Below are 72089 nucleotides of genomic sequence, written 5' to 3' on the forward strand. Positions count from 1 at the left end.
GTATGGAATTGCCAAAAACAGAGAGGGCATAGCCGAACATATGAAACAGGAAAAGACCGCCGTGTAATCCCTTTATTTCAAAAAAGTAACTGTATTCTGAATACCACCATTTTAAATGGTAACTGTATACAGTTACTCATATTTTGTATTTTAATACGTAACTTCGGTACATGTATTCCGTTACTCCCCAACACTGAAAATAAATAAAAGAACATTGAAGTTCTTGAGATGTTCAGTGCAATGACACACAAACTAATCCAAAAGTTAACAGCTCACATCATGACTTATGACCTCAAAGTCTGCCTGGATCTAAATGATGGAACCATGCGGACCTCATCAACAGGGCCTGCTGCAGCACACAAACAAATTTATATATATACACACACACACACAAATATATATACATATAAAAATATAAATTTGTTTTATTTTTTTTTAATTACCTCTTCATCTGCTTTCAGCTGCACAAACTCAAGTCTCACATATCAGTGACAAACCACAGTTGTGCTGTTGGAGCATCCACAGCCTCTATGTGAGTGCACTGCAACATCATGACATGAAGAACACTGGAAACTTAAACCCACTTTCAGTCTAACTTTAACTTTTTATCGCCAATAGACAAGTTGGCAAAATGTAACACTCAGAACATGGAGTCAAAAAATAATACTAAAATGTTTAATTATTACTACATTACCTTTGACTACAGCTCTTGTTTGCGAGCAGCTTATTGATCTTGATAAATATGTGCTGCTTACCTGTGTAAAAACAGTGAAATATAAAAAGTGTTTACTAATTTGTACCAACGTGAGAGAGAAATGGAGCTGAAACCACTGAAACCAGAGTGTTTGCAGACCCACAGATAATGAAGACATGCTGCTCGGAGATGCTAGATACAGATAAAAATGGTGTGTGTGTGTGTGTGTGTGTGTGTGTGTGTGTGTGTGTGTGTGTGTGTGTGTGTGTGTGTATTGAGCCAAGATTGCCAAACTGCCTAACTGCCTTAGTCTTCCTCCCATTAGGGCCTACATGGATGACATGACCATCATTACAACAACAAAACCATGTACTAGGCCAAGGGCGTAGATTTGGCATGGACAGAGGGGACATGTCCCCACCAATAATTTGATCTCTTCAAGTAAAGAAAAACAAACGCGATAGAAAGAAAAAAACGATCTGTCAACGTCTCATTCAACCAGCGGTGAAGAAAGATTTAAATTACGTTCTCTACCTCATGTGACAAATATGGCCAATGTGATTGGCTGTGCCTTTCAGGGAGCTCTGTTTAGTTTTAGCAGCAGCAAGCCTGCACTGTGAGGACCTGCAAGTAGGAGAGGAGGATGGCAGCAAAAAGGAAGAACCTGGATATAAGAAAGTATTTTTCAAAGAAACCTGTAAGTCACTTAAAGCCAAGTTCACTCATAAAATGTGTCCGTCATAATAACGTTACAGGCTATGCTAGGCTTTGGCCCACATCAGTCTAAAACTGTATGTAACCATGAATAACGTGTTTTGGAAACTAACTGCACAACAGGCAGCACTATTAGTTCTCTCAGTCTCAGAGCAGCATTTCTAATTTTGATTAAAACTGTCAGAGAAAACAGCAGCCTCGAGCAAGCCAGGATAATAATACTAAAATGTTTAATTATTACTACATTACCTTTGACTACAACTCTTGTTTGCGAGCAGCTCATTGATCTTGATAAATATGTGCTGCTTACTTGTGTAAAAACAGTGAAATATAAAAAGTGTTTACTAATTTGTACCAACGTGAGAGAGAAATGGATCTGAAACCACTGAAACCAGAGTGTTTGCAGACACAACACACAGATAATGAAGACATGCTGCTCGGAAATGCTAGATACAGATAAAAATGGAGTGTGTGTGTGTGTGTGTGTGTGTGTATTGAGCCAAGATTGCAAAACTGCCTAACTGCCTCAGTAATTATGGACCTTATAGTCCTTACAAACACTGTTTCACTAACTTCAGTAAACATTTTGCATACATATGTCACACCGTGAACTCAGCGGTGCACGAGCCACTGCAGTGGTTCAGACTGTTATCACACACAAACAATCAATGCAGGAGAAGTACCGCGTGCACGTGGTAGATGCGGTCATTTACACAGTGCTTCATGCAGGTGTGATAACGAGACTGTTTGACTGCTGCAGGAGAAGATTGTTGATTTATGTATCTGTGCATTTTCAGATTTTTGTGTTCCAGCTGTTGTATGTTTGTTTTTTCTTACAGGTGCAGCAGTTGGTGATTGTGCATTTCTATTTGGACTCTATTCTTTTATTACATCTTGCACTACAACCCCCATGCACCAATGCCGTGCACCGGGTGTGGTAGGCCTTTGTGTTGCTCAGTGAACGGAGTTGATTCAGCACAGTCCTCCAAGCTATGTGCAGTAAATGTACTATCGTCAAGTACTGATTATTATCCACTTTTTATACTTTTTCTATTTTTTTGCCTTTTTGTGTCATTTCAGATATTGTGTCAGTCACTGTTCCCTCTGAGCACTTGAGCAATCGTGCACTGCTAACACAGTCTCCGCGCACTGAAAATCAGCGAAATAAAATAACTACATGTATTTACTTTTATTCCAATTCAGGCTTGATTTTTTTTGTGCGCAGCGCAGATTTTCTGTGTGGGGAGACCGTGTCAGCAGTGCGCGACTGCTCACGCGCATAGCTTTATTACTTCTGCTGGATTACTGCAATTCATTATTATTAGGATGTCCTAAAAACTCGGGTTCATTATGACATCTATAAAGAGAAACTTCACAATTATAATTTACAACTGAGGAGTGCAAGGAGGTCCTACTTCTCTGACATCATCACCAAAAACAGCCATAATGCTTGGGTCTTATTTTCTACAGTTGACAGGCTAACAAACCCTCCTGTGTCAGTGGCAGCTGAACTTCATTTGACCATGACCTACAATGACTTTGCCAAATTCTTCACAGACAAAATCCAAAAGATTAAACAAGCAATTGGTACATCAACAGCAGATTCAGGATATGTACTGTGTCCACCGAAAAACTGTTTAAACACCATCAAACAGTTTCACCCGATTAACAGCAAAGACCTGGAGGACATCTTAGGTCAACTGAACTCCTCCTCCTGCTGTTTAGATGTCCTGTTTTTCAAAAAGGTCTCAAAGACTTTAGAGTCAGACCTGTTACAGATCTTCAACTTTTCTTTAATGTCATTTGTGTTTCCAGAACCACTAAAAACTGCTGTAATTAAACCTATATGAAAAAAGGACAATCTTGACAAGATACAAATGAAGAACTACAGGCCGATCTCAAATCTCAAATCTCCCTGCTTGTTTGTTTGTTTGTGTGTATTGCTAAATTAAAGTACCTTTTTATAAAAGAGCTTATGAGGTTCTCAGTGGCAGAATATAATCTGCAATAAGACGTTATTTTTTAGCAAAGTCAAAGGAAAATAAGAAGGTACAATCTGCACAGAAATGAACATTTGTGAGATATAGAATGAATTTTGATTTTACAAACTTTTCCCTTCCTATTTTTTTCTGTTTCCATATCAAAGCTGAATGATACAGGGCTGGCGGTCCATAAAGATGACTGAGGCTCAAATTTTGTATCTCTATATGTAATCATGGGAAATGAGGGATTTGTGTCTGGTCAGAACATACCATGAGAGTGAAGTGATGATCATGAGTTGTTTGTTTGGTTTTTTTACTGTTTTTGTTTTTTTTTTTCATGTGGATGACTGTCATAATTACAAAACTTTCAATAAAAAAAAAAGAAAAGAAAAAGAAATGTGCAATTCACTTGTATTTTTACTTTTATTTTTATTCCTATTTATTCTATTTATCCCCTTCGTATATTTTATTTATATATGTCTCTGTATTTATGTGTGTGTGTGTGTGTGTGTGTGTGTGTGTGTAATATTCTGTAACTCTGTAACTTCTGTCAGTGCTGTGCTTTTGGAAACCGAATTTCCCAGAGGAACCCACCTGAGGGATTAATAAAGTTTTATCTTATCTTATCTAAATGCTTCAGTGTTCCTTGATGATGTAATAAAGATTTGGTGTTCCTCCTCCAACCACAAACAGGAAGCTCATGAAGCGAGCAGTGTCAGTGTTTGTACGACACTCACCAGGAGACCTCTGAGCAGGATGGCTGCAGTCGCACAGCTCTGCTTCTCCCTGCTGTTCACTCTCATCAGCAACATTCATGCAGAAGAACTCATGGTCATAATCAAGGAAGGAAGCTCTTTTGAATTCAAGCTCCTAGGTGAGGGTGACTTCTGGATAACCTCCAACATGTTGGTGGTACATTTCTCACTTTGGGAAGAGAGTCCCCACATTACATGAAGATGTGACAGGACGAGTCTTTCATTCAGCATTAAATGGTTCTTCTTCATTTACTCTCCATAAGCTGACCCACTCGGACTCTGGACTGTACCAAGATGTGTGCTGGACTCAGGGCAGCGTGACATATGAGAGAAACATCAGCCTGACTGTGTGCAGGACAGTAAGTAAGGAAACAAGTTATATTAAAACTCTTGAAGCAACAGTGGACGTACGATGTGAGGGAGCAGGTGAGAATCTGACAGTCCAATGGATCAAATATGAAAAGATGCTTGGGGACGATTTATGGACTGGAGGTTTCAGGTCGCTTTACAGCTGTGAAGGTCAAACAATGATACAACGATACAAACTTTTGGTGTGCCCCAAATTTGGTCCTCCTGCAGTAGAGGTCTTCTCAGAGGGAGATGATGTCACTGTCAGATGTTCAGCAAAAAGTCTATTATTCATGAGGTGGATCATGAAGCCGATACAAACAAAAGGAAAGATTGTGCACTTTGATATTCATTCTGATTGGCTTATTAAACAACTTGGCAGGACAACTCTTTCTAAAGACAGACTGATATTCTCTAATGTCTCACTGAAACATGCAGGAGAGTATTGGTGTGCAAAGATAAATTCAGATGATGAGTGTGTGTCAGGACAAAACATTTGTTCTGATCTACAGAGAGCCCTTTGGGGTTTACTCGACCTTCTACAGAGTCAGGTGGATACTGCTCAGCGGTCTGCAGGTGATGCTTTGTGTTGTTGTGGTCTGTGTGATACAGAAAACCAGGAGAGGAGAGCAGCTTTCAGCTCAGACACACACTTAGTATGCTCGTCAGCATTTAGAAGAAGAAGAAATCCTTATCACCATTTATTATTATTATTATTATTATTATTATTATTATTGTTATTATTATACATAAAAGTAACAACATGAAAATAACTGGACTTCTTTAAGTTGCTTGAAGACGTTTCACCTCTCATCCGAGAAGCTTCTTCAGTTCTAAGGTCAAATGGTGGGGAGTCCCAGATTTAAGCCTAGTGGGAGATGGCTAGTGGACCCCACAGAGGGACAAAAGGACCCCCTGATGATCCTCTAATGGCGTTCTTAAAGTCAGCAAAGAGGCACAGAAAAGAAGACCAGACACCAGCGAGGGAGGATAAGAAGGACAGACGCAACAACATTGTCATCCCCTATGTAGCCGGTGTATCAGAGAAACTCAGGAGAGTTTTCTCCAAGCATGACATCCTGGTTCCCCATCCCATTTCAGACCCAGCAACACGCTCAGACAAAAACTGGTTCACCCGAAAGACAAAACTCCAAAACACAGACTTAACAATGTGGTGTTTGCTGTACAGTGCAGCGAGGAATGCCCAGACCTCTACATCGGAGAGACCAAACAGCCACTTCACAAGCGCATGGCACAACACAGAAGAGCCACCTCCACAGAACAAGACTCGGCAATCCATCTGCATCTTAAGGATAAAGGTCACTCTTTGAGGATGCCAATGTTCACATTTTGGACAGAGAGGACAGATGGTTTGAAAGAGGAGTGAAAGAAGCCATCTATGTCCACTGTGAGCGACCATCTTTGAACAGAGGCGGTGGTTTACGACACCAACTGTCTGCCATCTATAATCCAGTTTTGAGATCCTTCCCAGACGCCTTAACGCCCACTCACATCCTGGGCCATCTGACCTCAGGAATTCGCATGATAAGGTGGGGCCAGGTTTCACAATGAGCTCACCCGAAACTCTGGCTGATTGGGACCCACACCCAGTTTCACACCTTGGCTCATGTGATTAGAGGATCATCAGGGGGTCCTTTTGTCCCTCTGTGGGGGGAAACTCCCACTAGGTTTATATCTGGGACTCTCCACCATTTGACCTTAGAACTGAAGAAGCTTCTCGAATGAGAGGTGAAACGTCTTCAAGCAACTTAAAGAAGTCCAGACGCTTTTCTTTGCAAGCTCCTTTGACTACGATGACCTGGATGACTGAGAACCTTCACAGACAACGTGAAAACAAAAATATTATTGTAGAAATGAATATATAATATCATAATATTTAGACTTTAGAAACTTTATTGTCATTGTCACGAGAACAACGAAATGAAGAATGGTCCCCGATCATTGCATCATCCCTAGCAATATCAAAATATAAATAAAACAATAAAATTCAATAAATAAATTAGATAGAATACTTAAAATACTAATAAGATGTAACAGTAAAACATTCACATACATTCCCACACACATGCTTCAGACCGTGCATAGATTAACACAAGAGTGGCGTGATGGACATTTTTTTGTAGTATTCAGATGTGTTATTGCAGTTGGATAACAGCTGTGTTTGAGTCTATTAGTCCTTGCTCTGATTGCCCTGTACCGTCTGCCTGAGGGCAACAGTTCGAACAGGGAGTGGCCAGGATGTGAGGTGTCTTTTATGATGTTTTGGGCCTTTTTAAAACAGTGGGCGTTGTGTAGAACTTCCAGTGTGGGGAGAGGGCAGCCAGTGATCTTTTGGGCGGTGTTAATGATCCCTTGGAGTGCTTTCCTCTGAGCCCCTGTGCAGCTAGTGTACCAGATGCATATGCAGTAAGTTAGAACACTCTCAATGGTGGCTCTGTAGAAGGACACCAGCAGTCTCTGTGTGATGTTATTCCTCCTGAGAATTCTCAGGAAGTACAGTCTCTGTTGGGCCTTTTTCAGCAGCTCGGAGGTGTTCACACTCCAGGAAAGGTTCTCCTCTATATTGACTCCCAGGAAGCGGAAGCTTGCCACCCTTTCTACACAGTCCCCATTTATGAATAGTGGTTGGATCTCTGCCTTTTTCCTTCTGAAATCTATTATGAGTTCTTTGGTTTTTGAAGTGTTGAGGAGGAGGTTATTGGCCTTACACCATGACGTCAGCTGCTCCACCTCGTCTCTGTACGTAGACTCGTCTCCCTTGGAAATGAGCCCCACCACTGTGGTGTCATCTGCAAATTTCACAAAGATGTTGCTGTGGTGGCGAGGAGTGCAGTCGTGTGTGTAGAGAGAGTAGAGCAGTGGACTGAGCACACAGCCCTGGGGTGAGCCAGTGCTGAGACTCAGGGCTGAGGATGTGTGATATGGACTTTACTGCTTTGATTGTGTTTTTATATTCTCCATTTTTGTTAGGAATCATTTCTGAAATAAAATAATATCAAAATATAATTTAACAGAAGATGAGAAAATGCTGTTCCATATTTCACTGCAGCGGGCCTCCATTCATGATAACCATTAACACAGTAAATAAAGTGACACAGATCATGCAAATGTTCATTCTAACTGTATTTTCCTATTCATGCCAAAACCTGCTGTCATATTTGGAGTTTTAACAGTTTCTAAGCTCACTGTTGAACTCTGAAGATCACACTGCTGGAATAAAAACTGCTTCTTGTTGAGTTGTTGCTTTGCATGAAAAACGCACATTTATATAAAGTCAAGTGTGTTTAAGGCTCGATATAATCAGTTTGCAGTAATAATGCCCTTTGCTTAATTCCAAACAAGAAAAATGAGGAGGCTGAAGAAAAATCAACATGCTGTTTATATCACAAATAACTATTTGGGTAGAAATTGCTGAGCAAAGGGTCTGAGAATTAGGACTCAGGTGCAGATTCATCAAGAGGAGCGTGGCGTTATTACAAACTGTTCCACCCTATAAACACTAAATGCATGTGAACAGGTGACCGGCACAATGAGCTGAAGAGCACAAAACATTATTTACCTTCAGATCACGAGCCGTCGCAGTCGGACATTTTTGAAAAGCAATAAATTGTGTGCCAAAGACTTCTTATTCACATTTATTTGACACATATAAGTGTAACTACAAACTCACAGGCTAAGCCATAAATTTAGCTGCAAAAATATTCCTGTTCACAACTTTCAGTTACAAAACTGACACTGTGCCTCTTCAGTAAATCCAGCAGCTTTTTAACATTAAACACTTTTTGCTGCAGATGTTAGTAAATTTGACCCAAAGTGTAACTTTTCTTTAAATTTCCGGTGTTTGTACTGAACGGATATTTTTCACACATGCGTCTCATTTAAATGACCTGCATGAAACAACAAGGTTAGATCATGTTCTGGTGAAGTAAGATGGGCTTTTTTTTGTCCATCTTTTGTCTGGATCTAGCACATGCTGAGACTTGGCCCCTGTGGGAAAGGGGGGGTGACAAGCGGTTCTTGGGTGCCTGGGGCCCTGGGACCTCATTCTTACTTCTTGTACCAGGGTGGCTGGCCTTTAGCGGCATCGTGGGGACCCTATCTGGGGCCTCCTTCCTTCTCCTTCTGGGATGCATGCGCCGATGTCACTGTTTTGTGCGCTCTCAGGTCTTCAGTACTCTTCGGGACTGCGGATGGTCCGGTGGTCCTGGTTCCATCTCTCTCTCCCTGTGGCTCCTGGGCAACGATTTCAAGTACATTTCATGTCAAAGACACACTCTCTTCCTCTCCCTCTCAGGCTACAAAAGGATTGTGGGTTTATGTATCTGTGCATTTTCTAATTTTTGTGTTCCAGGTGTTGTATCTTTAATTTTTCTTACAGGTGCAGTAACTGGTAGTGACACATTCTGCATGTGTATTTGTACTCTATCCTTTTAATATATTTTCTCGCCCTCCTTTTTTCCCCTCCTGCCTCAGACACTGAAACTGAAATAACACAAGTGGAAATTAAGAAATAAAGATAAAAGATTCACATGAACAAGAGGAGCCTACAGAGATCTTATACAGCTGTTCTTGGATGAACTCGAACTGGCAACCTTCCGATTACAAGACAAACTGCCAACTCTTGAGCGACGATCACCCCCTAACTTTCAAATATGAATGTTATTGTATTTCACTGGTAGTCTAAGTCTAAAAAACAAACAAACTAATATGTAGTTGTGTTTTTCTCGACGTTATTGTGTTTTACTTGCACTTTTCAGTTGTGGTTGCTGACAATAAATAATATTGATTTGAATAATTAATGATTTTAGTACGAGATACTGATGAGTATAGATAACTATTTCTCAAATATTTTGATTCAATTTTAAACTAAAATGTAAAGTACATGCAAAGGTATTCTGTGAACCACATACTGAATTTTTTGTCTGAGATAAATGTAAATAAATACCTTATTTTAACACAAACGTTAAAATTTGAGAAATTTATTTCAACTTACCAAACTCAAATAATTACTAAAAGGATATTCATAGATTTTATCAGGCTCATCTAGCTTATATTTATAGTGATATTTACCAAGCCTCTGAATTACTTTTTAGAGTGTATATGGAATATGGCTGAAGTAAACTAAAGCCTAAAATATTTAGTAATTTGTTTAATAGTAATTTAACATTACATAATTCACATATAAAACTATGAGTTGTAATTTTAAATAATTTAAAAGCATGTAGAATAGCATATGCAGGCAAGTATATTTCTCCTTTTTTTTATTATCAAAAAGCAAAGACAGAAAGGAAAAAAAAAGAAACAGGGTAGGGTTCGGTGGTTGAATCATCCGTCCCCACTAATGCCAAAACCAAATCTACGCCATTGTACTAGGTGACTGCTACAGAAGCTCCAGGAAAACATAGAATGGGCAAGAATGAAGTTTAAGCCAAGTAAATCTCGCAGCATCTCCATCATAAAAGGAAAACTGACAGCCGAGCAACTCTATATCAGTGGGGAACAAATTCCAACAGTCTTAGAGAAGCCAATAAAGAGCCTGCGACGGTGCTACAATGCAGACCTCAAGGATACGTGGCAACTAGAACTAAGGCAGAGCCTGGCTGATGACCTAAGGCGGATTAACAACACTGCACTCCCAGGGAAACTGAAGCTATTATTACCCAGACTAATGTAATGGTAAATGTTCTGTATTTGTATAGCGCTTTATAGTCCTAAGGACCCCAAAACACTTTACACTATACACAATAATCCACCCATTCACACACTGGTGATGGCAAGCTACATGTAGCCACACTGACAGAGGCGAGTCTGCTGGACACTGGCGCCACCAGTAGGCAACCGGTAAAGTCTCTTGCCCAAGGACACAACGACCGAGACTGTCAGAGCCGGGGCTCGAACCGGCAACCTTCCGATTACAAAACGAACGCCCAACTCTTGAGCCACGATCGCCTTTGACAATGTACAAGATCTCACTCAATCTTGCCAATCGACTAGAGAGGCTATTGAGCTCCTACGTTAAGAAGTGGCTCAAACTTCCCAAATGCCTCAGCAGTGTCGGACTCTATAGCGATGGGATACTGCCATTGCCCATCCCTAGTCTGGTAGAGGAGTTTAAATGTGCAAAAGTGAGGCTCACGTACTCCCAGGGCCCAATAGTGAGAGGCACTGCTCCCACCCTAACAAAGGGGAGGAAGTGGACAGCCACATCTATGCTAACGTTGGGATCCTCGAAAGAGTGACCTTTGTCTTTTAGATGCAGATGAAAACAAGATAAAAAATACAGTCATGACATACATATGTGCAGCATAATATGCATTTATATACCACCCTGCTACTACATAGCATATGTCTAATTGTCTAATTAATGTCTAATTATGTGAACTTGTACTATCGATGCTATCCCAGACAACCTCGCGGGTAACTAGCTTAACAAAAGGATTAGCTTTACAGCCAAATACTGCATTGGTGGGCAACATATTGCACAAAAACAAAGTTACAACTTATACTTTAAGTACATACCAGCGATACAACCACAAACAGAAGATGCAGACAGTATTTTCTCCGACAGGACACCATAAACTGCGTGCCGATATGTTTCACTTCTTTTGCTCACTCGCTTTTCTTGACTGAGCTGACTTCCTGTTCAATAAAGTTTTTTCTAAATAAAGCCGTTTCTGAAGTGCATTACTTGGAGCAACCACAGAGGGCGCTGTAAACACATAATGAATAACAACTGACTGAGAATGATATTTTGGTGATACAACATTTCACAACTTTTAGTGATAACAGAACAGCTGGTAAGTTATTGCAGTGCCAGCTGTTTAATTCACAGTAAGCTTATGCAGTAGGATGATCTGATTTCCTCGTGTTGGTGTTGTTCCCAGACCATCATGAAAATGTTGTTCCAGGTTCAACATTGCAAGTGACCAATCACATTGTTGTGACGTTATTCTTTTGCGCGCCAAGCCATTCGTGCATTTATGAAATTCCAATGTTGCAAGGACAATATCAATTCTGCTTACTGTTTATTAAAGGGTTACGGTTAGGGTTAGGATCAGGGTCCGTTGATCGGCGGACAGAGGCGGTTTCTCGCAGCTTAAGTACAGTTTTTTGTTTTACGCCGTTTTTTCCCGAAGTCGCAAAAGTATGACGTCACAACATTCTGATTGGTCACTTGCAATGTTGATCCTGGAACAACATTTAGTATGATGATCTGGGAACAACACCAACACGAGGAAATCAGATCAACCTATGCAGTAACCACGCTAACTACGGCTGGATCGACGCAGGTCAGACTTTGGGAAATACTCCTCATGTCTCTGAAACTAAAAAGTGGTCGTTCATCAGCTGTGTAGAGAGTTTTCCAGCAGGGTATTGCAAACGGAAACGTGTTGATGATGAAAATAGCGGGTCTGCCTTTACAGTCTTTAAGTTTCCCGGATGAGTATCAGTAACAAAGTCACAGACACAACTTTATTTAACTTTCTCATGTTGGTAAAAACGAATCTGCAGCTGAGAGAATAACAAACTCAAACTGTCGGAGCTGGTTTGATTTTTGGATTATAAATCAGCAGGACGTTTTCACTCAGTCTTTATTTACAGCATGTTTTAAAGCGTTTAAAATGGGGGAATGATGGGGGAATATGTTTTAAATGAACAGCAGTTGTAAAGCCTGCTGTGCGAAAATCACTGAATGAAGAGCAAACAGTGGCACAGCAACATGTGTGAATTAATTTGGTGATTTATTAAATGTATAAATGTTTTTATACTTGATTTTAATCTGCTGCTGAGTCTTTTACACTGATGGAAATGCCAATATCACAGAACATGCAGGAACACCTGTTCAACCAATCATATTCCACTTTGATCTGCGACAAACTGAAGCATTCACCTCTTTTACAACAGTGTTGTGTTTGACTGCTATATTGTTATTTTCTTTATACTGTAGATTTTCATGTCTCTGGAATAGTTGGCAGTAATAAGGATTATTGTCTGTAAAAGAATATCGACATGTGAATTCGATTAGTTTGATGCTGCCAACACTTTCATGTAACTGCGCTGCTGGTTTAAATCAACTAACGGAAAGATATCCTGGATATGCTGACTTTGCTCCGTGGTGTACAGGACTCTGAGACAGCATCTGGACTGCCTGTTTAGCCTCATGATTAATGTCCACAATGAAAATATTAGTCGAACATCGTGAAGTCTGTATAGGTTTCACAGTGTCGAACAAGCCTGGTACAGTTAAACCTGAGAGTTACTATATGGCGGGAACACCAATATTATCTCTTTTAAAAAAGTGTATACACAGGTCACACTGATTATTGGACAGAAAACACAAAGATCAGGTGTTAATCTGATTTATTTAATCTCTCTCCTCCTTTTTAATATTAGTTATAATTCAGAAATGGCGACTGAAACGAGTAGATATAACCCTAGTAAATGAAGCCGGTGTACAGCCAGCTGGGGTTATGACAGTTGTGTACTGGGTCTATCACACGCTTTGCTGTGAGACAGACATCCTGGAAATCCACAAAATCAGCACTTCTTCAAAGAGGCTCTATCTTAACAAACCGCTACATCCTCGGCTAAAAAAATATTAAAAGTTTATTTGGTGACACACAAACAGAGTACTTCAAATCACAGTTCAGTTATTTTCTGCATGTTCATAGTTGTTGTTGTTGAGAAACGCCCACTGAAGGAATGGCCACCAGCCCAAAGCAATGGTTTTGACTCAAACAGCGTTAACCCCGCCCCCTGAGTTTGATGGGTGATGCTGACAGATAAAAATAAATCAAGAACACAGCTGCAGGGTCAGGAGTGCCAAAATGAATAAAAAAAAATACATAATTAAATAATGAATTAAATGTTTTGTATAATTAATTAAAAATGGAAAATGAAATTAATGGGCATCTATTAATTACTGCCACATTTAATTAATTATTTATGGTGTATTAATTAATTAATTTTGTCACTCCTGACCCTCCATACTCTTGATCCCTGCATCCCTTCATCAGCACATTGGGGGCATTTAGCCCTAAGAACTAATACTTAGTAAAGCAAAATACACCAAACTTATAATTTAGTAAAGGGGGAGGAGCTACGGAGAATGAGCCTTATCAGTGTGGAGTCCATGCAGTTCTGGCTGGGAAACCCCACACATGTACTATCGGTGTCCCACTGATGCCCCACTACAACAGTGACATGTGGAACCTTAGTATTACAAAAATTCCATCTGAATAATAAAAAAATTAAATATATACAATGCACATTTGAGAAAGTTCACTATGACTCACTCAGTACATTATAGCTCAGTAAGGAGCGTGGAAAGAAAAACATCTTGCATCAGGAAATCTAGATGTTTTTCTTCTCTACAAAGGTGTATTAAAAAAAGAACAGCAAATTATAATATTACAGCGGATGTGTGACCTTAAAGGTTTCTGGCTGAAAAAAAGGTCATTGATCAAACTGATTCTTGCTCGCTGAGTGCAAAAAAACATTTTAATCAGATTCTCTGCAGGAAAATTTGAAAACATTTCCTCCTAACTTCTCAGTATTCACTTATCAGCATTCAGTCAAATGTTCATTTACGGGTGTAGTTAAAAAAATGCTAATAACTGACTTTCCACAGCAGTTGTTTGGTCGGACACAGTGAGAGATGTAATCTGTTACTCTTCATGTGAGAAAGAAGGTGTCTCTGAGATGTACTAATAGTGTGTTAGTTCCAAATAGTAAATTAGTGAATGTATTTCATGGCAGTTTGATTATTCTTGGACAAACAGTGCAGTCTTCCTCAAAGCATCACTGTGAATGTAATCATATAATGTTAAAAATATAATAACAGTCTTTTTATTATTGGTCAATGAAATAAATAAATCCTCTTTATTATCAGAGTGAAAACACTTCCACAAACGAACGTCAACTTATGACTCCATAAATATTCAGCCATTCAAAGGTGACTGACCTACTTCAACAGCCAAAATCACATATTTCTGGAAGGTCCACTCACTGGTTATTCAGCATGCCAGGCTGCAGTTACACCATGCAGACAAAAGAGCACTCGGAGCAAGTTAAAGGAAAGTTTATTCAAAAGTAGAAGTCTGGGAATGGAGACAGAGGAGTTCACTTAAATCTGTCATTATTTAGCACAGGAGTCTTTATAAGATAAGATAACTCTTTATTGTCATTGCACAGTCATACATAGTACAGTAGTACAATGAAATTGGAAAAACTGTCCTACGTCGGCACTACATATAACACAACACGACACGATATGACACATCACAACGTAACAAACAACACAACACAGTATATTAACTTAGTATAAAAAAGAAGAATAAGTGTATGTGTATTGCACACTGTTATTATTGCACATTAATTATTATTGCACCGTGTTATAAATATAAATATTATTGTTATTGTTTTAAACATTGTTACCTCCCCCTAAAAAGTCCAGGGAGGTATCCAGTCAGGTCAGCTATTTACATTGATCAGGGCTATTGCCCTGTTGTAAAACTGTCCTTGAGTCTATTTGTTCGGGACCTCAGCAGCCTGAACCTCCTGCCAGACGGCAGCAGCTTAAACACCCGGTGTCCTGGGTGTGTGCAGTCCCGTAGGATGCTGCGTGCCCTCTTGAGACAGCGAGTGCTGTACAGGTCCTTCAGGGAGGGAAGAGGATGTCCAATGATTTTTTGGGCCATGTTGATGACCCTCTGGAGTGCCTTTCTGTGTGCTGTGGTGCAGCTGGAGAACCACACACCGATGCAATATGTCAGCACACTTTCAATGGAGCAGCGGTAGAAGACGGTCAGCAGCTCCTTCTTCAGGTCCATTTTTCTGAGGATTCTCAGAAAGTGGAGACGCTGTTGGGCCTTCTTTAAGACCGCAGAGGTGTTAGAGCTCCATTGGAGGTCTGTGTCTATGTGCACACCCAGAAACTTGAAACTGGAGACCCTTTCCACGCACTCCCCGTTGATGCTGACAGGCTGCAGCTCGGACTTCCTCCTTCTGAAGTCAACTACCAGTTCTTTTGTTTTGGTGGTATTGAGGTCCAGGTTGTTGTCTACACACCAATCTGACAGCCTCTGAACTTCAGCTCTGTATGCAGTCTCATCTCCCCCTGAGATGAGCCCCACCACAGTGGTATCATCTGCAAACTTGATGACTGTGTTGTCTGGGTGGGAACTAACACAGTCATGTGTGTACAGAGTGTACAGTAGGGGACTCAGTACACAGCCTTGTGGAGAGCCGGTGTTGAGGCTTATGAAATGGAAGCAATCAAATCTGCCTAAATCTGACACTCAAAGGTAAACTGGATACCTGGCTGACCATCACGTTCACGACCAGGTGAGGACGGATCAAAGATCAGGAGTCGATTTCAGGCTTGGGCTTGCTTTCATCATATTAGTCCAATCCAATCCAACTTTATTTATAGAGTACGTTAAAACCAACATGGTTGAACAAAGTGCTTTCCATCACAAAAACTGAGATAAAAGTAAAAAAAAACATAAACAGACAAAGAAAGTGAAATAACAATAAAATAAATACATAAATGAAAAAAAGATTTCAAAATTAAATCCTTAAATATATTAAATATTAAAACTAGTGCTGTCAGCGTTAATCTCATTAAAATGACGTTAACGCCACGCGGCAAATCTCCGTTAGTGAATTAACGCAGATCGTGTGGTTGTTTGCTGACAACAGAAAAAAAACATCAAAGGAGAAAAGTTACATCTAAGAACACGTTTTTTTTCTTACTGATGCTCATTAGTGAAACACAAAGACATTAGACAAAAATGAAACTTTAGACCCTCTCTTCCCCCAACAGAAGTCAAAGGGATCTTCCAGGAATAGTGACACTGTTTTCTGGAGAATTGATTGGTCAGTACGTCGTGATTTCATACCTGCTGATCTCTAATCTGGAACCTAACCGGCACCAGCAGAGTAAAAGACACTTCACAGCTAAATTGAATCAAGCATAAAAACATTTTAGGCATCAAGACAAGTCATATTATCTGTGAATTTCCTTTTTGTGATTAGTCAGATGCTGCCAACACCTCCCTTTCCTTGTGAAGGTGCATGAGAAACCCTGAATTAACTTTGCTAACCAGCGGTTATCCAGATCACGACTGTTAGTGTAAGTGAATCCAGATGATGGAAAGAAAACCTGGGCATGCTGAAATCACTTCGTAGTATGTGCCCCAGGGTTCAAAGGCCATCCAGTCGCACCATAACAAGAACATGGGAACACTAATGTTGTTTCTCCTTTTACAGTCATAATCTGCATTCATGAATGTTAAAAATGATTTTATTAGAAATGTATTTTGAAACAGAAGAGGTGTTTCAGTTAAGATAACACAGAACTACTTCAGTGATAGTGGACGAGATCTTTCCACTGCTGTGCAGTCCAGATGTACAGCTCACAGACTGATGGCAACCTCTCAGAAAACACGAGTTACAGTAGTAGTGATAAACAGCGAGACAAAGATCCTCTGCTGAAGCAGAAAAGGTTTTATATATTTCCTATGTAACCTGCAGGGGTGATTCTCAAGTCTGTTGGAGCCCAGGCAAAAAGGGACAAGGACACCTGACAGCCCAGTGTGCCCAGCAGAGCTGACATGAGGGCTGTTTCAACTGAATCACACACTCTGCTTGCCAGAGGTGAGTGAGTGGAGTCATGTGTGGTTCCTTTAGGGAAGTCAGGTCCAGCGTACCGCCACTGCAGACTCTGCACATTATCGCTGCTGTAGACTCAGATTTGTGCAAACAGTGCATTGTGGGTTGTGTTGTATCCGAATCTGCTGGCAGGCATCTTTTTCTCAATCCTGCCAAACTCCGCCCCTTTCATGTAAGCGTGCAGGGAAGACCCTGTGTTAGAGAACTGATAACAAACTCTGTGTGACAGTTTATCCTGATTACAAACGTTAGGGTACGTGAATCCAGATGATGGAAAGATAGCCCGGGTCTGTTGATGAGTCTCCACTTAAACACTGACGTTGTTTGTGTTTCCTGGAGTCCCGTCAGTCCTGTAAACCAGCGTCCCCAACCTTTTTTGTGCCACGGACCTACAATATTCTCAAGGACCGGCCTTTAAGGTGTCGAGGATAAATACAACAAAATAAAACCAGTACCGCTGCCAAAACAAGAAGAGTTATTCAAAACACATGGGAAAAGACCCAGGGAAACAGAGTTAATGATTAAAAAAGATTTTAAAAAATAACGCTAAAACCCCTGAAGAGCATCAGTTTCACACCCGAACCTCAACTCTCGCGGCCTGGTACCAAACGACCGGTGCCGGTCCGTGGCCCGGGGGTTGGGGACCGCTGCTGTGAATAAAAGGAATCTGTTTGAAGGCTGTGCAGAGCAGCGGGACCACACATTGTCACGTAACATTTTTCATCATATTAATATTTATTTGTAAAATAGTAAATTTTAGTTTTAATGTTCAGTATATAAAATTACATTATTGAATACTACGTGCTACGCAATAATAGTAATAATAGTACTTCTAATAGTCGTAATAGCAGTTGTTGTTGTTGTTGTTGTCATCATGCTGTTAATATCGTGACTTTTTACATTCAGTTTTTGATTAAAACATTTTAATTAATTAAAATAAAATATTAAATTTTTTTTAACTCTACCACCAAAAACCGAATACTAAAAAATAATAATAAATGATGATAACATGTATTTATTATGTTGCTCTTTGTTTGATTTCTCTTCTGTTTTTTGTCTCCATACAGGTGATCCAGGTGTTTTGTTTGTTTTTCTTTTTGTTCCTTCCCCCCTTTCTCATCATCTCTTCTCCCCTCTGTTTTTCTTTCTCTCCCTCTTTCTTTCATTCTTTCCTTCTCCCTGTCCTTTCCCCCAGTCATGTCTGTCCCGTCTGTAACAACTGATAATAAAATAAAATAAATACACAATTATAATAAAGGTCAATCAAATGGACCAACATGGCATCTTTCTTGGCCTTCAAACAACAATTCTGGGCCCTATTTCAGGAAGCCGGTTTAGAAAAGTCAGAGTGAAAAACGATACTCAGGGTTGAGTAACCCCGAACTGTCCAACTCGGAATATTCGGTTTCAGAAAGGCTGATAACAAGTAGTTCAATCAACGCGGAGTTGCATTAACCCCAAGTCAAGCGCGCGCACGAGGATACATAAAGCCCTGATCAGTGGAGCACAGATTACGCGAGTCACCATGGAGACGGAGGGAAAGAAGGTGCGGTCGACGTATTTCACAGCGCTTGAGGCCGAAACCCTGATGGCAGCATATGCCGACAGCATGCACATCTTGCAGAAAAAAAGTAACACAGCCGCAGCTGCAAAAGAAAGGGAGCATGCATGGCAAAACATAGCCGACAGAGTCAATGCGTGAGTGTCAATTTAAACATTGATCTAGGGATTTCCACCCATTTAACACGTTATCTTAGTATATGTTATTTCATTTTTTATGTCATACAGCGCAGGTGCAACCCAACAGGCCCCAAACGTTCCTGGCAGCAAGTAAAAATGAAATATAAAAACATAGTCCAAACAGGTAAGGTGTAATTATAGTATGAGCCACAGTGCTTGGTCTGTTTGTCCCATGTAAACCAATTGCAGTTACAGGCTACATTAATTTACCTCCTGTAAGCACTTATTGAAATTACCTGAGCACATTACAAGTACACATTTGCCTACTCTGTATGCTCAAATGTGTGCCGTCACAACCAACAGAAAAAAAGCGGAGGCCCGAAAAACAGGTGGGGGTCCTCCACCACCACCACTCACAGAAGCTGAGCAGTTGGCCCTCAGCCAAAACAGTGGGCGCCCTGTGGCTGAAGGCATCTCTGCGGGGACATCCTCTGAGTCAATAACCCCGCAAGACACAAGTGCCTACATAGGGGGTAAATTCAAAATAATACATGATGTGCATACATCCATTCTGCACAGTCACCTTGACCAAAATGAACTATGTCGTAGTGAAGTTATTGTCCTACTGTCAGAGATTTACAGTTATCAAACAGTTAGGTGAATAAACAACACTGAGACACTTGGAGACTGTTAACGTGCTGCACGGGTGAGGGCTCAGGGAGAGACCCACTCACACCGAGCTGCAGGTAGTTCGTCTTTATTTATAGCATAGCAGTGTCCTTTAATTTTGCATACATGTGTGTGTGTGTGTGTGTGTTAATCTCTCACAGGGTGAGCTTCCTGTTTCTAGAGACAGAGCGAGTAGTACATTTTGTTCTTTCCCCATTAAGAGTAACATATGAACATATACTCTAATGCAACATAAAACTCATAAAAGCATTTCCACCTTAACACCTACTGATTTTGCCTTCCCTCAGTGTCGGTTGTCTCTGAGAGCATACTGACAATGAGGTGTATGGTGATTGGTATGTCTGGTAGTTGCCAGTTGTGCCCACATAAGTCATGAGTGACCTGTATGAACCCCATATTCTGCCAGTTGATGGTGATGGTGTACTGCATCTGGTGCAGCCCCCTGTTGAGCCAGACCAACATGCAGTTGTGAGTACTCGTAATACTCCACAGACTACATGTGTCAACAGTAGAACAGCAATGTTGTTAAATGTCTCCACCACAGGCATATGATGACGAAACAGTGACAGCTGTTACAGAGGAGGACGCAACAGAGCCACACTATGAGGTATACAGTGTACAGTGGAAAATATAACAACTGACTACAATGTGGTACTATGATAACACCATGGACTTACTATGTCCCTGGCAGAGTGATGCTGGAAATGAAGAGGAAGAGGGTCCAGCCACTCCTACAACAAACCTTTCCACAGTAGGATTTTCAGCACTGATTTACAACCAACCTAAGTAGGCATGTACTATGGATGCCAATGCTATGTCCTGTGTTGCAATAGCTCCCTGTGAAGCAGCTGTATAAGACATATCTGGTCAGGAAAATACAGAAGTGCGACATGGAAATGGTACACCTCAAGCTGCAGATCCAAAAGTCCAAGTTGGAGATTGTACTGCTGGAACAACAGTTAAGGGTGGGTGGAGTGATCAGAGATGGACGAATCATGTCAGTGTTTGTACAACATACTAATATACGCATTTATTCTTTGTGTACAGGACATACAGGGTGACCAATAAAGCCAGTTGACCACAGAATCTGTGTATTTGTCTTGTAACATGTTGGGTTGACGGGTCACAGGAAATGGTTGTGGCATATGGTGTCTCTGACTGCTCTTCCATCCTGTACGTTCGTGGGTGGGTCAGGATGTTCATCGTGTGGATCACTGCTGATGTCTGGTTCAGCTGGACAGTGTTCACCTCTAATCGTGGCAATGTTGTGAAGAATCACACATGCCACAATAATGTCACATGCCCTTTCTGGGGCGACCCTGAGTCTTTGAAGGCACTGGAACCGGGCCTTGAGCATTCCGATGGTCATTTCAACTCTGGCCCGTGTCCTGCAATGGGCCAGATTATAACGCTGCTGTGGGCCCGGTTCAGGGTCAGGGTAAGGGGTGAGCAAATAGAGTAGACATGGGTACCCCCTATCACCAAGCAGGTGGCCAGTGAACTCTCCTAGGACAGAAGAATACATGTCAGTGCAAACGTCCCTGTGGCAATTGGTCTCTGTATATTTCACAGTAACTTTGACCCACCATGTCCAAATTTGGTGCTCAGTGTACATTCCCGGAAGATTCGTGAGTCATGTACAGAGCCTGGCCACTTGGCTTCCACATTTGTGATGATGTTGGCAGCATCACATATGATCTACACAGTGCAGAGAACACAAATTAGCATCCATTACTATGATGCCATCACTTGTTAGTGTGAAATGCTACAGGGAACTATGTACCTGCACATTAATGCTGTGGAAAGACTTCCTGTTCACATAGTCTCCTTCATTTACTGAGGGTGCAATGATTGGAATGTGAGTGCCATCTGTACAGCCAATCACGCCTGGGAACCCTGGAAATTAATGTACCATTTAAGTAGTAGTCCAAGTATCACCACATCATGAATTAAGTTTTGGTCATCCTGCTACCTGCAATTTTGTGGAATCCCTCTTTGATAAATCTTGTGGGTCTATGACCGGGGAACACTACAGACGAGTGCAGGAGACGTTTCAGTGCAACTGTAACATTCCTGACTGCCCGACAGACGGTAGCCTTGGAAACGTGCTCAGCGTCACCAATATTATACAGAAAGCTCCCGTTTGCAAAAAAACGGAGTGCAGTACAAAGAATATGTACAGAACTGAGAGCATGTCCGCGATGTGTCACATGCGTAATATATGGCCTGAGGATGTTATCCAAATAACTTATAGATTGTGCTGAGAAACGGTAACGTTCGCACAGAAAATCATCAGGTAATGATAAAATGTCCAAACGCGCTCTAATCACTCTCTCCCGGCGGAGAGCTCTGCGGAGAATTTGGGCTTCAACATCTACTGGCTCTTCGAGGTAGGGGCACGCCATGTCTGACACTTCCTACAGTCAGGTTTCTGACAAAGAGGCGGGGAAAGTCAGGGTTAGTTGAAGTAAACCTGCTGGGGAGCAGGTTAGCTTCACGGAGTGTGTCGTCATAGTAACTCACTCAGGATTAATCTGAACTCGCTTTGTGAAACCGAAAACCCAGAGTTTTCGTTAACTCAGGGTTTACTTACTCAGAGTTTGCACTAAACCGGCTTCCTGAAATAGGGCTCTGATGACTAAAGATCCAAATGGGACAGGCAAAAAAATAAATAAATGATGATAACCATGTGCAGCTTCTCTCGTCTTCCATTTTTCCCTGATATGTTTCAGACACGTGTTAAAGTGTGTTGGCTGCATATTAAGTTCAAAATGCTGATGAATGCTGATGAGCTCTGATCCAGTTGACTGATATACTCTTCTCTACATCCTGCACTGAAATATGAGGATTGTTTGTTTATTAAAATTAAAAATCATCATGGAGTCATTGACAGAAGAGCATCAACGTTCAGCCTGTTAAATTAGATTTAGATATTTTTATTTCAGAAATGATTCCTAACAAAAATGGAGAATATAAAAACACAATCAAAGCAGTAAAGTCCATATCATGAAGTGTTTGCTGTATCAGACAATCATGTTTATTCACAACAATGAAAACAATATAGTGCAGATAAACATGGTGCTGTAATGAATCTGCTCTTAAACACAATAACAAAATACATTTTCCAAGACAGATGATAATGATTCACATCAGAGTGAAGAACGAATACATTTACAACTGGTTTCTAACATTTCTTATAGATCGAACTGATCACTGATAGAAACAGAAGAATATTCAAAATGATACTCTGAGAGATACATGAATGAGATATGGATAAACATCAAATTACATAAAACAAAAAAGCACAAAATCACTATAACTGAAATAAAATGTGAGCAGAAATATAGAAGAATTAAGTCAAAAGATAAAAAAGGCAAAATGTTTAAAATATATAATCACATAAGAGACTGAACCGTCCAGTCAGGTCACAGATTCATATCTACAATAATATTTTTCTTTGTTTTTATTTTGATTTAATCACTTCTATGTATTATTATTATTATTATTATTATTATTATTATTATTATTATTATTATTATTATTATAAGCATATTAAGTGTGTGTTTGTGCTGAAAGCTGCTCTCCTCTCCTGGTTTTCTGTGTCACACAGACCACAACAACACAAAGCATCACCTGCAGACCGCTGAGCAGTATCCACCTGACTCTGTAGAAGGTCGAGTAAACCCCAAAGGGCTCTCTGTAGATCAGAACAAATTTTTCTGCTGACACACACTCATCCTGTGACTTAAAACCTGTACACACATACTCTCCTGCATCTTCCAGTGAGACATTAGAGATTATCAGGCTGTCATCGGAACAAGTGATTCTATTGTCACTGCAGAACTCATCATCGTACACAATTTTGCCTTCTGTTTGGATCAACTTAATGAACATAAAGCCCGAAGTACTATTTTCCCAATCATCAGAGCATCTCATAGTGACTTCATCTCCCTCTGAGAAAACCTTTACTGCAGGTGGACCAAATTTAGGGCACACCAAAAGCCAGTACGCATGTGTTACTTTTTCACCTGAACAGCTGTAGATACCTGAATCATTTAACATTAGTGATGGAAGTACCAGCGAGAAGTTTTGACCAAGTTCTTGATCAATAATGTCGGGAACTGCATCCATCCACCAAACTGGGGGCTGGTCATGAATGGGGTCCATGAAGGGACACTCCAGCACAGCTGTGTCTCCCTCTGAAGCATAACGTAGCTTTGTTTGTTTGGTCAAACGTACAGAGTAAGTGCTCACACACTGCTGTTGGTTCATCAACAGGCAGATGTAAGACGTTGGTTGTGTGTTGACATGAAGAAGTGATGCGTTTGTCACCTCCAGGAAACTTTCTTGGACTTTATTCACGTTCATAATTGTGTCTTTATATAATTGTTTCCACTCCCCGTAATGTCTGATCCAACGCACCGTCAGATTCTCACCTGCTCCTTTACATTGTACATCTACAGTAGAATCAGAAGCTATGATAGATTCTTCCTGCCTTACTGTCTTACACACAGTCAGGCTGATGTTTCTCTCATATGTCACGCTGCCCTGAGTCCAGCACACATCTCGGTACAGTCCAGAGTCTGAGTGGGTCAGGTTGTTGAGAGTAAATGAAGGAGAACCATGAAATGTCTCAGGAAATGAGAGTCGTCCTGTCAGGTCTTCATGTACTGTGAAGTTTCTGTTCCAGGGGTCAGAGATGTTCCACAGGACCAGAGTATCTTCACCAACACGTCTGGAGGTGATGCAGGAGCTGTTTCGATCTGGGAGCTTGAACTGTAAAGAGCCTCCTTCTTTTCTTATGGCGATAAATTCTTCTGCATGAATGTTGCTGATGAGAGTGAACAGCAGGGAGAAGCAGAGCTGTGCGACTGCAGCCATCCTGCTCAGAGGTCTCCTGGTGAGTGTCGTGCTTTCACTCTTCACAAGCCAAAGTGTGGACATGGGTTTTTTTATACTTCGTTGCATGGGTCCAGGGGTATCAAACATGTGGTCTGGAGCACAGAACCGGCCAGTCACAGTGTCCAATCTGAACCATTACAAGTGAGATAATGTCAGCTTTACCACACAGCCATGAATATTTATGAAAATGTAAAAGTCCTTTCTAAACTATTTAAAACTTTTTGAATAGTTTTTTAGTTTCAAAAACAACTAAAAAAAATGTTGTTTCCTATGTGATCCTTCATAAAACATCACATATTTTCCAACATAATTCAGGGTTTGGTTTGGTCTAAGTAAGCAGAGAAGTCCAGGCATCCAGTTTCCATGCAGATGTTTACATGAAGCTCATCATCTGATGATGAAACTTACTTTGCACCCAAGCAGCCCAACCAGAAATTGAAAGTGTACATGCATCAAGGGACGGAGCGCATCCCGTCAATAGGTCCAAAGTGCAATCGAGGCTAATCCCATGATCTTCTTATTTTCTTGTAGACCGAAGTTGAAAATCTGGCAGTATTTATTTTTGTGATTTTTTTTCCACTCTCAGCCGTCCTTCTCCTGTATTTGGGCCTGTTTGTTAATTTATTTCAATCATGTAAACAATATACAGGTACATTTAGCAAAGAAAATTAGAGAAAAAAATACTATACAAAATAAAGTTAATACATTTCAATATTGCTTCTGTTCTGATTCATTTACATGTCGAAAGGGAGAGGGAAGAAGTACACATTTATTTATTTAAGTTATCCGTCAATATTTAGTCAGCTTCCTTACTGATAAGGAAGGACGATCGTGGCTCAAGAGTTGGGAGTTCGCCTTGTAATCGGAAGGTTGCCGGTTCGAGCCCCGGCTTGGACAGTCTCGGTCGTTGTGTCCTTGGGCGAGACACTTCACCCATTGCCTACTGGTGGTGGTCAGAGGGCCCGGTGGCGCCAGTGTCCGGCAGCCTCGCCTCTGTCAGTGCGCCCCAGGGCGGCTGTGGCTACAATGTAGCTGCCATCACCAGTGTGTGAATGGGTGGATGACTGGATATGTAAAGCGCTTTGGGGTCCTTAGGGACTAGTAAAGCGCTATATAAATACAGGCCATTAATTTGCACCATGAAGCCCTGCTCTCACAAACTTGCATAGATGTAACATTGTCTGTGAAGTTAGATTTAAGAGAGAAGTCCTTGACGTTTTTACAACAGAACGTGACGTCATCAGGTTGGTGGGTTGGCTGCAGCTCATAGACTTACATTATATTAGAAAACCAGTGAACCTCAGTGGAAAACAAGATTAAAACTAACAAGTCTAAGGGGGGTCACTTTGGTGCTCCCCCTGGCTACAGCAAAGAGTTTCATGTTAAGAAACCAAAGATGTACTGTCCACTTTCACTCTGTGTCTCCTAAACAGTCAGTGTTTCCTTGTTGTTTGGCTAGCTGTGAAACGGGAAAATCCACCTGTTGGCTGTAATGTTCATGCAGGTGGCAGCAGGGAAAGTGGATATTTATTATTCAACATGCGTCTGAGCTTATATTGACACCATAGGAGGTAAACTCTGTCGTGGAAGTAGGTTTCCATCTAAGTTAATGCCAGCTGTGACAGTTCTAACAGTTGTGCTGCTTGTTGTAGATCAGAAATAAATATAAACAGCTTATATTAAGTTGTGCCCAGTAGCTCAGCAGATACTCTAAAGCTCATGATGTAATGAGGAAAAGAAAACAGGCTGATATCCAGATTGACGTTTTGGAAACTGATTTTGCTTCTGCAGCATCCTGTGTGCAATCCTGTTAGAATATGTCTGATCAGGGCGATGGTTGGATCCTGTTAAATACCCCAATTCTTTGATCTTTGGGCTGAAAGAAGAACAACACTTGGTGTTTAATGCTCAATCAACAATCTCTTTAGACCATACAACCCTTTAGGCATAAATGTCTGGATGGGAGATTTGCACAGGAGGTGGAGTTTTCCATCTACCCAGCTCCCCAAGTGTCCACCGCTGTGGTTGAGCCATACAACTCCATCCTGACCACCCACACCACCCTAGAGCACTCTGACTGTGCCTTCATGGTAGATAACGAGATGACATCTGCCGTAGGAACCTCGATATTGAGCGTCCTTCCTACACCAACCTGAACAGGTTGATCAGCCAGATTGTGTCCTCCATCACTGCTTCGCTCCGCTTCGATGGCGCCCTCAATGTTGATCTGACAGAGTTCCAGACCAACTTGGTGCCCTACCCTCGTATCCATTTCCCCCTGGCCACCTACGCCCCCGTCATCTCTGCAGAGAAAGCTTATCACGAGCAGCTAACTGTATCAGAAATCACAAACGCTTGCTTCGAGCCAGCCAATCAGATGGTGAAATGTGACCCTCGCCACGGCAAGTACATGGCCTGCTGCCTTTTGTACCGTGGCGAAGTGGTGCCCAAAGATGTCAACGCTGCCATTGCTGCCATTAAAACCAAGCGCACCATCCAGTTCGTGGACTGGTGCCCCACCGGTTTCAAGGTCGGCATCAACTACCAGCCACCCACTGTGGTTCCTGGTGGAGACCTGGCCAACGTCCAGAGGGCTGTGTGTATGCTGAGCAACACCACCGCCATCGCTGAGGCCTAGGCACGACTTGACCACAAGTTTGACTTGATGTACGCCAAGCGTGCATTTGTTCACTGGTATGTGGGTGAGGGAATGGAGGAGGGTGAGTTTTCTGAGGCTAGAGAGGACATGGCAGCTCTAGAGAAGGATTATGAAGAGGTTGGAGTTGACTCTGTTGATGGGGAGGGAGATGAGGAAGGTGAGGAGTAGGTTCATTGCAATGAAATCATCAAAGTTATGCGAGTTCGCTCAGAAGCACTGTTACGTTCTACCAAATCTTGTTACACATTCCTGTGTATATTTTTCAACTTTAAATAAATGTGTTTGAAAATGTGTTTTAATGCTATGTGAGAGTGTAACATGGAGACATGACCACTTTGTTTTGTAGTTCTGTTCTTTCAATATCAGCACTTTCTTTTATTAAGGTGCTGCTTAATAAAGAGTACATGAGCTGTTTAATCACTGGTGTGCTTAATTTTAACCCCCCAAAATCTAGAAAAGAAAGTTAACCGCCAGGTTAATTCTGAATAAAGTAAAATAACGTAAATAAATTACAAATATAATAATTTAACATTATAATAACTAAAAGCGACATTTTTAGTGAATCTATATCTTTCTTAACCCCCCTAGTTCACAAAGCATTAAGTTTACTCTTCGGGCTCCCCTCATCCCCCGTTTTTTTCCGCCAAAATTATGCACACCCACTGCCGCGCTATGCATTCTGGGATATGTTGGGCCACAAAGTCTACACCGCCACATCCTTAAAATTCAGGGAAATGAAGGACGCATTTGAGGGCCGGATTTCGAGCAGCCTTCGAAGTGGGACAGCCTTCGTCGCGTCGCTGTGATGTAATCGGCCTTAAAATGCGGCCTTTAAGGCTGCAGACCCTGAATTGGGAAACAGCCATAGCCTAACATATGAAACAGGAAAAGACGGCCGTGTAATCCCTTTATTTCCCTTGAGAGAGAAATGGATCTGAAACCACAGAAATCAGAGTGTTTGCAGAGTGCAGACACACAGATAATGAAGACATGCTGCTCGGAAATGTTAGATACAGATAAAAATGGTGTGTGTGTGTGTGTGTGTGTGTGTGTGTGTGTGTGTGTGTACTGAGCCAAGATTGCAAAACAGCCCAACTGCCTCAGTAATTATGGACCTTATAGTCCTTACAAACACTGTTTCACTAACTTCAGTAAACATTTTACATACATATGTCACTGCTGTGTAATTTACAGCAAACGCCGTGAACGCAGCGGTGCACGAGCCACTGCAGTGGAGCTCACGTACAGCTTTGTGGGCTCAAAATGTGGTTAGAAATATTTTGTACTTGTACTTTTGTATGTGTAAAAAGAAATTGTGTGTGTGTAAAAAAGATTTGTATGTGGACTTAGCCAAAAAAAAACCCGTGTGAATCTCTGCAAGTTACAAGTACGAATTTTGACCCTATTTTTCTTCCTTTCATCTGATTGGTCAATGTCATGTCAATCACAAATGTAACAATCCAATCAGAGAACAGATGGGTTTGGCTGTCGGAGGGGAGCTTTTTTGAACTGCGGGTTATTACTCTATAATATTACTTACTCTAATATTACTAATAATAATTATTAGTAATATTAATTATTAATTATCTAATAATATACTAATCTAATATTACTTACACCGCACTTTACAGTTATTTATTTGTAAAAAATGTTTGGAATCGTATGATTTTTGTTCCACTTCTCACATGTTTACCACTTTGTGTTGGTCTTTCACGTGGAATTCCAATAAAATTGATTCATGTTTGCGGCTGTAATGTGACAAAATGTGGAAAAGTTTAAGGGGGCCGAACACTTTTGCAAGCCACTGTAAAGAACTTGGAAAGAAAAGCACCAGGCATCCAGATGTTTTTCTTCTCTACAAAGGTGTATTAAAAAAAGAACAGCAAATTATAATATTACAGCGGATGTGTGACCTTAAAGGTTTCTGGCTGAAAAAAGGTCACTGATCAAACTGATTCTTGCTCACAAAAAACATTTTAATCAGATTCTCTGCAGGAAAATTTGAAAACATTTCCTCCTAACTTCTCAGTATTCACTTATCAGCATTCAGTCAAACGTTCATTTACGGGTGTAGTTAAAAAACTGCTAATAACTGACTTTCCACAGCAGTTGTTTGGTCGGACACAGTGAGAGATGTAATCTGTTACTCTTCATGTGAGAAAGAAGGTGTCTCTGAGATGTACTAATAGTGTGTTAGTTCCAAATAGTAAATTAGTGAATGTATTTCATGGCAGCTTGATTATTCTTGGACAAACAGTGCAGTCTTCCTCAAAGCATCACTGTGAATATAATCATATAATGTTAAAAATATAATAACAGTCTTTTTATTATTGCTCAATGAAATAAATAAATCCTCTTTATTATCAGAGTGAAAACAGACTTCCACAAACGAACGTCAACTGATGACTCCATAAATATTCAGCCCTTCAAAGGTGACTGACCTACTTCAACAGCCAAAATCACATATTTCTGGAAGGTCCACTCACTGGTTATTCAGCATGCCAGGCTGCAGTTACACCATGCAGACAAAAGAGCACTCGGAGCAAGTTAAAGGAAAGTTTATTCAAAAGTAGAAGTCTGGGAATGGAGACAGAGGAGTTCACTTAAATCTGTCATTATGAAACGGAAGCAATCAAATCTGCCTAAATCTGACACTCAAAGGTAAACTGGATACCTGGCTGACCATCGCGTTCACGACCAGGTGAGGACGGATCAAAGATCAGGAGTCGATTTCAGGCTTGGGCTTGCTTTCATCATATTAGTCCAATCCAACTTGAATCCAGATGATGGAAAGATAGCCCGGGTCTGTTGATGAGTCTCCACTTAAACACTGACGTTGTTTGTGTTTCCTGGAGTCCCGTCAGTCCTGTAAACCAGCGTCCCCAACCTTTTTTGTGCCACGGACCGGTTTATGACCGACAATATTCTCAAGGACCGGCCTTTAAGGTGTCGAGGATAAATACAACAAAATAAAACCAGTACCGCTGCCAAAACAAGAAGAGTTATTCAAAACACATGGGAAAAGACCCAGGGAAACAGAGTTAATGATTAAAAAGATTTTAAAAAATAACGCTAAAACCCCTGAAGAGCATCAGTTTCACACCCGAACCTCAACTCTCGCGGCTTGGTACCAAACGACCGGTGCCGGTCCGTGGCCCGGGGGTTGGGGACCGCTGCTGTAAATAAAAGGAATCTGTTTGAAGGCTGTGCAGAGCAGCGGGACCACACATTGTCACGTAACATTTTTCATCATATTAATATTTATTTGTAAAATAGTAAATTTTAGTTTTAATGTTCAGTAAATAAAATTACATTATTGAATACTACGTGCTACGCAATAATAGTAATAATATTACTTCTAATAGTCGTAATAGCAGTTATTGTTTTTGTTGTCATCATGCTGTTAAAATTGTGACTTTTAAAATTTTAATTAATTAAAATAAAATATTTAAAAAAAATTTTTTTAACTCTACCACCAAAAACCGAATACTAAAAAATAATAATAAATGATGATAACATGTATTTATTATGTTGCTCTTTGTTTGATTTCTCTTCTGTTTTTTTTCTCCATACAGGTGATCCAGGTGTTTTGTTTGTTTTTCTTTTTGTTCCTTCCCCCCTTTCTCATCATCTCTTCTCCCCTCTGTTTTTTCTTTCTCTCCCTCTTTCTTTCATTCTTTCCTTCTCCCTGTCCTTTCCCCCAGTCATGTCTGTCCCGTCTGTAACAACTGATAATAAAATAAATAATAATACAATTATAATAAAGGTCAATCAAATGGACCAACATGGCATCTTTCTTGGCCTTCAAACAACAATTCTGATGGCTAAAGATCCAAATGGGACAGGCAAATAAATAAATAAATAAATGATGATAACCATGTGCAGCTTCTCTCGTCTTCCATTTTTCCCTGATGTGTTTCACTCAACATCAGACACGTGTTAAAGTGTGTTGGCTGCATATTAAGGTCAAAATGCTGATGAGCTCTGATCCAGTTGACTGATATACTCTGCTCTACATCCTGCACTGAAATATGAGGATTGTGTGTTTATTAAAATTTAAAATCATCGTGCAGTCATTGACAGAAGAGCATCAATGTTCAGCCTGTTAGATTAGATTTAGATATTTTTATTTCAGAAATGATTCCTAATAAAAATGGAGAATATAAAAACACAATCAAAGCAGTAAAGTCCATATTATGAAGTGTTTGCTGTATCAGACAATCATGTTTATTCACAACAATGAAAACAATATAGTGCAGATAAACATGGTGCTGTAATGAATCTGCTCTTAAACACAATAACAAAATACATTTTCCAAGAGAGATGATAATGATTCACATCAGAGTGAAGAACGAATACATTTACAACTGGTTTCTAACATTTCTTATAGATCGAACTGATCACTGATAGAAACAGAAGAATGTTCAAAATGATACTCTGAGAGATACATGAATGAGATATGGATAAACATCAAATCACATAAAACAAAAAAGCACAAAATCACTATAACTGAAATAAAATATGAGCAGAAATATAGAAGAATTAAGTAAAAAGATAGAAAAAGGCAAAATGTTTAAAATATATAATCACATAAGAGACTGAACCGTCCAGTCAGGTCACAGATTCATATCTACAATAATATTTTTCTTTGTTTTTGTTTTGATTTAATCACTTCTATGTATTATTATTATCATCATCATCAGCATATTAAGTGTGTGTCTGAGCTGAAAGCTGCTCTCCTCTCCTGGTTTTCTGTATCACACAGACCACAACAACACAAAGCATCACCTGCAGACCGCTGAGCAGTATCCACCTGACTCTGTAGAAGGTCGAGTAAACCCCAAAAGGCTCTCTGTAGATCAGAACAAATTTTTCTCTTGACACACACTCATACTGTGACATTGAACCTGCACACATATACTCTCCTGCATCTTCCAGTGAGACATTAGAGATTATCAGGCTGTCATGGGAACAAGTGATTCTTTTGTCACTGCAGAACTCAATATCGTACACAATTTTGCCTTCTGTTTGGATCGACTTCATGAGCCAAAAGCCCCAAGTACTATTTTCCCAATCATCAGAGCATCTCATAGTGACTTCATCTCCCTCTGAGAAAACCTTTACTGCAGGTGGACCAAATTTAGGGCACACCAAAAGCCAGTACGAATGTATTACTTTTTCACCTACACAGCTGTAGATATCTGAATCATTTAACATTAGTGATGGAAGTACCAGCGAGAAGTTTCGACCAATTTCTTGATTAAAACTGTAGAAAGCTGCTTCCTTCATCCAAACCGGGGGCTGGTCATGAATGGGGTCCATGAAGGGACACTCCAGCACAGCTGTGTCTCCCTCTGAAGCATAACGTAGCTTTGTATGTTTGGTCAAACGTACAGAGTAAGTGCTCACACACTGCTGTTGGTTCATCAACAGGCAGATGTAAGACGTTGGTTGTGTGTTGACATGAAGAAGTGATGTGTTTGTCACCTGCAGGAAACTTTCTTGGACTTTATTCACCTTCAAAATTCTGTCTTCGAAACTACTCAGCCCGGCTTGTTGTTGCCACTCCCCGTAATGTCTGATCCAACGCACCGTCAGGTTCTCACCTGCTCCTTTACATTGTACGTCTACAGTAGCATCAGAAGCTATGATAGATTCTTCCCCCTTTACTGTCTTACACACAGTCAGGCTGATGTTTCTCTCATATGTCACGCTGCCCTGAGTCCAGCACACATCTTGGTACAGTCCAGAGTCTGAGTGGGTCAGGTTGTTGAGAGTAAATGAAGGAGAACCATGAAGTGTCTCAGGAAATGAGAGTCGTCCTGTCAGGTCTTCATGTACTGTGAAGGTTCTGTTCCAGGGGTCAGAGATGATCCACAGGACCAGAGTATCTTCACCAACACGTCTGGAGGTGATGCAGGAGCTGTTTTGATCTGGGAGCTTGAACTGTAAAAAGCCGCCTTCTTCAATTATGGCGATAAATTCTTCTGCATGAATGTTGCTGATGAGAGTGAACAGCAGGGAGAAGCAGAGCTGTGCGACTGCAGCCATCCTGCTCAGAGGTCTCCTGGTGAGTGTCGTACAAGCACTGACACTGCTCGCTTCATGAGCTTCCTGTTTGTGGTTGGAGGAGGAACGTCACTTCTTTATCACATCATCAAGGAACACTTTGAAGCATTTGGCTCGATATCACGCCGTATATCTGCTTTCACTCTTCACAGGCCAAAGTGTGGACACGGTTTTTTTTATACTTCGTTGCATGGGTCCAGGTGTATCAAACATGTGGTCTGGAGCACAGAACCGGCCAGTCACAGTGTCCAATCTGAACAGTTACAAGTGAGATAATGTCAGCTTTACCACATAGCCATGAATATTTCTAAAAATGTAAAAGTCCTTTCTAAACTATTTAAAACTTTTTGAATAGTTTTTTAATTTCAAAAACAACTAAAAAAATGTTGTTTCCTATGTGATCCTTCATAAAACATCACATATTTTCCAACATAATTCAGGGTTTGGTTTGGTCTAAGTAAGCAGAGAAGTCCAGGCATCCAGTTTCCATGCAGATGTTTACATAACGCTCATCATCTGATGATGAAACTTACTTTGCACCCAAGCAGCCCAACCAGAAATTGAAAGTGTACATGCATCAAGGGACGGAGCGCATCCCGTCAATAGGTCCAAAGTGCAATCGAGGCTAATCCCATGATCTTCTTATTTTCTTGTAGACCGAAGTTGAAAATCTGGCAGTATTTATTTTTTACAAAATAAAGTTAATACATTTCAATATTGCTTCTGTTCTGATTCAGTTACATGTCGAAAGGGAGAGGGAAGAAGTACACACTTATTTAATCGCACCCCTTTGCCATAAGTTATCCGTCAATATTTAGTCAGCTTCCTTACTGATAAGGAAGGACGATCGTGGCTCAAGAGTTGGGAGTTCGCCTTGTAATCCGAAGGTTGCCGGTTCGAGCCCCGGCTTGGACAGTCTCGGTCGTTGTGTCCTTGGGCGAGACACTTCACCCGTTGCCTACTGGTGGTGGTCAGAGGGCCCGGTGGCACCAGTGTCCGGCAGCCTCGCCTCTGTCAGTGCGCCCCAGGGTGGCTGTGGCTACAATGTAGCTGCCATCACCAGTGTGTGAATGGGTGGATGACTGGATATGTAAAGCGCTTTGGGGTCCTTAGGGACTAGTAAAGCGCTATATAAATACAGGCCATTTACCATATAATTTGTAATAAAAATAGTGAACAGATTTCTGATGTAATATATAATATAATATTACACCATGAAATTTTCTAAATAGCGACATTCACTTAATTTCAACATTTTCCCTTTTCTTTATAGCTCAAGAAGATCATATCTTTATAACTCTTGTTGAACTGTTTTATGTTTGGATATTGCTTCAATTTCATATTCAAACTGTTCCACAGCTTCACTCCATGCACTGAAACACAAACGCTTTTTCCTGTTGCACGTACCTTCCCTGTTTTGAGTTACAAAAACCCTTAAATTATAACTTACTCCTTTAAAAAAAACATACTCTGAATATAATCTGGCAGTTCCTTATTTTTTGCTTTGAATATAATTTGTGCTGTTTGGAATTTCACTAGATCAGCAAATTTCAATATTTCAGACTGCAAAAATAGTGAGTTTGTATGTTTCCTATAACCTGCATTGTGGATGATTCGAACTGCTTTTTTGTTGAAGAGTAAAAAGTGAAAGTAATGTGGTTTAATAGTTGTTGCCCCAGACCTCTGCACAAAAGCTTAAGTATGGTGAAACCAGTGAACAGTAGAGAATATGAAGTGATGTCCCGTGTGATACCTGCTTTGCCTTGTTTAGTATTGCAATGCTTCGTGATACTTTGGAATGAATATATCTTACGTGAGCACTCCAGTTTTTCATCTATTATTACCCCCAGAAATTTATTTTCACTGACTCTTTCAATATCAACACCATCCATCCATCCATCTTCATCCGCTTTATCCGAGGCCGGGTTGCGGGGGCAGCAGCCTAAGCAGAAAGGCCCAGACCTCCCTCTCCCCAGCCACCTCCTCCAGCTTATCCGGGGGAACACCAAAGCGTTCCCAGGCCAGCCGAGAGATATAATCTCTCCAGTGTGTCCTGGGTCTGCCTGCTGGGCATTCCCAGTTATGTAAAAATAGAAAACAATGATCCACGCTGCAGTTTCACACCTTGCATTTCCATCCACTGGGACAAATTGGACCCTTTGCCATCCTACTTATGGGGGATTTTAATATTATTTAAATAAACTGCCAAACGTTTTTTGAATTTGCCCTAAAATAAAGTCATTAAAAAAATTTGAATGTCCACTTTAAAAAAAAAGTGGACATTAAACACCACATGTATAAAGATTAATTTGCACCATGAAGCCCTGCTCTCACAAACTTGCATAGATGTAACATTGTCTCTGAAGTTAGATTTAAGAAAGAAGCGCTTGAAGTTTTTACAACAGAACGTGACGTCATCAGGTTGGTGGGTTGGCTGCGGCTCATAGACTTACATTATATTAGAAAACCAGTGAACCTCAGTGGAAAACAAGATTAAAACTAACAAGTCTAAGGGGGTCACTTTGGTGCTCCCCCTGGTTACAGCAAAGAGTTTCATGTTAAGAAACCAAAGATGTACTGTCCACTTTCACTCTGTGTCTCCTAAACAGTCAGTGTTTCCTTGTTGTTTGGCTAGCTGTGAAACGGGAAAATCCACCTGTTGGCTGTAATGTTCATGCAGGTGGCAGCAGGGAAAGTGGATATTTATTATTCAACATGCGTCTGAGCTTATATTGACATCATAGGAGGTAAACTCTGTCGTGGAAGTAGGTTTCCATCTAAGTTAATGTCAGCTGTGACAGTTCTAACAGTTGTGCTGCTTGTTGTAGATCAGAAATAAATATAAACAGCTTATATTAAGTTGTGCCCAGTAGCTCAGCAGATACTCTAAAGCTCATGATGTAATGAGGAAAAGAAAACAGGCTGATATCCAGATTGACGTTTTGGAAACTGATTTTGCTTCTGCAGCATCCTGTGTGCAATCCTGTTAGAATATGTCTGATCAGGGCGATGGTTGGATCCTGTTAAATACCCCAATTCTTTGATCTTTGGGCTGAAAGAAGAACAACACTTGGTGTTTAATGCTCAATCAACAATCTCTTTAGACCATACAACCCTTTAGGCATAAACGTCTGGATGGGAGATTTGCACAGGAGGTGGAGTTTTCCATCTACCCAGCTCCCCAAGTGTCCACTGCTGTGGTTGAGCCATACAACTCCATCCTGACCACCCACACCACCCTAGAGCACTCTGACTGTGCCTTCATGGTAGATAACGAGGCAATCTATGACATCTGCCGTAGGAACCTCGATATCGAGCGTCCTTCCTACACCAACCTGAACAGGTTGATCAGCCAGATTGTGTCCTTCATCACTACTTCGCTCCGCTTCGATGGCGCCCTCAATGTTGATCTGACAGAGTTCCAGACCAACTTGGTGCCCTACCCTCGTATCCATTTCCCCCTGGCCACCTACGCCCCCGTCATCTCTGCAGAGAAAGCTTATCACGAGCAGTTAACTGTATCAGAAATCACAAACGCTTGCTTCGAGCCAGCCAATCAGATGGTGAAATGTGACCCTCGCCACGGCAAGTACATGGCCTGCTGCCTTTTGTACCGTGGCGATGTGGTGCCCAAAGATGTCAACGCTGCCATTGCTTCCATCAAAACCAAGCGCACCATCCAGTTCGTGGACTGGTGCCCCACCGGTTTCAAGGTCGGCATCAACTACCAGCCACCCACTGTGGTTCCTGGTGGAGACCTGGCCAAGGTCCAGAGGGCTGTGTGTATGCTGAGCAACACCACCGCCATCGCTGAGGCCTGGGCACGACTTGACCACAAGTTTGACTTGATGTACGCCAAGCGTGCATTTGTTCACTGGTATGTGGGTGAGGGAATGGAGGAGGGTGAGTTTTCTGAGGCTAGAGAGGACATGGCAGCTCTAGAGAAGGATTATGAAGAGGTTGGAGTTGACTCTGTTGATGGGGAGGGAGATGAGGAAGGTGAGGAGTAGGTTCATTGCAATGAAATCATCAAAGTTATGCAAGTTCACTCAGAAGCACTGTTACGTTGTTCTACCAAATCTTGTTACACATTCCTGTGTATATTTTTCAACTTTAAATAAATGTGTTTGAAAATGTGTTTTAATGCTATGTGAGAGTGTAACATGGAGACATGACCACTTTGTTTTGTAGTTCTGTTCTTTCAATATCAGCACTTTCTTTTATTAAGGTGCTGCTTAATAAAGAGTACATGAGCTGTTTAATCACTGGTATGCTTAATTTTAACCCTCCAAAATCTAGAAAAGAAAGTTAACCGCCAGGTTAATTCTGAATAAAGTAAAATAACGTAAATAAATTAAAAATATAATAATTTAACATTATAATAACTAAAAGCGACATTTTTAGTGAATCTATATCTTTCTTAACCCCCCTAGTTCACAAAGCCTTAAAGTTTACTCTTCGGGCGCCCCTCATCCGCTGTTTTTTTCCGCCAAAATTATCCACACCCACTGCCGCGCTATGCATTCTGGGATATGTTGGGCCACGAAGTCTACACCGCCACATCCTTAAAATTCAGGAAAATGAAGGACGCATTTGAGGGCCGGATTTCGAGCAGCCTTCGAAGTGGGACAGCCTTCGTCGCGTCGCTGTGACGTAATCGGCCTTAAAATGCGGCCTTTAAGGCTGCAGACCCTGAATTGGGAAACAGCCATAGCCTAACATATGAAACAGGAAAAGACGGCCGTGTAATCCCTTTATTTCCCTTGAGAGAGAAATGGATCTGAAACCACAGAAATCAGAGTGTTTGCAGAGTGCAGACACACAGATAATGAAGACATGCTGCTCGGAAATGTTAGATACAGATAAAAATGGTGTGTGTGTGTGTGTGTGTGTGTGTGTACTGAGCCCAACTGCCTCAGTAATTATGGACCTTATAGTCCTTACAAACACTGTTTCACTAACTTCAGTAAACATTTTACATACATATGTCAATGCTGTGTAATTTACAGCAAACGCCGTGAACGCAGCGGTGCACGAGCCACTGCAGTGGAGCTCACGTACAGCTTTGTGGGCTCAAAATGTGGTTAGAAATATTTTGTACTTCTACTTTTGTATGTGTAAAAAGAATTTGTATGTGTGTAAAAAAGATTTGTATGTGGACTTAGCCAAAAAAAAAAACCCGTGTGAATCTCTGCAAGTTACTGTCACGGTCCTGGGTCTCCTGACCCAGCGTTTTTAGTTCTTTGTGATTTTCGTATTATTGTACTTGTGTGTGACCTATTCTATGGCTTCTAGTTTTGATCCCTTGCCCTTCATGTCTCCCTGTGTGCCCCTCTGTGTATCTGTGAGCCCTCGTCTCTCCTTATGTTTTATTCCATGCTTCCCCTGCCCATTATGTCTAAGTTCTCCCCGTGCTCTCTTCCCCCTGTGTGCCCTCTATGTATTTATGAGCCCTCGTCCCCTTTCGTGTTTATTCCATGTCTCCCCTGCCTGTTACGTTGGTGTTCTACTCGTGCTCTCTCTCCTCCTGTACTTCCTGTTTCACCTCTCCCGTCAGTGTTCAGTTCACCCCGCCCTGTCTCGTTATGATTATCAGTGTCACCTGTGTTCCCCGTGTGTTCCCACTTCCCTCGTTAACCCTCTGTGTATTTCTGTCTGCGTCTCCCTCTGTTCAGTGTGACGTCGTCCCTCATGTTGTGTGGATCTCCCTGTGTCTCTTCGCGTATGTTAGTTTACTTTTCCCAGTTTAGTTTTGTATTTCCTATGTTCGGCCATTCCAGCATTAAAGCTGTGATTTTGAGTTCATCCCCGTGTCTGTGAGTTTTGCGTTTGGGTCCTCCTCCTGCCTGCCACACAGCCGAGCCTTGACAGTACGACGTCACCAGATATGGACCCAGCAGACTTACCCGGGGAGAGCGATCTGATACGTGTCCAACGCCTAGTCGAGTGGATAACTCACACTTCCAATACAAGGGCCAAGATTGTGGGGATAAATGCTATCGAAGCAATCCTCAAAGGAAATTCTCATCTCCGCCAGGTCAGTGGATGTTTGGACCTATTGGCCAATTTGAATAACGCCCGGGAGGCGGCGCGAACTCGGGAAATATCAGACTTGGCCCAGCAGCAACAGACAACAGCCACCCTGGAGCAGCCGCGTCAGTTTCACCGGCCGGATGTGGTTTTTCCCGGCCCTTTGGAGCCATCTGCGGGGAAAAAGAAACGGCATTCACGCCGCCGACGCGCCACCCCACAGCCGGACATTCAGCCTTCTAATTCACCTGTTGTGCTACCAGAAGCTCAGTCGGCTCCCTCGCAGCCCGTCCCAGCTCAGTTAGCTCCCTCGCAGCCCGTCCCAGCTCAGCCAGCTCCCTCGCAGCCCGTCCCAGCTCAGCCAGCTCCCTCGCAGCCCGTCCCAGCTCAGCCAGCTCCCTCGCAGCCCGTCCCAGCTCCGTTAGCTCCCTCGCAGCCCTTCACAGCTCAGTTAGCTCCCTCGCCGCCACCCGCAGCTCAGTTAGCTCCCTCGCCGCCACCTTTAGCACAGTCACCCACTCAACCACCAGCACCACAACCATCACTACCTCTAGTTCATTCCCCTGTGAAGTCATTAACTCCACCACCTACTCCACTCTCACCACAACCGTCACTACACCCAGCCACTCAGGCTGCTACTCAGTCCGTCATTCAACCCATAGCCCCGCCGTTACCATACCCTGTAGCTGAGCCGCTAGCCGTCCGACCCACAGCCACTTCAGCCACCCCTTCACCCGTTACACCTCCACTACAACCATCACTGCAGTCTCCAGTGTCCCCAGTGCAGTCTCCAGTGTCCCCAGTGCAGTCTCCAGTGTCCCCAGTGCAGTCTCCAGTGTCCCCAGTGCAGTCTCCAGTGTCCCCAGTGCAGTCTCCAGTCCCCTGTGCAGTCATTTACTTCTCCACCGTTAGCAGCTCAGGTCCCCGTGTGTCCAGCAGCTCAGGTCCCCGTGTGTCCAGCAGCTCAGGTCCCCGTGTGTCCAGCAGCTCAGCTCGCACCTGAACCTTTGGCCCAGTTCCCCGTAGCAGTGCGGTTTTCTAGCCAGCTTAACATTGAGCCCGGGGTCCTAATCCTCTCTGGCTCTACATCAGCTCCTGCTGGAAGCTCGGATGAGCTCATCCAGGACTCCGCGGCTCCCACGCCGCCATCTACCTCGTCCGCTGGGGGTTCCAGTGAGCCCGGCCAGCACCTCCCTGTCTCCGCTGGAGGGTCCGAGAGGCCCGTTCAGCCTCCTGTCTCCGCTGGAGGGTCCGAGGGGCCCGTTCAGCCTCCTGTCTCCGCTGGAGGGTCCGAGGGGCCCGTTCAGCCTCCTGTCTCCGCTGGAGGGTCCGAGGGGCCCGTTCAGCCTCCTGTCTCCGCTGGAGGGTCCGAGGGGCCCGTTCAGCCTCACGCCGCATCAGCTGGAGGGCCCGAGGAGCCTGTCCAGCCGCCATCTGCGACCGCCTCGTCATCACCTGGCCCGGCTACATCCGCCTGTGCTTCTGCTACGCCTGGCCCGGCCTCAGCCTCTGCAACCTCGCCTGGCCCGGCCTCAGCCTCTGCAACCTCGCCTGGCCCGGCCTCAGCCTCTGCAACCTCGCCTGGCCCGGCCTCAGCCTCTGCAACCTCGCCTGGCCCGGCCTCAGCCTCTGCAACCTCGCCTGGCCCGGCCTCAGCCTCTGCAACCTCGCCTGGCCCGGCCTCCGAGCCTTCGTCTGCTGCAGCCTCTTCAGAGCCTTCGTCTGCCGCTGCCTCCTCTTCAGAGCCTTCGTCTGCCGCAGCCTCCTCTTCAGAGCCTTCGTCTGCCGCAGCCTCCTCTTCAGAGCCTTCGTCTGCCGCAGCCTCCTCTTCAGAGCCTTCGTCTGCCGCGGCATCCTCATCAGAGCCTTCGTCTGCCCCGGCATCCTCATCAGAGCCTTCGTCTGCCCCGGCATCCTCATCAGCTGCCTCGTCTGCCCCAGCATCCTCATCAGCTGCCTCGTCTGCCCCAGCATCCTCATCAGCTGCCTCGTCTGCCCCAGCATCCTCATCAGCTGCCTCGTCTGCCCCAGCATCCTCATCAGCTGCCTCGTCTGCCCCAGCATCCTCATCAGCTGCCTCGTCTGGTCCAGCATCCTCATCAGCTGCCTCGTCTGGTCCAGCATCCTCATCAGCTGCCTCGTCTGGCCTTGCGCCCACCGGGCCATGGCCGGCACGCCTGGGACTGGAGGGCCGCCGCTGCCTTCCGCGCGGTCGGCCTCCTGAACTGCTCCGTCGTCTCCTTCGCCGCCGCCGCTGCCTTCCGCGCGGTCGGCCTCCTGAACTGCTCCGTCGTCTCCTTCGCCGCCGCCGCTGCCTTCCGCGCGGTCGGCCTCCTGAACTGCTCCGTCGTCTCCTTCGCCGCCGCCGCTGCCTTCCGCGCGGCCGGCCTCCTGAACTGTTTCCGCGTCGCCGCCGTTGCCTTGCGCACGGCCGGCCTCCTGAACTGTTTCCGCGTCGCCGCCGTTGCCTTGCGCACGGCCGGCCTCCTGAACTGTTTCCGCGTCGCCGCCGTTGCCTTGCGCACGGTCGGCCTCCTGAACTGTTTCCGCGTCTCCGCCGTTGCCTTCCGCACGGTCGGCCCCCTGAACTGCTCTGTGTTTTGGGTTGTTTTCTTGGGCTCCGGTGTTTTCTGTGCTCTTTGTTTTCTGTTCCGAGCCCTCCGTCCTGGGCCCCCGCCGCCCGCCCTGGGTTGTTTTCTGCTTGGTTTTGTTTTTCTGTGTTTGGGCTGTCTGGAGCCAGCCCTTGAGGGGGGGGTACTGTCACGGTCCTGGGTCTCCTGACCCAGCGTTTTTAGTTCTTTGTGATTTTCGTATTATTGTACTTGTGTGTGACCTATTCTATGGCTTCTAGTTTTGATCCCTTGCCCTTCATGTCTCCCTGTGTGCCCCTCTGTGTATCTGTGAGCCCTCGTCTCTCCTTATGTTTTATTCCATGCTTCCCCTGCCCATTATGTCTAAGTTCTCCCCGTGCTCTCTTCCCCCTGTGTGCCCTCTATGTATTTATGAGCCCTCGTCCCCTTTCGTGTTTATTCCATGTCTCCCCTGCCTGTTACGTTGGTGTTCTACTCGTGCTCTCTCTCCTCCTGTACTTCCTGTTTCACCTCTCCCGTCAGTGTTCAGTTCACCCCGCCCTGTCTCGTTATGATTATCAGTGTCACCTGTGTTCCCCGTGTGTTCCCACTTCCCTCGTTAACCCTCTGTGTATTTCTGTCTGCGTCTCCCTCTGTTCAGTGTGACGTCGTCCCTCATGTTGTGTGGATCTCCCTGTGTCTCTTCGCGTATGTTAGTTTACTTTTCCCAGTTTAGTTTTGTATTTCCTATGTTCGGCCATTCCAGCATTAAAGCTGTGATTTTGAGTTCATCCCCGTGTCTGTGAGTTTTGCGTTTGGGTCCTCCTCCTGCCTGCCACACAGCCGAGCCTTGACAGTTACAAGTACGAATTTTGACCCTATTTTTCTTCCTTTCATCTGATTGGTCAATGTCATGTCAATCACAAATGTAACAATCCAATCAGAGAACAGATGGGTTTGGCTGTCGGAGGGGAGCTTTTTTGAACTGCAGGTTATTACTCTATAATATTACTTACTCTAATATTACTAATAATAATTATTAGTAATATTAATTATTAATTATCTAATAATATACTAATCTAATATTACTTACACCGCACTTTACAGTTATTTATTTGTAAAAAAATTTTTGATTGATTGAATCTTTATTTTGAACATGTTGAAAAAGTACAACAAAATAGAATTAAAAGAGACAAATGAACAAAGCAAAACAAAAGGAAAACGAGCAACCACAACTCCAAATAACGTTCATGTTCAAAAAGGAGCAGGAAGAAGCATAAGCTTATTTAATCCCACCCCTTTTCCACTATCTAGTATCAATAGACTACAGAAATACCTCCTTGCAATTACATTATATGTCATGTGTATTTATTTATTTTTTTAATATATATACATATATGTTTCTATCTATCCATACATATGTATACACACATACGCACATATACACATTTTCAATAACCCCATTAACACCTCAAGGATACACAACCCATACCAACATACCCGTGCACCTGCACACACATGAAAATATTAGACAAGAACACCCTATCAAATCTCTACCTTTTCCCTGTACCCTGTAAAAACCATATCCTTAAACCGCTTTTTAAACTGTGCCATGCTCAGACATTGCTTCATATCTTTACTTAGTCTGTTCCACAGCTTCACTCCACACACAGAGATGCAAAAACTTTTTAATGTTGTACGGATACGAGGATGTTTTAAATTTAATTCCCCCCTCAAATTGTATCCCCGTTCCCTTTTAGAAAACATTTTTAGAATATTGTCAGGAAGCAGGTTATTTATTGCTTTATATATAATTTGTGCTGTGAGAAAATGAACCAGATCTGTGAATTTTAGAATTTTTGATTTTAATCTTTAATTTTAGTGGATGTTTGGAATCATGTATGATTTTTGTTCCACTTCTCACATGTTTACCACTTTGTGTTGGTCTTTCACGTGAAATTCCAATAAAATTGATTCATGTTTGCGGCTGTAATGTGACAAAATGTGGAAGAGTTTAAGGGGGCCGAAACACTTTTGCAAGCCACTGTAAGGAGCTTGGAAAGAAAAGCATCTGGCATCAGGACATCCAGATGTTTTTCTTCTCTACAAAGGTGTATTAAAAAAAAGAACAGCAAATTATAATATTACAGCGGATGTGTGACCTTAAAGGTTTCTGGCTGAAAAAAGGTCACTGATCAAACTGATTCTTGCTCACAAAAAACATTTTAATCAGATTCTCTGGAGGAAAATTTGAAAACATTTCCTCCTAACTTCTCAGTATTCACTTATCAGCATTCAGTCAAACGTTCATTTACGGGTGTAGTTAAAAAACTGCTAATAACTGACTTTCCACAGCAGTTGTTTGGTCGGACACAGTGAGAGATGTAATCTGTTACTCTTCATGTGAGAAAGAAGGTGTCTCTGAGATGTACTAATAGTGTGTTAGTTCCAAATAGTAAATTAGTGAATGTATTTCATGGCAGTTTGATTATTCTGGGACAAACAGTGCAGTCTTCCTCAAAGCATCACTGTGAATATAATCATATAATGTTAAAAATATAATAACAGTCTTTTTATTATTGGTCAATGAAATAAATATTCAGCCCTTCAAAGGTGACTGACCTGCTTCAACAGCCAAAATCACATATTTCTGGAAGGTCCACTCACTGGTTATTCAGCATGCCAGGCTGCAGTTACACCATGCAGACAAAAGAGCACTCGGAGCAAGTTAAAGGAAAGTTTATTCAAAAGTAGAAGTCTGGGAATGGAGACAGAGGAGTTCACTTAAATCTGTCATCATGAAACGGAAGCAATCAAATCTGCCTAAATCTGACACTCAAAGGTAGAGTTGGATGTCTCGAGACCGGTCTCAAGACCACTTTTACGTGGTCTTGGTCTCGTCTTGGTCTCGACGGACTTTTGTCTTGGTCTCGGTCTTGGTCTCGACGGACTTTGGTCTTGGTCTTGTCTTGGTCTCGCTGTTTCGGTCCTGCGTTCTCAAATCGACATAGTGTTCGGGAGATTTGGAGTCAACCATCAGCGGAGCGGGGGGGTGGCTTACTGGGCTTAAGCCCGGGTCATTTTTTCAGAAGCATGGGGTCTTTTGGAGTGTAATTTGTTAGTTAGATGCCTGACTGACAACTGTATAAAACAAGAACAACACACGAAGCACAGAGCGCACCGTCGTAAATTCCCCCTAATTTTGGTATGATCCGAGCTCAGGCACTAGGCGACTGAGCACAGCACCCATGTGAGCGAGGGGGGAGAAGCTGCTGCCTGCGAGTTTGCTGCAGACTAGTGATGGGATTTCCGGCTCTTTTTAGAGATCCGGCTCTTTCGGTTCGGCTCACTAAAAAGAGCCGGCTCTTTCGGCTCCGAACCGGCTCTTCAGGTTGTTTTGTTGCTTTAATTAATTTATTATTAACAATAATATAAAATTATGCACAAAAGGAATTACTAACGTAAAAACAAGTGGTTTTATTTATATATGTTTATATATAAATATATGCGGTGGCCCCTAGAGACAAAACACGTACAAACTCCAAAACACATTTCTAGCATGAACTGAACTTCCAAAGCAGAGCTACTAGATCACTTAAATTACACAATTGAAAGCATGTGTGTATTGTTTGTATATTTATACACAGGCACTCATATATATATTCAAATAATTTAAAAAAAAGTTCATTTACCTGTTATTACCACACACCAAATCCGGTCGTTGGTACTTGCTGGCTTGTGTAGCCACAAGATAACAAAGGCTCAACACTGCGCCCAGCATCCTGGAGCACTTCTGTTGTCTTTTGTACGTGTTTTGAGTTTTTATGTGCTTCTGAGTTTTTATATGCTTCTGAGTTTTTACGTGCTTCGGAGTTTGTACGTGTTTTTACGTGTTTTTGGAGTTTTTACGTGTTTTGGAGTTTGTACGTGTTTTGGAGTTTGTACATGCTTCAGAGTTCGTACGTGATTTGAAGTTTGTATGTGCTTTGTCTCTAGGGGCCACCGTAAATATACTTTTATTTATTCACTCCACATAAAATGTAATAAATAAATCATATAATACAAAAATCAACTATTCACATTTCAAGTTTTAACTATTTAAATTTTCAGCTTTTTCCTTTCACAAATTTAAAGTGAAAAGAACACAAAACACTGCAAACCACAACACAATTAAATATAAATTATAATATGAAAACTAAAAGAACATGCATATTCTCTGTCATATGGACCTGCATGAATAAACTTTCTCAATCCTTTATCATCTGCAACCGAAAATAGTTGTGGATGATTACTATACCTTTCTAATGTTGTTGTCCCTGCCTCTCTTTCTCTCTCTCTGGCTCTGTTCCTGTGCTACTGAGTGTAACTACCGCCCCTCCCCCCTCTGCCCAGCGTAAAGCACAAGGCTCGCGTGCAGAGTGAAGCGGAAAAAAAGTGCGAGAGAGAGGCTGAGAGAAAGAAAGAAAAAAAAAAACCCACGTGACGGCTCGCGATAAGGAGCCGGCTCGCGTCGTTCACGTCAAAGAGTCGGCTCTAAGAGCCATTTCGTTCGCGAACGACCCATCACTACTGCAGACAGAGGAGAGCTTAAGTTTGACCAGGTACCAAAGCAAATCATTCGTACTGAACTAATAATGTAAATATGACGGTGTATCACAAAAGATTGATATCAAACTTATCACTTGGTTGCGTTACTTGCTCTTCGAGTGAATCAACAAATGGATAAATAAAAAGCCGAACAGCAATGCTGATTTTTTAGAGAGTCTTAGCTTACATTTCATATTTTCAGTTGTTTCCCTCCACGGCTAAACAAACTCTCTAAATCGGTTTCAGTTGTGTACTGATGTACACAACAATGGACATACGGAGCTTCTTTCAAAGAAAAAACTCAGGTAGATGTTATTTTATATATTATGCTTTGGATGTTGTTCAGTATATCTATGCAAAACAGGAGGAATTTCAATACACAGCAGTATATTCACAGTTGAAACCAGATATTTACATACACTTTATGGAGAAAACATAAAAACTTTTTTTTACTGTTAAACATCAATTTAGAGTAAACTTTTGTTTTAGATAAATAAATGTTGAAATATCTTTTGAATTAGTGAAATGTCGGAATAAAAAGAGGGAGCTGTCTATTTTAATCACTTTCATCAAATGTAGGAGTACATGTACACTAAGTTTATTGTTAATTAATAAGAAACTCCAGACGATTCGATTCTGAGCTGAAGAAGCTTCTGATAGGTTAGTAGAGTCCATGTGAGTAAATTGGTGGCACAGCTGTGGATGCATATAAGGCAAAACACAGAGCCTGTTTCTTTGACATGGGAAAATCAAGACATGTCAACCAAAACATCAGGAAAAGAATTGTGGAGCTCCATAAGTGTGGCTCAATTTTGAATACAATTTGGTGCCATTTGCAATTAAGAAATACAGATAGTTTCTCTCTTTACTCTTAAAGTTAACAAATATGTTTTTTATATTTATCAATCTAAAAAAATAAACATTTAGTCTGATTTGATGTTACAATTAAAAAAGTGTTTGTGTTTTTATCTGAAGAGTACATAAATATCTGGTTTCAACTGTATATTTGATGTTGGTGTTTAGCTTGTCAGCACAAAGAGGGAGAGAGAGAGGAGCAGAGAGGGAGAGAGAGGAATAGAGAGGGAGAGAGAGAGGAGCAGAGAGGGAGAGAGAGGAACAGAGAGGGAGAGAGAGAGAGGAGCAGAGAGGGAGAGAGAGGAATAGAGAGGGAGAGAGAGAGGAGCAGAGAGGGAGAGAGAGGAACAGAGAGGGAGAGAGAGGAACAGAGAGGGAGAGAGAGAGAGGAGCAGAGAGGGAGAGAGAGAGGAGCAGAGAGGGAGAGAGAGAGGAGCAGAGAGGGAGAGAGAGAGGAGGAACAGAGAGAGAGAGAGAGGAGCAGAGAGGGAGAGAGAGAGGAAGAGCAGAGAGGGAGAGAGAGGAGCAGAGAGGGAGAGAGAGAATGACGACAGAACAGAGATGAACAAGAGCAGGTGAGACACACATGTTAGTCAAATGGTTGTTTGCCAAAACTCATCAGAACATGTACCTAGTGTTTCTTTTTAGATACCATTTGTTACTTTTCAAATTCTATATTTATTAAGTTATGCAGGCTTGTTTGCACAACAAGGCTAAATAATTATATAAACTTTTCTCAATCTAAATATTGTACTTTGGTAGAATTAAAAAATAAGTGTAGTGCAGGTCTATGATGATTTTTAGTGCTACTATCATCTAGTTCTGATTCTGGTTCTGTCTTGGTTACTGTTGTAGTCCTGTTTTAATTCCGGATCAGTTCTGAGTCTGGTTGAATTGGGGTTTAGTCCCTGTGTCTTGATACAGGCCCGACTTTGTTCTGCCTTGCTGCTTAATTAAAAAACTAGTTTAAGGTGTCCTGCATATGTATATAGAATAGCATCTGGCTGCAGTTTAAAGACTTTTTTTGTCTCGGTCTCGGTCTTGGTCTTGTCTTGGTCTCGATACCCTCTGGTCTTGGTCTTGTCTTGGTCTCGGATTAGGCGGTCTTGACTACAAGTCTACTCAAAGGTAAACTGGATACCTGGCTGACCATCACGTTCACGACCAGGTGAGGACGGATCAAAGATCAGGAGTCGATTTCAGGCTTGGGCTTGCTTTCATCATATTAGTCCAATCCAATCCAACTTTATTTATAGAGTACGTTAAAACCAAAATGGTTGAATAAAGTGCTTTCCATCACAAAAACTGAGATAATAGTAAAAAAAAACAAACATAAACAGACAAAGAAAGTGAAATAACAATAAAATAAATACATAAATGAAAAAAAGATTTAAAAATTAAATGCTTAAATATATTAAATATTAAAACTAGTGCTGTCAGTGTTAATCTTGTTAAAATGACGTTAACGCCACGCGGCAAATCTCCGTTAGTGAATTAACGCAGATCGTGTGGTTGTTTGCTGACAACAGAAAAAAAACATCAAAGGAGAAAAGTTGCATCTAAGAACACGTTTTTTTCTTACTGATGCTCATTAGTGAAACACAAAGACATTAGACAAAAATGAAACTTTAGACCCTCTCTTCCCCCAACAGAAGTCAAAAGGATCTTCCAGGAATAGTGACACTATTTTCTGGAGAAGTGATTGGTCAGTACGTCATGATTTCATACCTGCTGATGTCTAATCTGGAACCTAACCGGCACCAGCAGAGTAAAAGACACTTAACAGCTAAATTGAATCAAGCATAAAAACATTTTAGGCATCAAGACAAGTCATATTATCTGTGAATTTCCCTTTTTGTGATTGGTCAGATGCTGCCAACACCTCCCTTTCCTTGTGAAGGTGCATGAGAAACCCTGGATTAACTTTGCTAACCAGCGGTTATCCTGATCACGACTGTTAGTGTAAGTGAATCCAGATGATGGAAAGAAAACCTGGGCATGCTGAAATCACTTCGTAGTATGTGCCCCAGGGTTCAAAGGCCATCCAGTCGCACCATAACAAGAACATGGGAACACTAATGTTGTTTCTCCTTTTACAGTCATAATCTGCATTCATGAATGTTAAAAATGATTTTATTAGAAATGTATTTTGAAACAGAAGAGGTGTTTCAGTTAAGATAACACAGAACTACTTCAGTGATAGTGGACGAGATCTTTCCACTGCTGTGCAGTCCAGATGTACAGCTCACAGACTGATGGCAACCTCTCAGAAAACACGAGTTACAGTAGTAGTGATAAACAGTGAGACAAAGATCCTCTGCTGAAGCAGAAAAGGTTTAATATATTTCCTATGTAACCTGCAGGGGTGATTCTCAAGTCTGTTGGAGCCCAGGCAAAAAGGGACAGGGACACCTGACAGCCCAGTGTGCCCAGCAGAGCTGACATGACGGCTGTTTCAACTGAATCACACACTCTGCTTGCCAGAGGTGAGTGAGTGGAGTCATGTGGGGTTCCTTTAGGGAAGTCAGGTCCAGCGTACTGCCACTGCAGATTCTGCACATTATCGCTGCTGTAGACTCAAATTGTGCTAACAGTGCATTGTGGGTTGTGTTGTATCCGAATCTGCTGGCTGGCATCTTTTTCTCAATCCTGCCAAACTCCGCCCCTTTCATGTAAGCGTGCAGGGAAGACCCTGTGTTAGAGAACTGATAACAAACTCTGTGTGACAGTTTATCCTGATTACAAACGTTAGGGTACGTGAATCCAGATGATGGAAAGATAGCCCGGGTCTGTTGATGAGTCTCCACTTAAACACTGACGTTGTTTGTGTTTCCTGGAGTCCCGTCAGTCCTGTAAACCAGCGTCCCCAACCTTTTTTGTGCCACGGACCTACAATATTCTCAAGGACCGGCCTTTAAGGTGTCGAGGATAAATACAACAAAATAAAACCAGTACCGCTGCCAAAACAAGAAGAGTTATTCAAAACACATGGGAAAAGACCCAGGGAAACAGAGTTAATGATTAAAAAAGATTTAAAAAAATAATGCTTAAAAATTCAAAGTTTTTCATTAAAATATTTTAATTAAAATAAAATATTTTAAAAAAAAATTTAAACTCTACCACCAAAAATCAAAAAATAAAAATAATAATAAATGATGATAACATGTATTTATTATGTTGCTCTTTGTTTGATTTCTCTTCTGTTTTTTTTCTCCATACAGGTGATCCAGGTGTTTTGTTTGTTTTTCTTTTTGTTCCTTCCCCCCTTTCTCATCATCTCTTCTCCCCTCTGTTTTTCTTTCTCTCCCTCTTTCTTTCATTCTTTCCTTCTCCCTGTCCTTTCCCCCAGTCATGTCTGTCCCGTCTGTAACAACTGATAATAAAATAAAATAAATAAACAATTATAATAAAGGTCAATCAAATGGACCAACATGGCATCTTTCTCGGCCTTCAAACAACAATTCTGATGGCTAAAGATCCAAATGGGACAGGCAAATAAATAAATAAATAAATAAATGATGATAACCATGTGCAGCTTCTCTCGTCTTCCATTTTTCCCTGATGTGTTTCACTCAACATCAGACACGTGTTAAAGTGTGTTGGCTGCATATTAAGTTCAAAATGCTGATGAGCTCTGATCCAGTTGACTGATATACTCTGCTCTACATCCTGCACTGAAATATGAGGATTGTGTGTTTATTAAAATTAAAAATCATCACGAAGTCATTGACAGAAGAACATCAACATTCAGCCTGTTAAATTATATTTAGATATTTTTATTTCAGAAATGATTCCTAATAAAAATGGAGAATATAAAAACACAATCAAAGCAGTAAAGTCCATATTATGAAGTGTTTGCTGTATCAGACAATCATGTTTATTCACAACAATGAAAACAATATAGTGCAGATAAACATGGTGCTGTAATGAATCTGCTCTTAAACACAATAACAAAATACATTTTCCAAGAGAGATGATAATGATTCACATCAGCGTGAAGAACGAATACATTTACAACTGGTTTCTAACATTTCTTATAGATCGAACTGATCACTGATAGAAACAGAAGAATATTCAAAATGATACTCTGAGAGATACATGAATGAGATATGGATAAACATCAAATCACATAAAACAAAAAGCACAAAATCACTATAACTGAAATAAAATATGAGCAGAAATATAGAAGAATTAAGTCAAAAGATAGAAAAAGGCAAAATGTTTAAAATATATAATCACATAAGAGACTGAACCGTCCAGTCAGGTCACAGATTCATATCTACAATAATATTTTTCTTTGTTTTTGTTTGGATTTAATCACTTCTATGTATTATTATTATTATTATTATTATTATTATTATTATTATTATTATTATTATTATTATTATAAGCATATTAAGTGTGTGTTTGTGCTGAAAGCTGCTCTCCTCTCCTGGTTTTCTGTATCACACAGACCACAACAACACAAAGCATCACCTGCAGACCGCTGAGCAGTATCCACCTGACTCTGTAGAAGGTCGAGTAAACCCCAAAGGGCTCTCTGTGGATCAGAACAAATGATTCTGCTGACACACACTCATACTCTGACTTAAAACCTGTACACATATACTCTCCTGCATCTTCCAGTGAGACATTAGAGATTATCAAGCTGTCATCGGAACAAGTGATTCTATTGTCACTGCAGAACTCAATATCGTACACAATTTTGCCTTCTGTTTGGATCAACTTAATGAACATAAAGCCCGAAGTACTATTTTCCCAATCATCAGAGCATCTCATAGTGACTTCATCTCCCTCTGAGAAAACCTTTACTGCAGGTGGACCAAATTTAGGGCACACCAAAAGCCAGTACGAATGTATTACTTTTTCACCTACACAGCTGTAGATACCTGAATCATTTAACGTTAGTGATGGAAGTACCAGCGAGAAGTTTTGACCAAGTTCTTGATCAATAATGTCGGGAACTGCATCCATCCACCAAACTGGGGGCTGGTCATGAATGGGGTCCATGAAGGGACACTCCAGCACAGCTGTGTCTCCCTCTGAAGCATAACGTAGCTTTGTATGTTTGGTCAAACGTACAGAGTAAGTGCTCACACACTGCTGTTGGTTCATTAACAGGCAGATGTAAGACGTTGGTTGTGTGTTGACATGAAGAAGTGATGTGTTTGTCACCTGCAGGAAACTTTCTTGGACTTTATTCACCTTCAAAATTCTGTCTTCGAAACTACTCAGCCCGGCTTGTTGTTGCCACTCCCCGTAATGTCTGATCCAACGCACCGTCAGATTCTCACCTGCTCCTTTACATTGTACGTCTACAGTAGCATCAGAAGCTATGATAGATTCTTCCCCCTTTACTGTCTTACACACAGTCAGGCTGATGTTTCTCTCATATGTCACGCTGCCCTGAGTCCAGCACACATCTTGGTACAGTCCAGAGTCTGAGTGGGTCAGGTTGTTGAGAGTAAATGAAGGAGAACCATGAAATGTCTCAGGAAATGAGCGTCGTCCTGTCAGGTCTTCATGTACTGTGAAGTTTCTGTTCCAGGGGTCAGAGATGTTCCACAGGACCAGAGTATCTTCACCAACACGTCTGGAGGTGATGCAGGAGCTGTTTCGATCTGGGAGCTTGAACTGTAAAGAGCCTCCTTCTTTTCTTATGGCGATAAATTCATCTGCATGAATGTTGCTGATGAGAGTGAACAGCAGGGAGAAGCAGAGCTGTGCGACTGCAGCCATCCTGCTCAGAGGTCTCCTGGTGAGTGTCGTACAAGCACTGACACTGCTCGCTTCATGAGCTTCCTGTTTGTGGTTGGAGGAGGAACGCCACTTCTTTATCACATCATCAAGGAACACTTTGAAGCATTTGGCTCGATATCACGCCGTATATCTGCTTTCACTCTTCACAGGTCAAAGTGTGGACACAGTTTTTTTTTATACTTCGTTGCATGGGTCCAGGGGTATCAAACATGTGGTCTGGAGCACAGAACCGGCCAGTCACAGTGTCCAATCTGAACCATTACAAGTGAGATAATGTCAGCTTTACCACACAGCCATGAATATTTATAAAAATGTAAAAGTCCTTTTTAAACTACAGGGAGTGCAGAATTATTAGGCAAATGAGTATTTTGTCCACATCATCCTCTTCATGCATGTTGTCTTACTCCAAGCTGTATAGGCTCGAAAGCCTACTACCAATTAACTCATTCACTGCCATTGACGTCTATAGACGTCAATTGAAAAACTTACGTTGACTGCCATTGACGTCTATAGACGTCAATTACGTTTTTCAATGGGAGGGGCCAGAATACAACCTCGGGCAGCTTGTCAGTGAATTTTATTTTTTCATATATTTGTAAATAAATTGTTTTGATAAAACATAACCTTTCTCAGTGTTATTTCTGTTTTATAGAAGTGAAGAACTATTTTATATGTTAGAGGTGTCACAAAGCAAGAAATATTAGTGTCAAAGGCACTTTTCTGCTTGAAATGTATTTTTCACAAAAAGCTCGTTTTCTCCCTTTTTTTGGTCAAAACAGGCATTTTTGGTGGAACCCACCTCTCTTCTACAGCTGATTACTAAAGAATGGAAAATGGTAGAAACAAGCTTTTTTTTTGGATGAAAGAAGAGAGTCTGTTCTTCATTTTGGTAGGTTCAGCGTTTATATGATCATAACACACAGTTTTCTGTGGCTCTTCAAAAATGAGTAAAAATGCTCAAAAACCCTGGCAGTGGGGAGTTACCTGATTTGAAAATGGCTGGCAGTGAATGAGTTAAGCATATTAGGTGATGTGCATCTCTGTAATGAGAAGGGGTGTGGTCTAATGACATCAACACCCTATATCAGGTGTGCATAATTGTTAGGCAAAGTCCTTTCCTTTGGCAAAATGGGTCAAAAGAAGGACTTGACAGGCTCAGAAAAGTCAAAAATTGTGAGATTGTCAGGTTAAGGCTGTGTGCAGGTAGGAGTGGAAGTAGAAGGTCCCAAAGTGCAGACACTCGGAGGCGGAAAGTGGCTCAAAACTCAGCTGTTATTGCTTGATGGCAAAAAGTGGCAAAATGTAACAGAAATCCAAAATCCAAATAAACTTACATGACCAGGCAAACGGACCACACAGCATAAATGAGAGTAGATCACGACACAGACACAAAGAAACACGGGGCTTAAATACACAGAGGGAGCAATCAGGGAATGGGTAACAGGAGGGAAACACAGCTGGGGCAAATCAGGCCTAACGAGACAAGGGGAAGCCAAACCAGACACATTAACATCAGACATGGACTTTCAAAGTAAAACAGGAAACATAATACAGACTCACAGGCAGGCACTATAACAAAGGGAACAAAGACGTGGGACCAGGGCAGACATAGACACTGACTGGATGTGGGGATACAGCAGACAGGAGAGACAGCAACTATGGAACACAGACAGAAAACCAGAACACTAAAACTCTAAACAAACCCCACCCAGAGAACCTAAACTAAGAATGATCCTAAAACCCATAAAGCAAAGCTAGAATATAATGAAATAACAAAATCAAAGAACCAAAAACACAAAACACTGGGTCAACGACCCAGGGACCCTAACAGTACCCCCCCCCCCTTAAGGGCTGGCTTCCAGACAGCCCAAATCAGAACACCAAAAACAAAAAACAACCCAACCAGGGCGGGCGGTGGGGGAAGCAGGACGGAGGGCACGAAACAAATGATACACATCGAGCCATAAACCAAAACACAGGGAACAAAGTCCAAAACAACAGCACTAAGGCCCAGGATCAGTCCAAAAGCAAACAAACAAAAGAGCCCATGAAAGGCGCAGAGGCCCAGGCAACAGTCTCGAAAAAGTTCAGGGGGGCGGCCCGGAGGCTGATGGCACAACAGTCCAAATCCGGGATGGTCAGGGGGGCGGCCCGGAGGCTGACGGTCCAAGAGCCCAGAAAACAGTTCAGGAGGCCGGGCAGGTGGGAGGCACCGGCGGAGCAGATCAGGAGGCCGGCCGGGCGGGAGGCACCGGCGGCAACCGAGCAGATCAGGAGGCCGGGCGGGCGGGAGGCACCAGCGGCGACCGAGCAGATCAGGAGGCCGGCCGGGCGAGAGGCACCGGCGGCGACGTAGTTCAGGGGGCTGTCCATGACGGCGGCGTAGTTCAGGGAGCCGGCCATGATGGCAACGACGTCCAGTCATCGGCCGGACCGGACGTACAGGACAAGCAGGCCGGACGGGACGGAAGGAACGTGCAGTCCGAGCAGGCCGGACGGGACGTGCAGGACCAGACAGCATGGGGACCTCAGGCGCAGACGAAGCGAGACCGAGCGAGGCTGGACCAGGAAACGCAGAGGCTGAGGCTGGACTAGGCGGAGCTGCAGAGGCTGGACCAGGCGGGGCTGAAGACTCGGAGGCTGGACCAGGCGGAGCTGCAGAGGCTGAGGCTGGACCAGGCGGAGCTGCAGAGGCTGGACCAGGCGGAGCTGAAGACTCGGAGGCTGGACCAGGCGGAGCTGAAGCTGAAGACTCGGAGGCTGGACCAGGCGGAGCTGCAGAGGCTGGACCAGGCGAGGCGGAAGCAGATGCTGCGGGCGGTGTGGATGTTGAGGTTGCAGGCAGTGGAGCCGGTGGTGGCTGAATGGCCTCGCCAGAACCGTCAACAGACACTGGGATGTGCTGGCTGGGTCCTCCCGGACCCCCAGCTGAAGAGGCAAGAGGCTGAACGGGCCCCTCGGACCCTCCAGCGGAGACAGGAGGCTGAACGGGCCCCTCGGACCCCCCAGCGGAGACAGGAGGCTGAACGGGCCCCTCGGACCCCCCAGCGGAGACAGGAGGCTGAACGGGCCCCTTGGACCCTCCAGCGGGAACAGACGGCTGAAGCGGTCCCTCGGACCCTCCAGCGGAGGCAGGTTGCTGAACGGATGACCGAGGAGAGGAGTGACGGTGGCGTCGCTTCCTTCTAGACGAGGGAACAGGAACCGGTGGAGAAATGGAGACCTCATCCTCTGACCACATGGCCGCCAGGAAAAAGGCAGGCGAATGGACAGGCGAACAAGGTCCCGGCTGGTGTGAGGAAGGAGAGGCAGTCTGAGGTAGCGACGAGGCAGGTGGTGAGTGTGCGTTGTCCTGGGGTGGCGGTAAAGAAGTGGAGGTGGAGGTAGAGAGAGCAAGCTCGCCAGCCCTGACTTGCTCCCTCCAGGCAGCTATGGAGCTGCCCAGCACAGTGTCCATAGAAAGCTGAGTAAGCCGAGGGTTGCTCCGAATGATGGCATCTACAGCGCTTAGCCCAACGGCCATGGTCCTCAAATCATTGGCCTGAGCAATGCGGTCAAGGAGCTTAATCATCCGCTCCATCTCAGCGTTGAATCCAAAAGCTGAAAAGTCTGCGGGGTCCATGTTCTGGTCGTGATCTTCTGTCAGGTTAAGGCTGTGTGCAGGTAGGAGTGGAAGTAGAAGGACCCAAAGTGCAGACACTCGGAGGCGGAAAGTGGCTCAAAACTCAGCTGTTATTGCTGGATGGCAAAAAAGTGGCAAAATGTAACAGAAATCCAAAATCCAAATAAACTTACATGACCAGGCAAACGGACCACACAGCATAAATGAGAGTAGATCACGACACAGACACAAAGAAACACGCGGCTTAAATACACAGAGGGAGCAATCAGGGAATGGGTAACAGGAGGGAAACACAGCTGGGGCAAATCAGGCCTAACGAGACAAGGGGAAGCAAAACCAGACACATTAACATCAGACATGGACTTTCAAAACCAGAACACTAAAACTCTAACCAAACCCCACCCAGAGAACCTAAACTAAGAATGATCCTAAAACCCATAAAGCAAAGCTAGAATATAATGAAATAACAAAATCAAAGAACCAAAAACACAAAACACTGGGTCAACGACCCAGGGACCCTAACAGAGATATCTTGCAGAGGGATGCAGCAGTCTCAAAATTGCAAAGCTTCTGAAGCGTGATCATCGAACAATCAAGCGTTTCATTCAAAATAGTCAACAGGGTCTCAAGAAGCGTGTGGAAAAACCAAGGCGCAAAATAACTGCCCATGAACTGAGAAAAGTCAAGCGTGCAGCTGCCAAGATGCCACTTGCCACCAGTTTGGCCATATTTCAGAGCTGCAACATCACTGGAGTGCCCAAAAGCACAAAGTGTGCAATACTCAGAGACATGGCCAAGGTAAGAAAGGCTGAAAGACGACCACCACTGAACAAGACACACAAGCTGAAACGTCAAGACTGGGCCAAGAAATATCTCACGACTGATTTTTCTAAGGTTTTATGGACTGATGAAATGAGAGTGAGTCTATGGGCCAGATGGATGGGCCCGTGGCTGGATTGGTAAAGGGCAGAGAGCTCCAGTCCGACTCAGACGCCAGCAAGGTGGAGGTGGAGTACTGGTTTGGGCTGGTATCATCAAAGATGAGCTTGTGGGGCCTTTTCGGGTTGAGGATGGAGTCAAGCTCAACTCCCAGTCCTACTGCCAGTTTCTGGAAGACACCTTCTTCAAGCAGTGGTGCAGGAAGAAGTCTGCATCCTTCAAGAACAACATGATTTTCATGCAGGACAATGCTCCATCACACGCGTCCAAGTACTCCACAGCGTGGCTGGCAAGAAAGGGTATAAAAGAAGACAAACTAATGACATGGCCTCCTTGTTCACCTGATCTGAACCCCATTGAGAACCTGTGGTCCATCATCAAATGTGAGATTTACAAGGAGGGAAAACAGTACACCTCTCTGAACAGTGTCTGGGAGGCTGTGGTTGCTGCTGCACGCAATGTTGATGGTGAACAGATCAAAACACTGACAGAATCCATGGATGGCAGGCTTTTGAGTGTCCTTGCAAAGAAAGGTGGCTATATTGGTCGCTGATTTGTTTTTGTTTTGTTTTTGAATGTCAGAAATGTATATTTGTGAATGTGGAGATGTTATATTGGTTTCACTGGTAAAAATAAATAATTGAAATGGGTATATATTTGTTCTTTGTTGAGTTGCCTAATAATTATGCACAGTAATAGTCACCTGCACACACAGATATCCCCCTAAAATAGCTAAAACTAAAAACAAACTAAAAACTACTTCCAAAAACATTCAGCTTTGATATTAATGAGTTTTTTGGGTTCATTGAGAACATGGTTGTTGTTCAATAATAAAATTATTCCTCAAAAATACAACTTGCCTAATAATTCTGCACTCCCTGTAATTAAAACTTTTTGAATAGTTTTTTAGTTTCAAAACCAAATAAAAAATGTTGTTTCTTATGTGATCCTTCATAAAGCATCACATATTTTCCAACATAATTCAGGGTTTGGTTTGGTCTAAGTAAGCAGAGAAGTCCAGCCATCCAGTTTTCATGCAGATGTTTACATAACGCTCATCATCTGATGATGAAACTTACTTTGCACCCAAGCAGCCCAACCAGAAATTGAAAGTGTACATGCATCAAGGGACGGAGCGCATCCCGTCAATAGTTCCAAAGTGCAATCGAGGCTAATCCCATGATCTTCTTATTTTCTTGTAGACCGAAGTTGAAAATCTGGCAGTATTTATTTTTGTGATTTTTTTTCCACTCTCAGCCGTCCTTCTCCTGTATTTGGGTCTGTTTGTTAATTTATTTCAATCATGTAAACAATATACAGGTACATTTAGCAAAGAAAATTAGAGAAAAAAATACTATACAAAATAAAGTTAATACATTTCAATATTGCTTCTGTTCTGATTCATTTATATGTCGAAAGGGAGAGGGAAGAAGTACACACTTATTTAATCCCACCCCTTTGCCATAAGTTATCCGTCAACATTTAGTCAGCTTCCTTACTGATATAATCTGTAATAAAAAATAGTGAACAGATTTCTGATATAATATAATTTATTTTCATTCAGAAATTTATTTTCACTGACTCTTTCAATATCAACACCATTTAGTTTAATCTTAGCATTGTATTTAAAGTACTATTTCCAAATAACATAATTTTAGTTTTATTCAAATTTAATGATAATTTGTTTTTATCAAGCCTGTAGTTTATGAAATGGTGTTTGTTGCCAGATTTGTATAGAGGTATAACTTTTGCTATTTTCATTCTGTCTGGAAATCGACCAGTTTGAAATGATAAATTACAGATGTACGTAAACGGTTTTATAACAGCCTTACTATATCTTTTAACCACTCTCATATCAATATCAATTGGGTTCCGGCTTGAGTGAACGCTGGCGCGCCTGGCTACCGCTACTCACTGGTACATTTTCGATTATTTGGATTCAGATTTGAATGAACAGGGACATTCACACTCAGGACCAGATCGATCTCTGCCAGGGATTGATTTGCAACGCTTGTCCTCAACATCTGCTATTTCAGCTGAATGTGCTCTTACGTCGTCTTCTCAGTGAGCTGCACTAGCTTAACTGTTTGAACTATTTTAGCCTACCTGTTCGTCGCTCCGGCTGGCTCGGCTCCTTTTCCTCCACATAATCGACTCTTGGTGGCGCTGTCACTTGGTGTTCGCTCGCTCTGCGGTAGAGTATCACTCCCTGTTCCTGCTCAAACACAGTGGTGTTTCTGAGTAGCTTATTTGCTTAGCAATTTAATTAACAACTTTTAAATACATTCTTTTTCATAGTATAATCTTCACGTGCTTCATCCGAAGCACACTTTCTGTGTACTCACTACCTAATTTATAGCCAAAGTATTCACTCACTGTCTCTGTACTGTTTCGCTAGCTTAGCTTAGCTCGTAGCCGACTCGTTAGCACCATGGCTACTTCACCTGTCCCTCCTGCACTTTCTTGCTCATTGTGTCAGATGTTTAGTTACTCCTCAGCCTCCTTTAGCAATAATGATATCTGTAACAAATGTAGCATATTTGCAGCTCTGGAGGCCAGGATTACTGAATTGGAGACTCGGCTTCGCACCCTTCATTCACCCATAGCTATCCAGGCCCCTGAAGCTGGTGCAGCCGAAGATAGCGTAGGCCCCGCTAGCTGTTCCCCGGCAGACCCCAAGCAGCTGGGGAAAGAGGGCGGCTGGGTGACAGTGAGGAGGAAGCATAGTCCTAAACAGAAGCCCCAGGTACACCACCAACCCGTTCATGTGTCTAACCGTTTTTCCCCACTCGGAGACACACCCGCCGGGGGTCAAACTCTGGTAATTGGTGATTCTGTTCTCAGACATGTGAAGCTAGAGACACCGGCAACCATAGTCAATTGTCTTCCAGGGGCCAGAGCAGGCGACATTGAAGGAAATTTAAAACTGCTGGCTAAGGGTAAACGTAAATTCAGTAAGATCATAATTCACGTCGGCAGTAATGACAGCCGGTTACGCCAATCGGCGGTCACTAAAATCAATATTGAATCGGTGTGCAACTTTGCCAAAACAATGTCGGACTCTGTAGTTTTCTCTGGTCCCCTCCCCAATCAGACCAGGAGCAACATGTTTAGCCGCATGTTCTCCTTAAATTGCTGGCTGTCTGAGTGGTGTCCCAGAAACGATGTGGGCTTCATAGATAATTGGCAAACCTTCTGGAGGAAACCTGGTCTTGTTAGGAGAGACGGCATCCATCCCACTTTGGATGGAGCAGCTCTCATTTCTAGAAATATGGACAAATTTATTAAACCCCCCCAAAATATGACTATCCAGAGTTGGGACCAGGAAGCAGAGTTGCAGTCTTACATGCCTCTCTGCAGCTTCTCTCCTCCTGCTACCCCCCCAAAAACCCATCTCCATAGAGACTGTGTCAGCTTCCAAAAAGACAAAAAACAAACTAAAAACCAGCAACAAACAACTTAAACATAAACAATTACAAAGAAAGAACAATACAGTATCCACATCTGAACTAAAGAGTAAAACAGTGAAATGTGGATTATTAAATATTAGGTCTCTCTCCTCCAAGTCTCTGTTAGTACATGACTTAATAATTGATCAACAAATTGATTTACTCTGCCTTACAGAAACCTGGTTGCAGCAGGATGATTATGTTAGTTTAAATGAATCAACACCCCCGAATCATTCTAACTACCAGAAATCTCGAAGCACAAGCCGAGGGGGCGGTGTGGCAGCAATTTTTCACACCAGCCTATTAATCAACCAAAGACCAAGACAGACTTTTAATTCATTTGAAAGCCTGATGCTTAGCCTCGTCCACCCCAGCTGTAAAACTCAGAAACCAGTCTTACTTGTTATCATCTATCGTCCACCTGGGCCTTACACAGAGTTTCTGTCTGATTTCTCAGACTTTTTACCTAATTTAGTTCTGAGCTCAGATAAAATAATTATTGTGGGTAATTTTAACATCCATGTAGACGCTAAAAATGACAGCCTCAACATGGCATTTAATCTGTTATTAGACTCAATTGGTTTCTCTCAAAATGTAAAAGAACCCACCCACCACTTTAATCACACTCTAGATCTTGTTTTAACATATGGCATAGAAACTGAACATTTTACAGTGTTTCCTGAAAACCCTCTCCTGTCTGATCATTTCCTGATAACATTTACATTTACAATAATTGATTACACAGCGGTGGAGAGTAGACTTTATCAAAGTAGATGTTGTTCTGAAAGCGCTGTAACTAAGTTTAAGAATATAATCCACCCACTGTTATCATCTTCAATGCCCTGTACCAACACAGAGCAGAGCAGCTATCTGAACGCTACCCCAACAGAGGTCGATTATCTTGTTAATAATTTCACCTCCTCACTACGTACGACTCTGGATACTGTAGCTCCTGTGAAAACTAAGGTCTCTAATCAGAAGTACCTGACTCCGTGGTATAATTCTCAAACACGTAGCCTAAAGCAGATGACTCGTAATCTGGAGAGGAAATGACGTGTCACAAATTTAGAGGATCATCATTTAGCCTGGAGAAATAGTTTGCTGCTTTATAAGAAAGCCCTCGGCAAAGCCAGAACATCTTACTATTCATCACTGATTGAAGCAAATAAGAACAACCCCAGGTTTCTCTTCAGCACTGTAGCCAGGCTGACAAAAAGTCAGAGCTCTGTTGAGCCAACCATCCCTTTAACGTTAACTAGTAATGACTTCATGAACTTCTTCACAAATAAAATTTTTATCATTAGAGAAAAAATTACCAATAATCATCCCACAGATGTAATATTATCTACAGCTACTCTTAGTACCACTGATGTTAAGTTAGACTCTTTTTCTCCAATTGATCTTTCTGAGTTAACTTCAATAATTACTTCCTCCAAACCATCAACGTGTCTTTTAGACCCCATTCCTACAAAACTGCTCAAAGAAGTCCTTCCATTAATTAATTCTTCAATCAACCTATCTCTAATGATCGGCTATGTACCACAGGCCTTCAAGCTGGCTGTAGTTAAACCTTTACTCAAAAAGCCATCTCTAGACCCAGCAGTCTTAGCTAATTATAGGCCAATCTCCAACCTTCCTTTCATATCAAAAATCCTTGAAAGAGTAGTTGTCAAACAGCTAACAGATCATCTGCAGAGGAATGGTTTATTTGAAGAGTTTCAGTCAGGTTTCAGAGCTCATCACAGCACAGAAACAGCTTTAGTGAAGGTTACAAATGATCTTCTTATGGCCTCTGACAGTGGACTCATCTCTGTGCTTGTCCTGCTAGACCTTAGTGCAGCATTCGATACTGTCGACCATAATATCCTATTAGAGCGATTAGAACATGCTGTAGGTATTACAGGTACTGTGCTGCAGTGGTTTGTATCATATCTATCTAATAGACTCCAATTTGTGCATGTAAATGGAGAGTCCTCTTCACACACTGAGGTTAATTATGGAGTTCCACAGGGTTCAGTGCTAGGACCAATTCTGTTTACACTATACATGCTTCCCTTAGGCAGCATCATTAGAAGACATAGCATACATTTACACATGCAGATGACACCCAGCTCTATCTGTCCATGAAGCCAGATAACACACACCAATTAGTTAAACTGCAGGAATGTCTTAAAGACATAAAGATCTGGATGGCCGCTAACTTTCTGCTTCTTAATTCAGATAAAACTGAGGTTATTGTACTCGGCCCTGAAAATCGTAGAAATATGGTCTCTAACCAGATTCTTACTCTGGATGGCATTACCTTGGCCTCCAGTAACGCTGTGAGGAACCTTGGAGTCATTTTTGACCAGGACATGTCCTTCAACGCACATATTAAACAAATATGTAAGACTGCTTTATTCCATTTGCGCAACATCTCTAAAGTTAGAAATATCCTGTCTCAGAGTGACGCTGAAAAACTAGTTCACGCATTTATTACTTCCAGGCTGTAATTCATTATTATCAGGATGTCCTAAAAACAGTTTATCCTGATTACAAACGTTAGGGTAAGTGAATCCAGATGATGGAAAGATAGCCCGGGTCTGCTGATGAGCACTGTCTGCTCTAACACTGACTTTGTTTGTGTTTCCTGGAGTCCCGTCAGTCCTGTAAATCAGCGTCCCCAACCTTTTTTGTGCAATGGACCGGTTTATGTATGCAATATTCTCATGGACCAGCCTTTAAGGTGTCGAGGATAAATACAACAAAATAAAACCAGTACTGCTGCCAAAAAAAGAAGAGTTATTCAAACCCCTGAAAAACATCAATTTCACACCCGACCTCAACTCTCGCGGTCTGGTTCCAAATGATTTACGGACCGGTGCCAGTCCATGGCCTAGGGGTTGGGGACCGTTGTTGTAAATAAAAGAAACCCCTGCTTGGACGCTGTGCAGAGCAGCTGGACCACACATTGTCACTTAATGTTTCTCATCATATTAATATTTATTTGTAAAATTGTAACTTTTAGTTTTAATGTTCATCAAATAAAATTACATTATTGAATACTACGTGCTACGCAATAATAGTAATAATATTAACTGTAATAATCGTAATGGCAGTTGTTGTCATCATCATGCTGTTAATATCATGACTTTTAAATTCATAGTTTTTCATTAAAACATTTTTAATTCATCAAAATGAAATATTAAAAAAAAAACCTAAACTTTAAACTCTGCCACAAACAAAAATAGAATAAAAATAATAAATGATAACCATGTGCAGCTTCTCTCGTCTTCCATTTTTCCATAATATGTTTCACTCTACATGTTAAAGTGTGTTGGCTGCATGTTAAGTTCAAAACGCTGATTATTCATTTGAAGTCAAAGTTTAGGAGCTCTGATCCAGTTGACTGATATACTCTGCTCTACATCCTGCACTGAAATATGTGGATTGTGTGTTTATTAAAATTAAAAATCATCGTGGAGTCATTGACAGAAGAGCATCAACATTCAGCCTGTTAAATTATATTTAGATATTTTTATTTCAGAAATGTTTCCTGACATAAATGGAGAATATAAAAACACAATCAAAGCAGTCAAGTCCATATTATGAAGTGTTTGCTGTATCAGACAATCATGTTTATTCACAACAATGAAAACAATATAGTGCAGATAAACATGGCGCTGCAATGAATCTGCTCTTAAACACAATAACAAAATACATTTTCCAAGAGAGATGATAATGATTCACATCAGAGTGAAGAACGAATACATTTACTGGTTTCTAACATTTCTTATAGATCGAACTGATCACTGATAGAAACAGAAGAATATTCAAAATGATACTCTGAGAGATACATGAATGATAATAATAAATGCTGATGAGCATATTAAGTGTGTGTCTGCGCTGAAAGCTGCTCTCCTCTCCTGGTTTTCTGTATCACACAGACCACAACAACACAAAGCATCACCTGCAGACCGCTGAGCAGTATCCACCTGACTTTGTAGAAGGTCGAGTAAACCCCAAAGGGCTCTCTGTAGATCAGAACTGTTTTTTCTCCTGACACACACTCATCATCTGACTTCAAACCTGTACACATATACTCTCCTGCATCTTCCAGTGAGACATTAGAGATTATCAGGCTGTCATGGGAACAAGTGATTCTGTTGTAATTGCAGAACTCATCATCGTACACAATTTTACCTTCTGTTTGAATCGACTTAATGAACCAAACGGATAGAAATCCAGCTTTACATCTCATAGTGACTTCATCTCCCTCTGAGAAAACCTTTACTACAGGTGGACCAAATTTAGGGCACACCAAAAGCCAGTACGCATGTGTTACTTTTTCACCTTCACAACTGTAGATACCTGAATCATTTAACATTAGTGATGGAAGTACCAGCGAGAAGTTTCGACCAACTTCTTGATCAGTATCCAGGGAAATTGCTACCTTCATCCAAACTGGGGGCTGGTCATGAATGGGGTCCATGAAGGGACACTCCAGCACAGCTGTGTCTCCCTCTGAAGCATAACGTAGCTTTGTTTTTTTGGTCAAACGTACAGAGTAAGTGCTCACACACTGCTGTTGGTTCATCAACAGGCAGATGTAAACAGTTTGTTGTCCATTGAAGACATGAAGAAGAGATGCGTTTTTTGCCTCCAGGAAACTTTCTTGGACTTTATTCACCTTCAAAATTGTTCTGTCTTCAAAACTACTCGGCTCGGCTTGTTGCCACTTACTGTCATGTCTGATCCAACGCACCGTCAGATTCTCACCTGCTCCTTTACATTGTACGTCTACAGTGTCTTCAAGACTTGCGATAGATTCTTCCCCCCTTACTGTCTTACACACAGTCAGGCTGATGTTTCTCTCATATGTCATGTTGCCCTGAGTCCAGCACACATCTTGGTACAGTCCAGAGTCTGAGTGGGTCAGGTTGTTGAGAGTAAATGAAGGAGAACCATGAAATGTCTCAGGAAATGAGCGTCGTCCTGTCAGGTCTTCATGTACTGTGAAGTTTCTGTTCCAGGGGTCAGAGATGTTCCACAGGACCAGAGTATCTTCACCAACACGTCTGGAGGTGATGCAGGAGCTGTTTCGATCTGGGAGCTTGAACTGTAAAGAGCCTCCTTCTTCTCTTATGGCGATAAATTCATCTGCATGAATGTTGCTGATGAGAGTGAACAGCAGGGAGAAGCAGAGCTGTGCGACTGCAGCCATCCTGCTCAGAGGTCTCCTGGTGAGTGTCGTGCTTTCACTCTTCACAAGCCAAAGTGTGGACATGGGTTTTTTTATACTTCGTTGCATGGGTCCAGGGGTATCAAACATGTGGTCTGGAGCACAGAACCGGCCAGTCACAGTGTCCAATCTGAACCATTACAAGTCAGATAATGTCAGCTTTACCACACAGCCATGAATATTTATGAAAATCCTTTCTAAACTATTTAAAACTTTTTGAATAGTTTTTTAGTTTCAAAAACAACTAAAAAATGTTGTTTTCTATGTGATCCTTCATAAAACATCACATATTTTCCAACATAATTCAGGGTTTGGTTTGGTCTAAGTAAGCAGAGAAGTCCAGGCATCCAGTTTCCATGCAGATGTTTACATGAAGCTCATCATCTGATGATGAAACTTACTTTGCACCCAAGCAGCCCAACCAGAAATTGAAAGTGTACATGCATCAAGGGACGGAGCGCATCCCGTCAATAGGTCCAAAGTGCAATCGAGGCTAATCCCATGATCTTCTTATTTTCTTGTAGACCGAAGTTGAAAATCTGGCAGTATTTATTTTTGTGATTTTTTTTCCACTCTCAGCCGTCCTTCTCCTGTATTTGGGTCTGTTTGTTAATTTATTTCAATCATGTAAACAATATACAGGTACATTTAGCAAAGAAAATTAGAGAAAAAATTGTATACAAAATAAAGTTAATACATTTCAATATTGCTTCTGTTCTGATTCAGTTACATGTCGAAAGGGAGAGGGAAGAAGTACACACTTATTTATTTAAGTTATCCGTCAATATTTAGTCAGCTTCCTTACTGATAAGGAAGGACGATCGTGGCTCAAGAGTTGGGAGTTCGCCTTGTAATCGGAAGGTTGCCGGTTCGAGCCCCGGCTTGGACAGTCTCAGTCGTTGTGTCCTTGGGCGAGACACTTCACCCGTTGCCTACTGGTGGTGGTCAGAGGGCCCGGTGGCGCCAGTGTCCGGCAGCCTCGCCTCTGTCAGTGCGCCCCAGGGCGGCTGTGGCTACAATGTAGCTGCCATCACCAGTGTGTGAATGACTGGATATGTAAAGCGCTTTGGGGTACTTAGGGACTAGTAAAGCGCTATATAAATACAGGCCATTTACCATATAATCTGTAATAAAAATAGTGAACAGATTTCTGATGTAATATATAATATAATATTACACCATGAAATTTTCTAAATAGCGACAATTCACTTAATTTCAACATTTTCCCTCTTCTTTATAGCTCAAGAAGATCATATCTCTATAACTCTTGTTGAACTGTTTTATGTTTGGATATTGCTTCAATTTCATATTCAAACTGTTCCACAGCTTCACTCCATGCACTGAAACACAAAAGCTTTTTCCTGTTGCACGTACCTTCCCTGTTTTGAGTTACAAAAACCCCTTAAATTATAACTTACTCCTTTAAAAAAAACATACTCTGAATATAATCTGGCAGTTCCTTATTTTTTGCTTTGAATATAATTTGTGCTGTTTGGAATTTCACTAGATCAGCAAATTTCAATATTTCAGACTGCAAAAATAGTGAGTTTGTATGTTTCCTATAACCTGCATTGTGGATGATTCGAACTGCTTTTTTGTTGAAGAGTAAAAAGTGAAAGTAATGTGGTTTAATAGTTGTTGCCCCAGACCTCTGCACAAAAGCTTAAGTATGGTGAAACCAGTGAACAGTAGAGAATATGAAGTGATGTCCCGTGTGATACCTGCTTTGCCTTGTTTAGTACTGCAATGCTTCGTGATACTTTGGAATGAATATATCTTACGTGAGCACTCCAGTTTTTCATCTATTATTACCCCCAGAAATTTATTTTCACTGACTCTTTCAATATCAACACCATCCATCCATCCATCTTCATCCGCTTTATCCGAGGCCGGGTCGCGGGGGCAGCAGCCTAAGCAGAAAGGCCCAGACCTCCCTCTCCCCAGCCACCTCCTCCAGCTTATCCGGGGGAACACCAAAGCGTTCCCAGGCCAGCCGAGAGATATAATCTCTCCAGCGTGTCCTGGGTCTGCCTGCTGGGCATTCCCAGTTATGTAAAAATAGAAAACAATGATCCACGCTGCAGTTTCACACCTTGCATTTCCATCCACTGGGACAAATTGGACCCTTTGCCATCCTACTTATGGGGGATTTTAATATTATTTAAATAAACTGCCAAACGTGTTTTGAATTTGCCCTAAAATAAAGTCATTAAAAAAATTTCCACTTGGAGTTAAAGTGGACATTAAACACCACGTGTATAAAGATTAATTTGCACCATGAAGCCCTGCTGTCACAAACTTGCATAGATGTAACATTGTCTGTGAAGTTAGATTTAAGAGAGAAGTCCTTGAAGTTTTTACAACAGAACGTGACGTCATCAGGTTGGTGGGTTGGCTGCAGCTCATAGACTTACATTATATTAGAAAACCAGTGAACCTCAGTGGAAAACAAGATTAAAACTAACAAGTCTAAGGGGGGTCACTTTGGTGCTCCCCCTGGTTACAGCAAAGAGTTTCATGTTAAGAAACCAAAGATGTACTGTCCACTTTCACTCTGTGTCTCCTAAACAGTCAGTGTTTCCTTGTTGTTTGGCTAGCTGTGAAACGGGAAAATCCACCTGTTGGCTGTAATGTTCATGCAGGTGGCAGCAGGGAAAGTGGATATTTGTTACTCAACATGCGTCTGAGCTTATATTGACACCATAGGAGGTAAACTCTGTCGTGGAAGTAGGTTTCCATCTAAGTTAATGTCAGCTGTGACAGTTCTAACAGTTGTGCTGCTTGTTGTAGATCAGAAATAAATATAAACAGCTTATATTAAGTTGTGCCCAGTAGCTCAGCAGATACTCTAAAGCTCATGATGTAATGAGGAAAAGAAAACAGGCTGATATCCAGATTGACGTTTTGGAAACTGATTTTGCTTCTGCAGCATCCTGTGTGCAATCCTGTTAGAATATGTCTGATCAGGGCGATGGTTGGATCCTGTTAAATACCCCAATTCTTTGATCTTTGGGCTGAAAGAAGAACGACACTTGGTGTTTAATGCTCAATCAACAATCTCTTTAGACCATACAACCCTTTAGGCATAAACGTCTGGATGGGAGATTTGCACAGGAGGTGGAGTTTTCCATCTACCCAGCTCCCCAAGTGTCCACTGCTGTGGTTGAGCCATACAACTCCATCCTGACCACCCACACCACCCTAGAGCACTCTGACTGTGCCTTCATGGTAGATAACGAGGCAATCTATGACATCTGCCGTAGGAACCTCGATATCGAGCGTCCTTCCTACACCAACCTGAACAGGTTGATCAGCCAGATTGTGTCCTTCATCACTACTTCGCTCCGCTTCGATGGCGCCCTCAATGTTGATCTGACAGAGTTCCAGACCAACTTGGTGCCCTACCCTCGTATCCATTTCCCCCTGGCCACCTATGCCCCCGTCATCTCTGCAGAGAAAGCTTATCACGAGCAGTTAACTGTATCAGAAATCACAAACGCTTGCTTCGAGCCAGCCAATCAGATGGTGAAATGTGACCCTCGCCACGGCAAGTACCGGCCTGCTGCCTTTTGTACCGTGGCGAAGTGGTGCCCAAAGATGTCAACGCTGCCATTGCTACCATCAAAACCAAGCGCACCATCCAGTTCGTGGACTGGTGCCCCACCGGTTTCAAGGTCGGCATCAACTACCAGCCACCCACTGTGGTTCCTGGTGGAGACCTGGCCAAGGTCCAGAGGGCTGTGTGTATGCTGAGCAACACCACCGCCATTGCTGAGGCCTGGGCACGACTTGACCACAAGTTTGACTTGATGTACGCCAAGCGTGCATTTGTTCACTGGTATGTGGGTGAGGGAATGGAGGAGGGTGAGTTTTCTGAGGCTAGAGAGGACATGGCAGCTCTAGAGAAGGATTATGAAGAGGTTGGAGTTGACTCTGTTGATGGGGAGGGAGATGAGGAAGGTGAGGAGTAGGTTCATTGCAATAAAATCATCAAAGTTATGCAAGTTCGCTCAGAAGCACTGTTACGTTGTTCTACCAAATCTTGTTACACATTCCTGTGTATATTTTTCAACTTTAAATAAATGTGTTTGAAAATGTGATGTTTTAATGCTATGTGAGAGTGTAACATGGAGACATGACCACTTTGTTGTTATTAAGGTGCTGCTTAATAAAGAGTACATGAGCTGTTTAATCACTGGTGTGCTTAATTTTAACCCCCCAAAATCTAGAAAAGAAAGTTAACCGCTAGGTTAATTCTGAATAAAGTAAAATAACGTAAATAAACTAGAAAGTGCATTTTCTGAAGAAACTGCAGTGTGAATGCTTGAATCTGAATGTATGCATTGAAATGAAATAATTACTGAATTTTGAGTTAAAAATATTGAATGAGATAAAAAAAAAACCCCGAATTTAACCTGAAAACAAAAGTGCTGAACTGCTAAAAGCTGAAGGTTACACAGAAGAAGAAGTTGGAAAAAAGCTGAAAATGTTTTAATTGTAAATTAGAAAAACCTAAGAAATGAGAAAAGAACATTTAGAGTCAGAAAACATCTGAAAGAATATTAAAAGGTCATATTCTTTGAATCACTGAATGACTCAAATGTGATCCCTCCACTTGGACCCACACAGTTTAAAAAGTTTACATCTCTGAGCTTTGAAAGACAAGATGTTGGAAAAAGAACAACGATGGCGACGTTTTGAGGGTAAAATGATGGCTTTAACACTCCACAGTGTTAAAGCCATCACATCATCAGTTGAAAGAGAAGTGTTTAAGATGAATTTTGGCAGAGTGGCAGAGAGAGCTCGTTAAGCAGGCAGGTGTGAGCCTGGTTGCTATAGTGACCGCACCCAATGGCTCCATACACACGGACACAGACATGCACCTCACTTTTGCTGCTTAAAATGAACAGAAAAGTCAGGCCGAAACAAATCGTTCCCAAATGAAAAGTAAAAGTCGTATTGACAAAATTCTTTCACTGTGAGCGACAGCAATGTCTAGTCTACCAAATTCTCAGTTTTCATGTCTGTGGAGTTTATTATATGGACGTGGTGACAGTGGAAAGACACCATGCTCTTCTGATTTTCAAACGAACCTTCTGAGCCATTTTAACATTAGAGTCTATGGAAGAGTTGGAGGGAGGAGGCTGTGCATTGGTGACATTTATGAAAGAACCATAACACCTAGTACAATAGTAAACACATTGGATGAAAGAGGACAGCCATGGCTACGTTTTGAGGGTAAAATCATACCTGTAGAGCAAACGCTGCGGACACAGCAGCAGTTTTAAAAAAGATTTTAAGATTATTTTTTTTGCTCCTCTCACTCTAGCAGTTGAGCTGCCTCACTCTAGCCCCAACATTCCGTCCCATACACACCCATTATAAACTCTGAAACGGGTGAAAAAACATCATGAAACTTAAACTGGAACTGAAGAAAAAGTATAATAGATATTGAAAAGATAAATGCAAGTTGAATAGTTGAATGTCTTGTCTTCGTTTTAAAGTTTGAATGGTGGCTCTATGTCAATGTATGTGGAAGTAGTAAGAGTTTAAAAATGAGTAAGTTGAATGAGGATTTGAAGGGTCTCCCCATTGAAATACATTATAAATTTTTGTTGAATAAAGTTGAATAAAATTAAAAATATAAATGTTAAAAATATGAAAAATGGAAGCAGTGTTGTCCAAAAGAATAGGAATCTAACGGTGTTGGAATGGTTTTTCTAAGTTGAACGGTTTTGAAGGAGTAGGATTACAAAAAACGTACGGAATACAGAATAAAATATAACTAGAAAAATTTGCATTTCCTGCGAAAATGCTGTGTGGATGCCTTAACGCTGAAGAAGTCTGCAGAAAAAAGCTGAAAAAAA

The 72089-nt window shown here is 42.1% G+C and overlaps 2 protein-coding genes and 3 pseudogenes across 2 annotated transcripts; 4 read left to right on the forward strand and 1 right to left on the reverse strand.

Annotated features, from left to right (window-relative positions):
- Positions 1-19209: 19209 nt before the first annotated feature.
- Positions 19210-20620, forward strand: LOC146619390 (uncharacterized). The gene is made up of 5 exons (XM_085371224.1): positions 19210-19402; positions 19966-20027; positions 20104-20166; positions 20251-20310; positions 20393-20620. Exons 1-5 carry the CDS (start codon positions 19210-19212, stop codon positions 20618-20620), a joined length of 606 nt encoding a protein of 201 aa, XP_085227350.1.
- Positions 20621-24546: 3926 nt separating this feature from the next.
- Positions 24547-27288, forward strand: LOC146619391 (tubulin alpha chain-like; annotated as a pseudogene).
- Positions 27289-33111: 5823 nt separating this feature from the next.
- Positions 33112-37199, forward strand: LOC146619392 (tubulin alpha chain-like). Its single transcript, XM_085370222.1, has 3 exons — positions 33112-33190; positions 33390-33456; positions 36311-37199. The coding sequence occupies exons 1-3, from the start codon at positions 33112-33114 to the stop codon at positions 37197-37199; spliced, it is 1035 nt and encodes a 344-aa protein (XP_085226348.1).
- A 17664-nt stretch (positions 37200-54863) lies between these two features.
- LOC146619393 (uncharacterized) lies at positions 54864-56613 on the reverse strand (annotated as a pseudogene).
- Positions 56614-66148: 9535 nt separating this feature from the next.
- The window catches only part of LOC146619394 (uncharacterized), a 19529-nt pseudogene continuing 13588 nt past the window's right edge, over positions 66149-72089 (forward strand).

Source organism: Diplotaxodon limnothrissa, linkage group LG14 (genome assembly GCF_057381915.1).
Source record: "Diplotaxodon limnothrissa isolate DT_005_m linkage group LG14, D_limnothrissa_male_GT1.1, whole genome shotgun sequence".
NCBI classification, from domain to species: Eukaryota; Metazoa; Chordata; class Actinopteri; order Cichliformes; family Cichlidae; genus Diplotaxodon; species Diplotaxodon limnothrissa.

Bases quoted from the DNA above. Each gene is read 5' to 3' on its own strand.
- LOC146619392 (XM_085370222.1), top strand. From the start codon at position 33,112: ATGAATGTTGCTGATGAGAGTGAACAGCAGGGAGAAGCAGAGCTGTGC. The intron at 33,191-33,389 runs GTGAGTGTCGTA...GCATGGGTCCAG, and splicing joins TCCTGCTCAGAGGTCTCCTG to GTGTATCAAACATGTGGTCT. The intron at 33,457-36,310 runs GTGAGATAATGT...ACAACCCTTTAG, and splicing joins TCCAATCTGAACAGTTACAA to GCATAAACGTCTGGATGGGA.
- LOC146619390 (XM_085371224.1), top strand. From the start codon at position 19,210: ATGTGTGCCGTCACAACCAACAGAAAAAAAGCGGAGGCCCGAAAAACA. The intron at 20,028-20,103 runs GTGAGTACTCGT...TCTCCACCACAG, and splicing joins AGCCAGACCAACATGCAGTT to GCATATGATGACGAAACAGT. The intron at 20,311-20,392 runs GTAGGATTTTCA...GTGTTGCAATAG, and splicing joins CTACAACAAACCTTTCCACA to CTCCCTGTGAAGCAGCTGTA.